The sequence below is a fragment of the Crocodylus siamensis genome, chromosome 7, assembly GCF_052110815.1.
Source record: "Crocodylus siamensis isolate JL-2025a chromosome 7, ASM5211081v1, whole genome shotgun sequence".
Taxonomy (NCBI): Eukaryota; Metazoa; Chordata; order Crocodylia; family Crocodylidae; genus Crocodylus; species Crocodylus siamensis.
Genome location: NC_143401.1, coordinates 46,722,484 through 46,794,413, shown reverse-complemented (window position 1 = coordinate 46,794,413; position 71,930 = coordinate 46,722,484). Strand labels below are relative to the sequence as shown.

The window sequence follows — 71,930 nt, the reverse complement described above, 5'->3', positions numbered from 1 at the left end:
AGGAGACGTTTCAGTGAGTTATATTTGAGGATGGGCTAAATCCTGTAGTCCTTTCTTTGGCAAAATTTCACTGATGGGTGAAGTGTTCTGCTATGTCTTTTTAACTGGGTTAGGAAGCTACTGTCAGATTATACACACCTGTGTATGTCATTTAACTTACCTATAGACATTTCATGAAGTGTGCTTAGTTCCACATTTCCCTCATTGAAAAATGTCCTATAACTTGCATGCAGCAAGACACTTGTTATTACTTTTCCAGTTGTTGTAACATGTTCTCTGACAGTAGCTTAGGTTTTGAAATACAGTCAATACAAACACACATTTTATTTTCAGTAGTGCATTGTTACCTGACTGTGTGCAAACATCGTAGGAAAGTCCATGTTGAAGAGACTTAATGGAGAGTTGGGTGACAAGCAGCATATTTTACCAGACTTTCAGACAAAATATCCACCCCCATTTCTATTGCCTATTACAACTACCCTGCCAAGCAGATAGTTGAACTGTATTATTAGTGTTAACTTACCTTCATTGAATATTCACATATTACTACATGTCTTGTAAAACCAACTACTGCTCATAATTAATTTTAGAGTGCATATAACCATGTAAATCCTTTATATCATGGAGTAAGATCAAGTCAACTGAAGCACATGATTCTTGCATGATTCTGCTTTTAGCTTGAGCTAAGTTAAATTCAATAAATGGAAATAAAATTGTGTTTAAAAAACTCTGAAGGCAATCTCCTCTGCTGGCATAAAACTAATTGACACCAGCTGACAGCCTGGCCCTTCATTTAAAAGTTGCCTAGAAAACTATTCATAAATGAAGGCAGAGGTGTTTTATGCATACTGTGGTCTTAGAAGCACAGAACAAAAACCTGTAGGCTAAACTAGCAGGTTCTATAAAGCAAAACTAGCTGTTGTGGACAATCAGTAAGGCTTGTGATGCTGATTATTGAGACTAATATAATTTAACATATTGACACACAACCACTATCTAGCCCATACTATTACATTAAATCTTTCTGATAATTATTTTTAGCGTGAAATTGTTTACAGAGGCTTTTGAATGTGAGTTTAAGTAACTTTTTTTTTTTGAAGAAGTCAGTATCTTGCTGGACATCTTTGAAGTTAGAAGAATTTAACTGTTCAGATCTTTCATGAAAAGCTTTCAGTTCAGATAGTATTTTCAGCCTGGCTGCCTACCAGAAAATAAATACCCTTCCATTTTTCATGGAGCCATAAGAGTCTGATATTTGTTCTTCTCTTTTCTGTTGTGGTCATTAGTATTTAGATACCATAGTGACATCTTGTGGTCAAGAACAAAACAAAAACAGAAACGTTCATGACAATGGCTAAGAATATAGTTTTAGTCACTTTTTATAGCACATACCGTTCAACATTTATTAGTTACAGCTTGATAGTTGCCCAAAATAGCCTTTCCTTTTCCTGTTGCTTTTATTTTCATTGCATTTTCCCACCAAAGGGGGGGGGTGAGAAAGAAATAAAATCCATTAATAAATCAGTTAATCTAGTGAAACAACAAATAAGATATTTCTGGAAAGCAATCAGAAACCACATTTTCAAAGTCTATGTCATCTGTGTTCATTTTATACTACCATTAGAGATCATGATTTATTTTTCAGACAGCCTTTAAGGAAGAATTCCCCCACAAATCTTGCTTTCTTTATGCAAAGCATCTAATGTTTTAAGCTTTCTCAGCCATCTACTGATTTTCCTAAATGCATTCTGTTCCACTTGCCTATTGTTTCTTTAATCCTCTTTCCTGTTTGGGAGGGATGCTGAGCACTGTGATTACCCCAGAAATTCAGAATTGTAGGTACTCAGTATATCTGAAGATAAAGCCCTAGACTAGATGAGAATTCATGAGTGCTGTAATCCCTGGTCCTCAAATTGCAGTTTTAAAAGTAGACTGAGCAGATGTAACAGATTTTGACTCATGAGTAGATCATCTAGTCCGACCCCCTGCCATGGCAGGAAAGATTACTGGGGTCAAACGACCCCAGCAAGCTGTTCATCTAACCTCCTCTTAAAAACCCCCAGAGTAGGAGCCTGCAACACTTCTCTTGGAAGTTGGTTCCAGATCCTAGCCGCCCTGACCGTGAAGTAGAGCCTCCTGATATCTAGCCTAAATCTACCCTCTGCCAGCTTGTGACCGTTATTCCTAGTCACTCCTGGCGGTGCTCGGGGCAACAGGGACTCCCCCAATGCCTGCTGGTCCCCTCTGACTAGTTTATAGCAGGCCACTAGATCCCCCCTCAGCCTTCTCTTGTGAAGGCTGAACAGGTTCAGGTCCCGTAGCCTCTCCTCATAGGGCCTGCCCTGTTGTCCCCTGATCATGCGAGTGGCTCTCCTCTGGACCCTCTCCATGCTGTCGACATCCCTCTTGAAGTGCGGTGCCCAGAACTGGACGCAGTACTCCAACTGCGACCTGACCAGTGCCGCATAGAGGGGGAGGATCACCTCTTTGGACCTGCTCGAGATGCATCTGTGGATGCATGACAAGATACGGTTGGCCTTCCTGACTGCCTCCCCACACTGCCAGCCCATGTTCATCTTAGAGTCAATGATGACCCCAAGATCCTTTTCTGCCTCTGTACTGACAAGAGGGGAGTTCCCCAACTTGTAGGTATGGCGCTGGGTGTTCCTCCCCAGGTGCATCACCTTCCACTTGTCGATGTTGAATCCCATTCTATTCTCATCTGCCCACCCTTGTAACCTGTCTAGGTCCGATTGTAGCCTGTTGCATCCTTCTAGTGTGCCCACATCCCCCAACATCTTAGTGTTATCAGCAAATTTGAACACAGTGCTTTTTACCCCCTCATCCAAGTCACTGATGAAGATGTTGAACAGTGCGGGCCCGAGGACAGAGCCCTGCAGAACCCCACTGCCCACATCCTTCCAGGTTGAGAAGGATCCATCCACTACCACCCTCTGGGTGTGGCCCTCCAGCCAGTTGGTGACCCATTTGATTGTGTGGGTGTCTACACCACAGCCCCCCAGTTTCTTAATGAGAACGGGGTGAGAGACAGTGTCAAAAGCCTTCTGGAAGTCCAGGAAGACTATGTCCACTGCTACCCCTGCATCTAATGATTTGGTGAACTGATCGTAAAAGGCCACCAGGTTGGTCTGACAGGACCTGCCACTGATGAACCCGTGTTGGTTGCCCCTAAGCATGCAGTCCCCTGCTGGCCCCTTGTGGATGTGTGCCAGAATAATTTTCTCAAACAGCTTGCCTGGGATTGAGGTAAGACTAACTGGCCTATAGTTTCCCGGGTCCTCCTTCTTCCCCTTTTTGAAGATGGGAACCATGTTGGCCCTCTTCCAGTCTTCCAGCACAACACCAGAGCACCACGAGTGCTCATAAAGCTGTCCCGGGGGTCCTGCAATGACCTCGGCCAATTCCTATATAACTCTAGGGTGGAGATCGTCCAGACCGGCTGACCTGAATACGTCCAACCCCTCCAGAAGTTCCCTAACTAAATCCTCGCTAACCCGTGGCCCAGGTGTGCCTCCCCTGGAACCCGAGGGGGGCCCAGCAGGGAGGTGACTGTTCTGGTCCCTACTTAGGAAGACGGAGGCAAAGAAATTGTTAAACATGTTAGCTTTGTCGTCTGGTGTGACGACCAAATTCCCCAACACGTCCTGCAGGGGCCCCACATTACCCGGAACCTTCTTTTTACCCCCATGTATTTAAAGAAGGACTTCTTATTGTCCTTAATCTGGGAAGCTAGTCCTAATTCCATCTCTGCCTTAGACTTCCTGACTGCCCCCCTACATCCCCGAGAGACTGCAGTATAGTCATCCCTGGTGATGTCCCCTTCTTTCCATTGGGTGTATGCCTCCCTTTTAGCAAGGAGACATTCCCAGATGCTTTTGGTGAGCCATGGAGCCTTGTGTGCTCTCCTGCTCCCTTTGATCCTCATTGGGATTACCTTTCTTTGGGCTTGGAGGATCATCTCCTTAAGGAGCGACCACTCTCCTTGGACACCTGGCTCCCCTCCCCTCCGGGACCTCAGCGCTTCTCCAACTATCCTCCTTAGCTCGCTGAAGTTTGCCCTCCTAAAATCTAGGGCCGCTGCCTTACTGCATGCCTTTGCCACCTTGTGCTTGATGGTGAATTCCAGGAGGCGATGATTGCTGTCGCTCAGGTGGTCGAGCACCCGTAGCCCCCTCACCAGGTCATCACCCGTGGCCAGCACTAGGTCCAACGAGGTGTCTCCCCTGGTGGGGCTGTGCACCTCCTGGGTTAGATGGAGGTCCTGCACTCTGGCCAAGAACCTACGTGAGCGTTCAGACCTGGCTGACTGTTCTTCCTGGCAGATGTCTGGGAAGTTCAGGTCCCCCATGACTACCACATCCTTAGCCTTCACTTCCTCTGTGAGCTGACCCAAGAATTCCTGGTCAAGCTCTTCTCCCTGGTTGGGAGGTCTGTAGTAGACTCCCACCGTTAAGTCTCTTTCCCCTCCACTGCCTTGTACTCTATCCCAAAGCACTTCAGAGTGCCCCTCCTCTGACTCGTTGCTAATTGATGAGGATGTGTATTCTTCCTTAATATAGAGTGCCACGCCCCCACCTGTCCTTCCTATCCTGTCCCTCCTGTACAGCCTATAGCTCTTGACATTCACCGCCCAGTCATGCGTTGAGTCCCACCACGTTTCAGTGATCCCCACTATGTCCGGGCTGATGTCAGCTAGCAGGAGGGTGAGTTCCTCCTGCCTGTTTCCCATACTACGAGCATTTGTGTAGAGGCATTTGAGGCCTCCTGTGGAAGTGTGTACTGACCCCCTAGTCAAGGAAAGGTGGAGCCCATCCCATCCAAGCATGTGTCTCATCGTGATGTGCTGGTCATGGCTGAGGAAGCCAAAGCCCACCTTGAAGCACCATTCCTGTAGTCATCAGTTGGTCTCCATGATGCACGTTTCATGCCGTCTGCCACGTCCACTCACTGGCAGGATAGAAGAGTCAGTGTAGAAGGAATCCAAGAACCTCTTCCTATGTAATTAAAACACAGGCAAGTATCATAGATAATCAGTTTTTCACATTCAGACTCTGATAAAAAAAATACTAATTTATCCTTACTACATAGATGTGAAGAGAGTATACCCCTCTCCCACCACTCTTCAAAAAAAAGGATTGAAAATAAGCAAACCAGGCTTAGCAACTTGTTCGAAATCTCACAGCAAAATAACAGCAGAGCCAAGAGAAGAAATTGCTTTCTTACCACAGTGATGGTTACTTGATGAAAATAGGCTGCAGAGGCACACCCCTAGCACACAGAGTTGGTAGTATTCTTTCACTCTCTTGTTTGCACAAATCAAAGGAGCAAAGAATTGTGAAGGTGGGAGTAGTTTCAAGTGTAGCTACCTTGCAACAATAGTGTCCATTGTTAAAAGCATGAGATGGAAGTTGCTTTAAACTAGGTTAAACATGCTGTAGTTTCCACAGGTGTCTGAAGACCTACTAGGTTACAGCACTCAAACATTCATAGTCTGATTCATTAAGATAGCTGTTATGAGAGAAATTGACCCTTGGTCTCTACCCCCACCACTCCTATGTGCCACAAATTGTCTGAGTGTATTTTGAAGCTGAGAAATTTTATGAGTCAGTGAGGTGTTCTCACAGTTGAAGTGTTCATCTAAAGGTCACCCCCCTGACTTTTTCAGGCTCTGATGAAAGACCATACACAAATAATTGGACCATACACAAATACAATGCTATCCTTTTAGGCTTCAAAAGCCAATAACAGAAGGCTTGAAGCCATTCCTCCTGACAACTGCAGCAGTGACACTGATTAGGTTAATAGATTTATGATAAGGAATAAAGGGACAAATCAATGGGACTGGAAGAGGGAGGAAAAAAGCAGCAGCCCACATGAGATGGGCCTTACTTATTACAGGGCACCAAAACTGTTTTGAAACTAAAATAACTCTTTAATAAACCAAATTGGACAGTGGTCCATTCTTTGAATTCAACATTCCTTTTGTTATGCAAAGAATCAAAAGAAGGTTGGGTCTACATCCCCATTTATGCGGATGGAAAACAAGACCCTCAATGGAAAACATTTGCTAAGTTCTTGTGCTCAAACTGTGCAAGTGTTTCTCCAACAAGAAACTAACTGAGAAACTTCTAGCTCCCTATATCACACTAAGTTAAAGTGAAGTAAATAACTTTTTAAAAGGCTTTAATGAAATGGATGAGGGATCCAGCAAGTAAATAACCCACTAGAACAAAGGCCTACAATACTTTCAGTAAAAAATTAGTTAGCTCATCTCTCTGAAGTCCTTAGAAGACAATGGCAATTCCTTTCTTGTTGTTGACTTATATGATCTTAGTATTAGGACTTAAGAGTTGGCTAGATTTTTAAGTAATATTCTTGGGAAAGATCAGTGGTTCCAAAAAAGCATCATGACTGTCTCACAGTTTTAGTAGTTGGCTAAAACCAAGTGAGCCAACCCTCCTGTTCTCATCAAGACTTGCTTTGATTACGTTATAAAGCACAATCAATACAGATTGTGCCTAACACTTCAAACATTTCAACATATTTTTACTGAATGGACTGGTGGACCACAACGGGATCATAGGAAAGTAGGATCACAAGATTATCTAGTCCAACCCCCTGCTCAGGGCATGATTATCTCTGACCAAATAAACCCCCCCAGCCACCTGCTCTTGAAAATTTGAAAGGATGGAGATTCTACAATTTCTCTAGGTAGCTGGTTCCAATGCTTGACAACCCTCATGGTCAGAAAGTTTCACCTAATCACTATCCTAAATTTCCTCTGATGCAGCTTGAGGCCAGTGTTCTTAGTCCTGTCCCTTACAGCCACAAATGAAAGCCCAATTGTCCTTCAGTTATTTGAAGACTAATCAAATTCTTCCTCAGTCTTGTTTACTCCAGACTAACTACCCCTAACCCTTTCAATCTTTCCTCATAAATCTTGTTTCCCAGGCCCCTAACCAGTTTTGTTGTTCTGTACTGGACTTTCTAATCTGACCCAAAACTGGACGCAGTACTCCAAGTAAGGCCTCACCAGTCTGAGGCCTGGTACACCAGACGAGGCCTCAACAGAGAAGAATCACTTCTCTTGATTTGAAAGTGATACTCTTGTCAATAAAACTCAGTATACTGGCGGCTTTTTTGCAACAAGAGCACATATGAGCTGCTGGCTTATTTTTATATTGCAGTAAATTGGCACAGGCCTTTCAGGAAGAAGATATAGCAACAAGCTGTTTTACAACTGATAAGCCACCAACCTGCTAAGGAATCTCTTCATCCTGAAAGTACCACCATTAAACATTGTTCTTCCATTGTGTAAGCAAAACAATGAGATGCAAACACAAGGTTTTACAGGGATTGCTACTGATACTGATACAATCATAAGAAGGCTAGTGCAAGTTGTTGGTAAGTTTTTAATCATTTACTGGAGATGATTGCCATAGAGCCCATTTCACAGTCTTTTTCCTTTGAGCAAAAAGGGACTTTGGTTATGTAATAATCATTTATTGATTCTTAAATTGCTGCTTAGTAGTTGCAAAATCCAGACAGCTCCAGTTTTGCAAATTGGATAGTTTTCTTCTAGGTAGTAGTAGGACTTCTCCATGCACTGTCCTCAAGCATTTCCATCACCGATGGATCCTGTGTCCATACCCCTCTTGCCCTTTTCCTGGAATACAACTTAACAGAATAGATTAGCCGGGGTGGAGGAATGCTGCGGCCAATATAGTGCTTATCTCAACATTACATTATGAGAACTCGGGGGGTGGTGTGGCTGAAGAGGAGATGATGTACAAATAGCATTTTTCAGTTCAATAATCTCTCCAAATATTTTCAGGTTTCAAGTGAAGGAAGTTCTTAGACCATTAGAAAAATTCACTTATGTGCTGGAGACAGATCCATACAAAAAAATGAAGGGCCAGATTTAATCCTGATATAACATCAATGGAATTACAGCTGAGGCATATTTGACATTATGGTTTTAATAAAGTGTATTTCCCATTTACCACTAGACCCATTGAGTTGTCCCATAGCTATTACAGTGATTTAGTTAATACATTGAAATAAGAACCTGACTTGTACATGAGGGACATTTTCCAAGTTTTATTTTTAGGAACTATGTAGCATTGTTCATAATTTCTTTTTAATCATTAACTACATCCCCTTGTCACACATCACTTTCCTAACCTTCTTCCCTCCAGCATTAATTATCCACTCTGTAAAATGGCAGGTAATGAAGTACAGCTGCTCTCTCATTTTCCTCTAAATTAAATGATTTTTCCACTGAACTCAGTCTTGCCACATGCAGTACACATGCTTCCCTTTTTCTGTTTAAGTTCACTTCATCATGTGGTTCAGAATCAGAATACTCCTTTCTTAAATTGTTCTATAAATTAGCTGTATTGGGTTCACAAAAGCTGGAACCCAATACAGCTAATTGTACAGGAACAATGATTATACCGCACCTAGGAGAATGGGACCACATTCTGAATGAAGGCCTCAAGTGATATGATAAATATCAGTAGGAGACTGACCATAGTAACAGAAAGGAAAAGTGACCATTTTGGGTACTTTTACACATGCTCTAGGGCTGGGGTGTGGTGTGACTCTGAGAGCCACTCTAATTAAATCACCACTGTGTCTCATGTATCAGTGTCCCTGTGCTTAAAAATGGCAGCAGGGGCACTTGAACTAAAGCTCACATGAGCTTTAAAACACAAGACCCAGACTCAAAACTCACCTTTTTGAATTTTTCACCTGTTTCTTCCTCCTTTCCTCCTTCCTTCCCCCCACAAAAAGCACCCATTTCAGGCAAGTGTTAAACACTGATTTTCTGCAGATTTTTCTTTCCTGGAACTGCTGACTTATTTCCCTTCCCTTGTATTTCTTGTCTTAGTACAGCAAGCTCCATAGGGCAGGGAAAAGGACTTGCGGTGTGGTGGTTTCAGTAGTATTAGTTCATGATGTGTGGCATAAGAATGAGCTAGTGAGAAAACTACCTTCTTTCTAAAAGGTGCAGAAAAATCAGTGGAGAAAGCAACCATAAACTCAATGACTTGAGACAACTTTATAAGGTTGTGCTACAACATCTGAAGATAGAAAATTCAAGTAGAGGGAAGAGTTCACATTGCCAAAACTTCTGTAAGAAAGCGAGGCAGGGATACATTAGTAAAATGAGAGGACACTGGCTTTACCTAGCTTGCTCACAGGCAGGATGTTTCCATACTCTTCATCTATAAAAGGACAACTTGCTCATTGCCCATGAAACTATACCATTAGTAGAAGTGCTACCAATAGAAAAATGCCTTTCAGACTGATATTTGCACTAGCACATATGAAGGTAAAGATTTCTCTGAACTGTTCTAAACAGGGACATTTGGCATTGGGGGAACAGTGGCAATTAACACTGCCACAATTCTCTTCCTGCCAGATTTCCAATCCTCATGCAGCTGAATAGAGCCCATGGACTGGATACAGCCTGCAGACAAAGCTGGCACTGCTCATTTGGTCTGTAGGGCAAACAAGTTTGTCACCACTGCTCTAGAAAATTAATCCAATGGATGAGTACCAGAAGTATTTAAAGTTTCCTTTCTTCCCTGCAAAGCTTTATTCTACAAAAGAATCAGCGTGACTTTGTAAGAAGCAATAGCGATGTTTTGACCTCACTAAAACAGATGATAAAAACCTGATGAGCAAGAAAAATACAGCCATTATCCTTCCAGATAAGGATCCAGAGGCAGGCTGAGTATTTTGAAAAAAAACCTGAATTCCTGTTCTCACATTTCTCCCTCACTGCATACAGAATGCTGTTTTGAAAATTTAGCAACTAAACAGCAAGCAGCAAGGTAAAAAGGATACTTGCTGACTCCTGCTCTTATAGATTCAAACTTTTTCCAGCCATGAGGTTTCTTTTCAATTAAGTGGAAGACAGATGGGTTTAGAGTACTGCTGTTGTTAGTACAAACAGTAGATTTCTACAAGAGAAAAGTGAAGTCATGACAATTGATAAGCTTTCATTTATTAGGCACCTTAAAAGCATGGGTGTCAATAAGGCAAAAAATGAACTCCCCATGAAACACCAATACTGATTATTGCTTACCAAGGCCATTTCCACCAACTAGTTTAGTATAGTGGGGGAAAAAAAGCTGGCAGAAGTCTGAAAAGCACTGTGACACACTCAGTTGACAAAAACAATTCTGTATTGCACATACAGCCCCTATTGTATACCAGTAGCATCATATTATAGATGATACCTTTGCTCTTAACAGACCAAATCTGGATAAGGGAGGTACCAGGCATGTGCAGTTTCAACTGATTATTAAAAGTTGGAGGTGCCAAAGCCTTAGAATTTACCCCTAAAATACCATTTGGTTCTTTTTTCAAACTGTGCAACTGTTTTATGAGAGGTGTTACCTCTCAGCTCCATGTTCTTGGGGATGACATTTTGATACACACCCCCACTTCAGAAATGAACAGAGAAATCACTATGGAGGTGCTGATTATAGTACAGGAAACTGGATTTAAGGTGAATAGAGAAAAGGCTCAGTTAGTGCAGCAACAAGTGAAATACCTGGGTGTATGTCTTGGAGAGGATGGCAGGACTCCAGATCAGCAAAGGGGAGAGACAGTAGGAAAGCTGCCTGCTCCCACAGACGCACACTCTTTGCGAGCTCTTTTGGAAACTTTTAACTTCTCCAGAGAGATCATTGAAATGTTCTCTGTACAAATTATTAAAGGAAAACAGGATTTAGGAATTGGGAGCAGACCAACAAACTGCCCTGGCTACCTTGAAACAAGATTTAGCTTGTGTAGCAAAGGAACACTCTTTGACTCACACCTGGGATGGTCCTTGCTTTATTGTAAATTGAGCCAGCCCCAATGTTTATCAGGTTGAAATCCTGAATGGAAAAGGTAGAAAACCTTGGAGAAAATGGTTTCATTCTTCACAGCTCAAAGAATGGAAGGGTAAACCACCGGACCTTCAAGGAGTAGGGTAAACAGTCTTCTCTATCCTGCCGGCCACCCTTCATGGCTAGCAGGAAGGAACGGCTTTAAGCCGTTGGAAAATACACATCGGATAGGCTTGTCAGTGCCTACCTCGATGTTGAGGCAGGAAAAGGCCAGAGAAGTGCTCAACTTGTTATGGCCACCCTCTCGTAGATCAATGCTCCACTTTTACCCTGCAATGTGATCCCAGCTTCTCCCAATATATACGGGGAGTGTGGGGGAGTTTGTTTTTCTTTTCTCTGTCCCCTCACAGGTCTCTAGACATGAACCCTGATGTCCCATAGCTGCACCAAAACACTGCTGTATCTGGAGTCAGATGTTCAGACTCTATTCATGGATTTTATGGAAATGGAAGCAACCCCCTGGCCCTGCAGCGTCGCTACCAGTTTTATGCTGCTAACCTTGCCCCAGGCTGTCCCTGGCAAAGCTTTGGCCAGTTGCACACAGAGTGCCACTAGAAAGCCACTCCAGTTTTGTTATGGAACTAAGGCTATCCCTGGCTCCAGTCCATTCTTCTGTAAGCCATCGTGGACTCGAGGAACCTGTACCATAAGCGATTGGATTGCACCAGTAGGAGCAGGAGTCTTTTTAATTGATACTGCAAATATAGAAGTTCTTGCTAATAAACTGTCATATGCCACTGAAAATATGGGGAAAATCAGAACTCCATTAACTGCATCTTTAAAAATGTTAAGTGAGGAACAGCAGCTAATAAGTAAGGTATTTCCTGGGTGGGAAAGACTCATAGAAGGGGATGAAAAGTTAATGATACCTGGTGTACAGGCTCTCCAAAATAAGGTATCATTGACTTTAGCATGTGAGCAAGCTCAGGCTCTCACCCAAAATATAATCATGGGAATGATTCGGCAAGCCATGGTGGGACAAACTCCCATGGAAGCAATCGACCTGATTCGGTAATGGAGGAAGAATTGCCCTCCAGCCCTGGTGGAGATTAGTTAATGCTTTGTACAATCACCACCAGCAAAGCTTGCAGTTATTCCTTATAACTGTGGCAGGCAAGAAAATTAGAACAATCCACCCAATAGTCCCATTAGAATTACAAATTGATGATAGCTCAGTGATGTACTCCAAGGATCATAACGCTTGGGCCTGGCAGAAAGATAATGCGGGGAAAACAGTAAATGTAAAAGGGTGTAGGAGAAAAGAAGGTTTGGGTTACATCTGTGAAGACCAAGCATTGGAGGAGCATGGTGAATGTTTTTTCCCACAACCTGGGAACAAGACTCACTGTTCCTTTGATGTTATCCAAGAAAGGGAATTTGCTATTGTTTATGTGGATAAAGCATGTGTGTGCATGAGAACAAGATGTGATATTGTATTAATTAATGGATATTGGATTCAACCTATGGTGCCTTATATTAATTGCTGTTTCTGTAATGTAACCACCACTGTTACCTGTGATCTTAAGTTTACTGTACCTATATGGACCATACAACATTTGAATGCCTACCCTGAGCTCTACAAAGACGTGTCCCCCGTTTTACTAGAAATGGGTCTCATCATCATTAAGAACCTATTAACTCATCCCTTTTTACAAGCTGAACTGCAAAGACTCAAAACTTTGGGAGAGAATGGCAAACTCGAGATTTAACACCACAATCAGGAGATCTCTAAGCTATCAGCTACAGTTAAAAATGCAGGCCATCACGCCTGGTGGGAGGTTTTGTTTGGATGGAGTCCCAATGCAACAGGACTTTTAAATGTCATGCTTCACCCCATTGTAGTAATTACTAGTTTTCAAATTATACTAGTGATTGGTCTAATGCTACTAGTTTGCTGGATCCAGAGACTGATGTGATGATTGCAATGGATAGAAGATCAAAACCAGTACCACGGAGCAAAGATGTGATGGGGATACTCGCTCAACGCAAGCACCCCATCACCGGGGGGAATTGTTACTTCTCAGCTCCGTGTTCTTGGGGAACCCTGACGCAGGACTCAGACTGTCTCACAAAGAATTCCCCCCCTGCACCTAAACAGAAACTGATTAAAATGCAGTGAGAGACACACCTAAAACCCTCTAGATAAGGGTGACAAAAGTGAAACAACTGCCCTAGGTCTTATTTGCATCTGAGATGGGAACAGATGACCATTCATTTACATGAGAGATGGAGAACAGAAAGGCTGAAGCAGAGACTGCAGTGAATTCTGGGACCAGCAAAGCAGAGGAGCACTGCATGATGGGGAAGCTGTGCTCCAAATGCTAATCAACCCTCACACCCAGCTCAGCATTTATCAGACCAGTTCTAATCTGGATTTACAAAGGACTTTTCCTCCCCCTCTCCCAACACACACACCTCTAAGCAGAAGTAAGTTTAATAGGCATCTCGGGCCGTACACTTCCGGTCCCACTATGGGAAGCCTGTGTAAACTTAATTAGCTAAAACTCGGTTGCCGGGTTAGGGAATGCTGAGGCAATAGACCGAGTCAGTGGGATATGGACAACATTTGAACAATGGTACAGGGTTCATCACAGCGTCCAGCCCGTTGGAGCCCTGTCCACAAGTGTTGTCATACTTTTCCTGGGATGACTGGTGGAAGTCCTCTCCATAAAAGGTTATGAACACTTCAATAATTGCCTTAAGTCTGTTAAAAGACTATAGTAAGATCTGAAAAAGTCATGCTAAGCTGAGGCTTGTTCACAGCAAGTAAAAATCCAAAACCCTGATGCTGCAAGCTATCTATTGTTTCTGAAGACACCAGGCGATGTCCCATCAAGTATGTCTGCTATCTATAGGAATGTCAAGCTGGCTCCTAAGTATGTGTTTCCTGAGTATCAATCAGTTTCCTGAGATGTTCCAACCAGATAACCCTTTGTCAATAGAAAAGACAATTTGATTTACACTATTGAGAATGCTTGAAAGAAGCTGAACTGAGGGTATAAAAATCTGTAAAAGAAGCAGCAGTGTGCTGACACCACCTGCTTTCTTCTGGAGAGGCTGCAGGAGGCAAATCATCTCCCTTCAAGGATCGTGCTGAGAACTTTAACCTGTCAGCTTTGCAGCCCGAGTGCCTTGGACTGGTGACATTCCAGCTCTCTCTCTCTTCTCTTTCTCTAAGCATAGATTTCTGAACTTGAACTGCATTAGTTAAGCTTGAGCTATTTCCCCAAATACTTAGTGAAACCAGGGTATACTGTGATTGTGTTTGTTTTTCCTTTGCATGTCTACTACTGCTAGTGCCATTGTATATTTCATATACTTAGCAATAAATAACTTTTATAGTCAAACTGGTGGTAACTGGGTATATTTTTCCTTCTTTACTTCTCTTTCCCCACTTGCTCTGCAGCAACGCTCCTTTTACCTAAGCTAAAGATCCCTGCGAAGCCCAAAAGTAGTGTGGGGTCTGCTCATCAAGAGGCTAAAAGATTGGGATGTGTTGAGTTTGAAACACATAAGGGGATCAGCTTGTACAGGCTGATTGACCCAGTTTGGCTCAGACGTGCCCTAGTGAACTGAATGCTGGCTCATGAAGGTGTCATCTGGACACCAAGTGGATTCAGAGGTATTCTGTTTAACTGTGTGCTTGTGTCTGACTGTAGTTACTGTTGCTGTGATGAACTGATTCTTGGCATATGAGGGTGTCAGCCTGTCCATGCTGATCAACCCAGCCAGGTCAGGCATGCCACATTAATCTGTGTGTGTTTGTGTGTATGACTGATTTGGGGACTGGAGGAACCCAGCCCCACTGAACTGAGACCTGCAAGATAGCTCCATTGGGGGTGAGGACTTGCAGAAGGGAGAGATACAGCTCCATATAGAAACACAAGTAACACAAGTAGCGCATTGATAGAATTACCAAGACCCTGGCCCTAATAAATAAGCACACCCCAAAGTAGCGGGCAAATCTGGTAACAGAGGCCTCTAGGCAGTGAAATCACTTTCTTTGTATGAGTTGTTGGACCCAAATTTCTGGCATTAATCTTGAAGCCTACACTGCCACTAATGATAGAGCTGCTTATGGAGTGATGCATTAAGTATCACATACAGCAATATATTCAAACTTACCCCAGTAAATGAAAATGTATACAATATATTTATTCATCTCTTCCACCTACAATCTATGAATCTATAAAAGTGGTATTCAGAACCAGGACTGAAGTTATTGAGCATTACCAGTTCTATTATAAACTCCAAAATTCAGGTTTGTACCTAGGATGTAAACTATTGGGCTGAGTGTTATTTAAAATCTGATTCCTTCATAGATTTTTACTGAATAACAGAAGTCAGATCAACATTGCCAAACTCTTATTTCAGGTGCTAAAGAACGAACCCTATCATGTAGGGGACCTCAATACAGAACTACCAAACCTTGAAAACAAAACACTACCATGACATTTAGTCAGTAAGCAAGCTAAGAAATCTGAAAAGACATCATCTCCTGGGTCTAGGTGGTACTACTGTTGTATCCAAAACTTGTTTCAATACAGAAGTGAAGGTAAAATGTAGTATTTAGAGTCCAAATAACTCTTAAATTTTGTTTGAACAGCTGACTTTGCTGACATCTACTTTGTAGAAAGTAGGTGTTAACACAGAACCAGAGAATCCACGTTGCAGACTTTAATATTTCTTAACTCTGAGGTCATGCTGTTTCCAAGCATGTCATCAAGACCAGTCACTGGCTATTAGCATTATATACAAGCCTGTTCCAAAAAGCCAAGTTTAGTTATTTAACTGCTTTCAGTCTAAATTTTGAATTTAAAAATAATTCTTCTGAAGTTGCATCAGATCACTGGATCTCTTTTTATCTATAGCAGACAACATCCTCTTTTATCTATAGCAGACAACATCCTCTCAGAAAAGATTACTCTTTTTCCCCCTCAGCCGTTCAGTAATTCCTTTATTTATAGAGGTTAACTCAATGATTTGCTTAGCTAAAATATTTCAGAACATGACAAGAACTCAAGGTATTTCTAAAGGTGCCAGTCAGTAGGACAAAGGAGACTGAGAGAACAATGCAGATTTTTATGGGTTAGAAATGTTTGGTTTTGACATTTATATGCAGCATTATGTTCCTGATTAGAATTAAGTGCTCCTCGTCAGAAGCTGCTCCACACTGATAATGAATACTTTAAGCAGGTGTGGAATAGTGTTGTTATAGTTATTAGTCAGTGAAGCAATGGAATCTGTGGGCCTACAATGACAATGACACAGCTGAAGGGTGAAATGAGAAGTGTTAATAACCCTTCAAAACCTGTTCTACATTCATCCTGCACAATACATTTAGAATATACTACACAGATTTTAAAGTGCATACTGCAGGTTGACATCCTCAAAATTATGTCCAGGAAGCTTATGCAGTATAAAGAGCATGTTGTTACCTTATACTAGTCAATCATACCTCAGTTTATAGCAGAGGTGGTCCAATGTCTAAACTGCTGGGGACTGCATGTTGGGGGAAGGGAGGCTGCAGGCCCCGGGCTGCATACCACTCATGCAGGTGCTCATTGTTCCACCTTCCCCTTCCTCTGTTGCACCATGAGCAGCACCATCCCTCACTTTCAACTGCCCAGCTGCAGGCTCTTATACCACATGGGCACTCGGAGGCATAGGTTGACCCACCTGTCCTGTCCCTGGGGGTGATGGCATGCAGAACCCAGAGAAGGGTGGAGTCCTGAAAGCCCAGCTTCTGTTGCAGCCACCAGAAGGAGAAGGGCAGCAGTAGCTGGGTGGGAGCCTGGAGGCTGTCAGTGGGACAGCCCTGGCTTGTAACTTCAGATTTTCAGATATCCTGCAGTTCAAGAAGAATCCATCATTCCATTACTGGATTTAAAGCTTTATTTATAGAAACACTGGACTGCATTAATAGCATCAATATTTGCATTGTATTAAATTCAGCACTAATTATAGGTTAATATTTACATGAAGATAACATTTAAACCAGGACGCTAAGTACAGTGGCAAGTTTTAGAGTAGATAGGTGACAGACACGTACAAAACATATTTGACAGACTTAATAGTAAAAATATCACAATTTTTTTCAGTCATATGACTCTGGTTGATTTTTAGTCCAATGAAGATCTAGAATTTCTTAATCTGACTGGCTGGAAGATTGGATTTGTCCAAGTCATCAAAATATGGATGATTCAAGGCTATTTTGCCAGAAATTCTTTTTGCAGGATCATAAATCAACATTTTCTAGGAAGAAAAATAATAAAACAGGTTAGCTACTTATGGCCTGTAACTGAACTTAAAGTTACTTGTTACAACTGGTACAGGGATTCAACTGCCAACACTTTAACAGAAAAGCTGTGTTTCATGTTCTTCTGTTCCATGTCTTCTTTATTTGACTACCAAGCTTCAGCTTAAAACATTGATACTGAGAAAAACTCAAGAGAAGGGCAGCCTTTTAACACTTCAAGAGTTGATATAAATGCATTGTTTTCACCCCTATTTAGTAACAAGTCACTATGCTCAGCATACCAACTGTGCGGTTGTTAGGTGTTTTAAAATCAAGGATGTCAAACATATACCCCCTGGAGCAGTTTTATCCAGCCCACCAATAGTCTGAAAAGCTATTGGAAGTTCTGCTTGCTACAGAATTTGGGATCCCTGGATCCCAATGGATATGGCTAAAAGTGACAGGCCCCCATACCTACACAGCCACTTGCCCATGGCCCCGTGTTGGCTCCTGAACACAGCCCCACCGTAGCTGCTGTTAGTTCCATGAATCCAGCCTGGGAGGAACTCCTGTGGGTAGGATCTAGTGCAGGGTGATTATGACACACGTCTTTAAATGTCATCACTTTTAAACAGCTCTAGACACCAAGTGGAAGCCTTTGCTTTAGTGCTATCATTGCAAATGGCAGAGTCACACTGCAATAGATTATAAAGCAGGGGTGTCAAACTCAGCCAGGTCCCTGAGCCAGTTTTGAGGCTGGAGCACCATTCCAGGTGCTGTGTCTAATCTGTAGTCTGTATGCAACCTGTACCAGCCACAGGGGCTGGCACAAGGTGCATACGGCCTGTAACATGTGGACCGGACCTGGCACTGCAGGCAGAACAGGTCCAAGATGCCACATGAAGCCCATATGCTGTGGCTGTGGGAGCATGTATCCCATGCTGGGTCTGCATGCAGAGAAAATCCCAGGACCTGTGTGTACTGCCAGTGGCTGGAACAGCTGTACACACTGCACACAGCATGCGTTCCATGCAGTGCCCCACTGATCAGCCTATGTGGTGTATGCTGCTGGTCCAACCCCACAAGTTACAGCTGGTGCATGCTGCTTGCATGTTTGACACCCCTGTTATAAAGCCTATCAGAAAATGTGGTCCAGCTAAGTGGTCCATTGTTTTTAGCTTTGTTCTTAAATGGATGCTAAATTGACAAGTTTGTCATAACCAGCTGCAGTCAAATGCCATCCCCAATACACATAAGAACAACTATTTAAATTCAAAATCCAATTTAGGCAAAGGTATGCAAGTAGGTAAGATACAAAGTGGTTAAAAGTGTGTTGCTGTTTTAAAATCTTAACACTGGGGGGGCGAGAGGGGGAAGGAGAGGGAGAAAAGGCATGAAGCATGTTTTGCACTAGTAAGAGAGTGAAAGGTTTCAGCACAGACGGTAAACTAAGCATCTTACTGGTCTCCCTGGGTGTAAGAAAAGGAAATATTGTAGTGACCAAAAAAATGAAAAAAAACCCAAAAGGCTTTCTGGGTCAGACAAAACTAATAAGTTCTGGAAAAATTAATTGTACAGAGTAAGCCCAGTATGCTCCCATCAGGCAGTACAGGAATGCCTAAAAGTGCAAAAATTCATAAAAATGCAGTCAGAGTTGTACAGGTGAGGAACCAGAAAAGGAGGAAGCTTGCCCTACCAGGTATTTTGCCACGCTTGCCTACAAGATGGAAGCTTATTGCACATCTAGGCAGACAGTTGAATTTGAGATCTGAAATTAAACAACTGAGGTCTTGTGATGTCTCAAACCTGATATAGTTGCACATCCCTGGAAACCCACAGAAGCTGTAAACATCGATTAGTTAAGCTTAATTTTAGTCCATAAATGTCAATCTTATGACTAAAAAAAGCCTTTATAGAAAACAGTTCTTTCCTCCTTGTTTTGCTAGATTCACTTCCCAGAGATATGCATACATCTTTTAGTTTAAATGCCCATTAAACTCCTTCATTCACAGTAGCTCACTTGTGGACCAAGAGCAATGCCTTCAGGAAGAGTGATAAATGAACCAAATGTTAAAGGGTTAAAACTTCTAGGAAGCTTTTACAGGTCTATCCCAGTGGTTCGTAATCTTTTCAGAATCACAGCACTCCTCTACCACTTGTTTGAATTTAGCAGCACCCCCCATTTGGGAACTACTGCTGGTGTTGCCTCAGCTTACTTCAGTGATTCTCGACCAGGTTACCACCTCCAGGTAAGATGACCTCACGTGCCTGCTGCACGGACAACCCAGGCAGGGACATGACATGGCCACACACTCCTCCTGCATTAGGGCAGACAGGGCTGGCTCCAGCTGTGGCTTTTCCTAATCTGGCCACTCCCTCTACACTCCTCCCAGAAAGAGGCATGTGGGCAGAACTGTCCCACATGCCTGTTTCCTGGAGGAGCACTGGGTAAATGAGGGGGTTGGCACAAGCTACAGCCCTGCACTCTTGTACCGTGGTTGAGAGCCATTAATCTATGCTGTTGCCTTGTTCTTACCAATATGAGGTCATGTCTGCTTTGAAAACAAATTAATTTCACTTAACCCTTTGATATGGTTAACTTGATCAAAAACAGCTTTTTGATTAGATTCCTAAATGTTTTAGTTATCATATTTCACGGTGTATCGGTCAACCATAGAATCATAGAAAGTTAGGGTTGGAAGGGACCTCAGGAGGTCATCTAGTCCAATCCCTGCAGAACCACCCCAACCAGATCATCCCAGCCAAAGCTTTGTCTAGCCAGGTTTTGAAAACCCCCAAGGATGGAGATTCTACCACCTCTCTGGGTAACCTGTTCCAGTGTTTCACTATCCTCCTAGCAAGAAAATTCGTCCTAATATCTAACCTAAACTTCCCTTGCTGCAACTTGAGACTGTTGCTCCTTGTTCTGCCATCTGCCCCCACTGAGAACAGTCTAGCTGCATCCTCTTTCGAACCTCCTTCATGTAGTTCAAGGCTGCTATTAAATCTCCTCTCAGTCTCCTCTTCTATAGACCATATAAGCCCAGTTCCCCCCAGTCCCCTCACCATTTTTGCTGCCCTCCACTGGAGTCTCTCCAATTTGTCCACATCCTTTCTGTAGTAGGGGGCCCAAAACTGAATACAGTACTCCAGATGTGGCCTCACCAGTGCTGAACAGAGGGGAATACCTACTGGCAACACACCTACTGGCAATGCATCTCAGTATGCCATTAGTTTTCTCAGTAACTAGGGCACACCACTGACTCATATTTAGCTTATTATCCACTGTAACCCACAGGTCCTTTTCTGCAGAGCTACTGTGCAGCCAGTCAGCCTCCAGCCTGTACTGGTGCATGGGACTGTTCTGTCCTAAGTGCAGGATTTTGCCCTTGTCCTCATTGAACCTCATGAGATTTCTTTTGGCCCAATCCTCCAATTTGTCGAGGTCACTCTCAATCCTAGCCTTACCCGCCAGCATATCTACTACTCCCTGGTTTTCTGATGCGAGAAGTTAGGATTTTCATAGGCACAATGTAGAAGTTGGGGCCAGGCTCAGTGCTTGGCTGGCACAGCCCCATTCCCTGCAAGCAGCGCTGCCTGGGCCACACCAGCCAAACCTGGCCCCATCCCCTGCGAGTAGTGCATCCCCAGCTGAGCACCAAGTCCATCCCCATCCCCTGCAAGCAGTGCCAGGCTCAGTGCTCAGCTGGCACAGCCCCAGCCCCAGCGAGTGGTGCTGGGCTCACAAGGGATGGGGCTGCATCAGCCAAACACCAAGCCTGGCCCTGTCAGCTCCAAGTGGCACTGCCAAGCCCAAACACTCACCTGGCCCTGTCTGCTGCTCGGTGCTCAGCAACACAGCCTGATGCCGTGAGCAACGTGGGCTCAGCACTTGGCTGGTGTGGCCCAGGCGTGAGCTGAGCGCTGAGCCCAGCACCACTCGCAAGGGGTGGGGACAAAGCCAGACTCAGTGCTCAGCTGGCATGGCCCCATCCCCAAGCCCAGCCCCATTTTTGTCCTCTGTGAGCAGTGCTGCCTGGATCATGCCAGCCAAGCACCGAGCCCAACGCTGCTCACAGAGGACAGTGATATGGTGAATAAGTCAAGGTTGAATTTTAAGAGTTAAAAATCAGGCTTCACACCTCAACTTATACACTGTGAAATACAGTACTTCATACATTAGCATAATCTTTTTATTTCTGTTGGTAAAGTTGCATATGGTCAGGGGAATAAAAAAGTTTTGCCTTCAAAACCTTGCTTAATGGTCTTTATTTTGTTAGACAGTTATACTCAATAGTTCTGAGTGCCAAAAACCCTGCAAAAATTAGTCAATTACACTGTTGATTCATCTCTGAAATAAGCAATGCACTGTTAAGTTCTCAATTAGGTAGACTTTGTACCTTTAATATAATCCCCTGGACATTTGCAGTAACAAAGGCATACCCACCAAATGAGATAGGTTGAGTCTACAGCTAATATTAACAGCTGAACTGAGACCAGTAGAATATGCATGACAGAATAAGTATTCGCTTTACCTATAGGTAACACAGGAATGGTAAATGGTTAATACTATTTGGGCAAACCATTTATATTGGGTAAATTATTCAATTTTTTTACGTAGTTAGGACTATAGCTTCAAACCACACCTTTTAAAATTTACGGTGAGGGTATGATAGTGGTGAAAAGCTTCATTTTGGACAAGGATTATGTACAGTAAGCAGTACCATTTAATCCCATGTAAAAAAGGTCCTGTGCTTTTGCCATCTGAGGTAAGCTTAAAGGCAGACACATGCAACCTTTTACAAGCAGATTGTGTATGCATGCATGCAGTACAAGTCATTTTAAGTTCATACAACTTTTTTAGGTTCATTTGAGATATTGCATTCTGAATTAGCAGCTTTCTTCTGCTTCTGTGCTAGGAGTTCAACATACTCAAAAATGGGCCTTGCAGGCCAACAGTTGAACAGCCCTTGTATAAGTCCTAGAGAGTGCCTTTGAAATGTAAAACTCTTAATTTGCATGTGCTGGGCTCCTATCACAGAAGCAGAAAAAAGCTGCTAACTAGCAATAGTGAGGAATCTGAGTTTTCTCAAATTCTCACATACAGAAGCCTGTCTTACACCCCTTATTATCTTTGTTGCCCGTCTCCATACTTTTTTAGTTCTACTAGATCCTTTTTGAAGTGGAGGAGACCAGGACTCCACACAGTATTCAAGGCGTGGGCATACCAGGGACTTGCACCGTGGTATAATGGAATATTTTGTTTTGTTTTAGATTCCCAATCCCAGTCCATTACTTTAAATTGCAAATTTGCTATCTGTCAAGGAAACTAAACGACTGAAAGATGCAGGCTGGGTACAGCCTCCAAAAAGCCACGGGCCTGCTATCATGACACTTTATGTTAGTTTGCTCTGTGAGCACAGAGGCAGAAAGGGATCTTGGAGTCATTATTGACTCCAAGATGAACACAAGCTGCCAATGCCAGACCGCAGCCAGCAAAGCCAACCGCACTTTGTCGTGCAAAGATGCATCTCAAGCCAGTCCAGAGAGGTGATACTCCCCCTTTACATGACATTGGTCCGGCCTCAATTGGAGTACTGCATCCAGTTGTGGGCACCGCACTTTAAGAAGGATGTGGCCTGTCTTGAGGGTTCAGAGGAGGACCACCCACCTGGTTCAAGGGCAACAGGGCAGGCCCTATGAGGAGAGGCTGAAGGACCTGAACCTGTTCAGCCTCAGCAAGCAGAGTCTGAGGGGGGATTTGGTGGCTGCCTACAAACTCATTAGGGGAGATCAGCAGCAAATAGGAAGGATCCTATTCCCCCCAGCAGCACCTGGGGTGATGAGGAACAATGGCTAGAAGCTGCTGGAGAATAGGCTCAGGTTAGAAATTAGGAGACACTGTCAGGGTAGCTAGGATCTGGAACCAACTTCCTAAGGAAGTGGTCCTCGCTCCTACCTTGGGTAAATTCAAAAAGAGATTGGATGAACACCTGTCTGGGGTCATGTGATCCAAGCATGTGCTCCAACCAGTGGCGGGGGGTTAGACTAGATGATCTATTCAGGTCCCTTCTGACCCCTTACTATGAAACTATTCTATGAAACTATAGATATAACTGTAAAGGCAATAGGCTAAAGCTTGATTTTTTTGGAGTGTTTGTTATTTCAGAAGCCTGCTACATTTGACTTTCTACAGTCACATAGAAGGAAAAAAGGTCACTCACAGAAAGTAAGTCTAATCCATCTTCATCTAAGTTTTTCACATGAGATGCCAGACTGCCAGGTTTCCACTTGGGAAATGTGTTCTTATAATCCTGCAAGGATTCCACTTCCGGCCACACCTCGTTGTTGGGAGTCCCTAAAGCTCTACAAAAGAATAAACAGACCTGATATATTGTATTTAAAAGCCCTGCAATACAATGTTACATTTTTTGATTTCAGGGTATTTCTTCATTCTGAGTTACTGTGCATTAACAAGCAAGAACTTAGTTGCAAATACCTGAAGATTCTGAAGAGCTGATCAATTTCAGAGTCCCCATGGAAGAGTGGTTTTTTAGTCGCCAGCTCAGCAAATATTGTGCCTATACTCCATATATCTACAGGCGTAGAGTAACGAGCAGATCCTAGCAACACCTCTGGAGATCTGTACCACAGTGTCACAACCTATTGCGCAAGTAAATTGTTATTAGCAAACTACAGTTGCATTAAATCCTCTAGATGGCTGTATAAGACATGTGGCTTTTCAGGCATGTGCTCTAATTTTCTTCCATACTGGATTAATTCCTCAATTGAAATAGTGATTGTTGCTATATGTTTTAATGGGTAACATTTCTAGTTTTAAATTTACTTACAGATAAGTTGAATAAATCTAGTTGTAACTTATCTGGAACAACGCTATTTGAAATAATTATGTTAATTCCCAAGAGGACAAGAAATGTTTTAGCTTCTAACCAAAACATGCAAACAAGCTGAAGTATTATTTCCTGGCAAAATAGATGTTCTCTCTATTTACTGTCATGAAATGAAATTCCATCATGGATGTCAATGGGAATTGTATATGGTATTATGTTTAGAATATCTCAAAGTAATGTTACATTCAACTTGAAATCTAGGTAATTTAGAAGTGCCACCTGTTCCCAAGATCCATCCCCGAAAACCATTATGTGTAATTACTTTCCTTTATTTAGGAAAAGGACCTACCTGAACGAAAAAGAAATTCTATAACTACGTAATTGCTCAATACAGAGCTGTCAAATACATAAAATTAAAATTTTAAAGTTGTCCCAGCACTAGTTCAATTCAGTAAGGGCTGCATTTTTAGATAAAGGATGGCAGCAGTTCTTAGTTGACACTAATTTATTCATGAAGAAGACTGATTAAAAGTTAGTTACTAGAAAGAGTTGTGCCATTCATGAAAAGAACACTCAAATTCACTTACTTCATGTGTGTAGACCCGGACAGGAATTCCAAAGGCTCGGGCCAATCCAAAGTCTGCCAGTTTAATCACTCCTTTGTCATCTATTAACAAGTTCTGAGGCTTTAAGTCCCTGTGTAGAACCCTCCTCGAGTGACAAAATACAATGCCTTGCAAGATTTGGTACAAGTAACTCTACAGGAGAAGTAAAAAAAATAAAAAAAATAGAACGACCTTTACTGCAAGCTAGTGTTCTTTATTGCAAGGCACTATTGTCTTGGAAGTATGGGTTGGATGAATGGATTATAAGGTGGATACAAAGCTGGCTGGATCAATGAGTAGTGATCAATGACTCAATGTCTAGCTAACAGCTAGTATCAAATGGAGTTCCCTAGGGGTTGGTCCTAGGGCTGGTTTTATTCAATATCTTCATTAATGATCGAGAACGGGGGTTCCCAACCTGTGGACTGGCACAGAAACAGGGACAGGGAGCACGGAGCCGACTGCCTCCCCATGCAGGGCAGCCCTGCCCCCCAGCTTTAACCTCGCACATCACTGCTGGCAGCAAAAGCCGCTTGCCTGGGCGGACTGATGGGGATCTAAAACAGAGTTTGTGCTATGACCCGGCAGCCAACCCTTTGCAGCCCAGTGGTTGGGAACCTCTGATCAGGAAGACGGGATGGAATGCACCCTCAACAAGTTCACGGATGACACCAAGCTAGGGGGAGTAGTAGATAGGCTGGAGGGTAGGGCTAGGATTCAGAATGACCTAGAAAACAGGAGTATTAAGCCAAAAGAAATTTCATGAGGTTCAACAAGGACAAGTACAAAGTCTTAATCCCATGCACTGTTAAACGTTTGGGACCAACTAGCTAAGCAGTGGCTCTGTGGAAAAGGACCCGTGGGTTACAGTGGACAATAAAGTGAAGATGAGCTAGCAGTGTGCCATTGTTGCCAAGAAGGCTAATGGTGTACTGGGCTGGATTGGTACATGTGTTGCCAGCAGGTCAAGGTAAGTGATTATTCCCCTCTGTTCAGCACTGGTGAGACCACATCTGGAGTACTGTGTCCAGTTTTGGGCCCATCACTACAGAACAGATGCAGACAAATTGGAGAGCGTTCAGTGGAGGACAAAGAAAATGGCTGAGGCGCATGGCTTCTGAGGAGAGGCTGAGGGAACTGGGCTTATTTAGTCTGGAAAAGAAGATTGAGAGGGGATTTGACAGCAGCCTTTAATTCTCTAAAGTGGGTTTCCAAAGAGGATGGAGTTGAACTAGTCTCTGTGGTGGCAGATGACAGAACAAGGAGCAATGATCTCAAGTTGCAGCACTCTCTCACTAGGAGAAGGGTAAAACACTAAAAGATTACCTAGAGAAGTGGTGGAATCTGCATCCTTGGAGGTTTCTATGGCCCAGCTCAACAAAGCCCTGGCTGGAATGCTGTAGTTAGGGATGGTCCTGCTTTGAGCAGGTGGTTGACCTAAATGACCTCCTGAGGTCCCTTCCAAGCCTAATTTTCTGATTCTTCCATTTAGCCCTAAAATGGACATACCATAGAAGTGGTATACTTATAGTAGTACTAATCTGACTTTAGTTCACTTAAATGATAACATGACTGAATTTATGAATGCAAAAAAAAATGTAGGCAGTTATCCCAATGAGAAGTCTCATTTTGTGTTGTTTTGAAATTCATCTTTAAATCTTCAGCTTTTATGAAAAGCTAAATATTTTAAAGAGGAATTTGATGACAAAGACAGTCAGATTTAAAGTTCAAAAGCATTGCTCTCATGTTAGAAACTTCTACCCCAATATTCATTCCACCACCCCGCTACCCCTTTCTAGTGGCAAAAGAAAAGATACCGCCATTTTTACCTTTACAAGCATGGGATCCAGATACTGGCCAGTTGGAATAGAATCCAAATATTTCTTGAGATCCATAGAAAGGAATTCAAAGATGAGGTACAGTCTTGAATCTTGCATAAGCACATCCTGAAGACTAAAATGAAGTATTTATGTTGAAACAAGTGAACAACAAAATACATTAACCCAACTTAAACGTCCTCTCACTTAATGTAGGTGCAAATGGATATTACTGCTCCAAGAGGGGGAAATGATAAACACTTCTAAGCCCTGAGTTAATTAAACTTATCCAGTTTGTCTGCAATAGTGTCTAATATAGAATATATATGGAATGTTTAATGAATTTCACAATGCTAGGCCCACATGAAACAACCTACATCTCCTAGGGCAGAGGTTCCAAACCCCAGGGCTGTGAAGGGTTGGCTGCCGGACTGGAAGTCCAGAAGTGACCGGCATACTGCAGACCAGCAGCCAACCCTTTTTTATACTCAGTATACCTGCCAGTCCGCAGTTTCTTCAGTCTGTGGTCACTTCTGATCCGCAGTCTAAAAGGTTGGGAACCACTGTCCTAGGGTGCATGTATACCTGCTCTGACACATTGATTAGAATGCACTGGAGCAGATTCAATTAATTGAGTCTAATTATAATGCTCCAGCATGCTGCAGTGTCTCATGTATTCAGCATCCTGTACTTCAACATGGGATTGGAGGCACTTTCAAGTGCCCCCACAGCCATTTTGAAACATAGGATACTGAATACACAAGATGCTGCAGCATTTTAATTAGAGCAGTTTGTGCCTCCCCCCACTCCCAAACATGTATAGGTACCCCTAAGCTAGAAGAAATACTGATCTTGATAAACCACAAAAAACTGGGAAGCTGAGAAATAAAACACATGCAAATAAAGGCAGTGCTTTCTTTAAAAAAAGATGAGAAAATAAGATAGTATTTATTTAACATGACTCTTGGACTTCCACTGAAGACAGTTCTTTCATAGGCATTAGAAAAGTGTTTAAGGAGCCCACTGCTTATACACAGATAGCAGATCTCTCCATTAAACTGGAAGCCCACACAGAGCTAAAGACAGGATTTGTACAATTCTTGTTTTTTCCACCTATTAAAAAGTGGTTCATAATTGCAAGCCATGCCCACCTTCAATTTCAACTAGGTCAGCCTTTCTCCTCACTAAAAATCCACTTAGACTGAAACAGTTCTAAAAACCAGAGTACTGTATGAGGGACTAAGTGAACATTTGACTGTATATATATATATATATATATATATATATATATATTCTAGGTTCAAGCAATTCTACAAATTCACCATTGTCCAGCAGCAAATATCTTGAAATCACAGCTCTTTAATTTGTACCAGCTATACAAGGGTCACAACAAACTTTAAACTACATTTTAATAAATGTCTGCTGTTGAAACAAAGCAACTTCTTTCAAAAGTTAAGACTCAATTACATCCTTATTGTTGGTCACTAAGATCAGATAAGGTGGTCTAAATCTTTCAGTGAAGATTATGTGGCTGATTGAAGAACAGCACCAGCTGCGTCCTTTATCAAGTCATATCTAATATTTTTCTCACTGTAAGCTGCTGTACAGATTCCAGAGTGACAAGTGAAAGATCTATGATCTCCTAGCTGGTAGGTAGAAGGGAGTGGGACTAAGGAGAAAGAGTAAGAAAAGGATGTGCAGAGAAAGGCATGATCTGTAAATTTAGGAACCTGAACCTCATGACAACTAATCTGAAGCAAAGGTAAAACCCACTCACTTCACCATAGTGCTTAGTAACTGGAATAGATATTGATGGGAGCGTGCAAACTCTTCAACAGAAAGCAAAATGCCAGAATACTGCATGCATACCATACCAGACTATGTTGGGATGATGTAGCTCTTTTAATAAGGAAATTTCTCGGATTGCTGTACTGGGAACACCTTCCTCCTCACTTTCTAGTCGAATTTTCTTCATGGCAACCACCTGGCCTGTGGCTTTATGTCGGCCTTTATATACAACACCATAGGTACCTGACAAAAATGTGACACAAAAAACAGCTTTGTGAAGATTTAGGTAAAAAACAAGGTCACCATAATTTCAAGTGAAATAAGGCTGTTGCATTGTGGTGATTCTCTACAGAACCAGAGATTACAATCCAAATATTTTTTTCCTGACTCCAAGCTATATGCACTGGTAAACACTAGGGCAAAAACAAATACAAATTTTAGGATTACCTCTGTAACTCAAGCCACAGAGCAGATCAGAATATTGCAGATGCTAGTTTTATTTTAAGTCATTATTGCTGGACTTTTGCTCGGGACAGCTTTCTTCAATTATAGTTTCATAGTTTCTAGGGTCGGAAGGGACCTGAGCAGATCATCTAGTCCGACCCCCTGCCATGGCAGGAAAGAGTACTGGGGTCAAACAACCCCAGCAAGATGTTCATCTAACCTCCTCTTAAAAACCCCCAGGGTAGAAGCCTGCACCACCTCTCTTGGAAGCTGGTTCCAGACCCTAGCCGCCCTGACCGTGAAGTAGCGCCTCCTGATATCTAACCTGAACCTACCCTCTGCCAGCTTGTGACTGTTATTCCTGGTCACTCCTGGCAGTGCTCGGGGGAACAGTGACTCCCCCAGTGCCTGCTGATCCCCCCTGACTAGTTTATAACAGGCCACAAGATCCCCCCTCAGCCTTCTCTTTTGGAGACTGAACAGGTTCAGGTCCCATAGCCTCTCCTCATAGGGCCTGCCCTGTTGTCCCCTGATCATACAAGTGGCCCTCCTCTGGACCCTCTCCATGCTGTCCACATCCCTCTTGAAGTAGTGGCACCCAGAACTGGACGCAGTACACCAACTGCAGCCTGACCAGTGCTGCATAGAGGGGGAGGATCACCTCTTTGGACCTGCTCAAGATGCATCTGTGGATGCATGACAAGGTTCGGTTGGCCTTCCTAACTGCCTCCCCACACTGCCGGCCCATGTTCATCTTGGAGTCAATGATGACCCCAAGATCCTTTTCTGCCTCCGTGCTGACAAGAGGGGAGTTCCCTAACCTGTAGGCATGGTGCCAGTTCTTCCTCCCGAGGTGCATCACCTTGCACTTGTCTGTGTTGAAACCCATCCTAGTCTCGTCCACCCACCCTTGTAACCTGTCTAGGTCTGATTGTAGCCTGTTGCATCCTTCTAGTGTGCCCATGTCCCCCCACATCTTAGTGTCATCAGCAAATTTGAACAGGGTGCTTTTTATCCCCTCATCCAAATCACTGATGAAGAAGTTGAACAGTGCGGGCCCGAGGACAGAGCCCTGCAGAACCCCACTGCCCACGTCCTTCCAGGCTGAGAAGGACCCATCCACTACCATCTTCTGGGTGCGGCCCTCCAGCCAGTTGGCAACCCATTTGACTGTGTGGGTGTCTATACCACAGCCCCCCAGTTTCTTAATAACGGGGTGAGAGATAGTGTCAAAAGCCTTCCAGAAGTCCAGAAAGACTATATCCACTGCTACCCCTGCATCTAATGGTCTGGTGATCTGATCATAAAAGGCCACCAGGTTGGTCTGACAGGACCTGCCACTGATAAACCCGTGTTGGTTGCCCCTAAGCATGCAGTCCCCTGCTGCATGCTTAGAGGCATGAAGTAAAATGGAAGTTCTGAGTTAAGGAATCCTGCCAAAAAGTATGGTTTCCCTAGTACTATTTATTGAAGTGTTTTGTTCCCAACTTTTAACTCTCTTTATTCTTGATATGCAACAAAAGTAAGAGTTCCTTAACTAGGATAAAACTCATTTACAGTTACTATTACATGTTTATGCAGTTTCAAGAAACTTGGGATCAGTGATGGAATGGCTTACAATATCACTCCTTTATTCTTGCACTTTAGCCCTCAAATAAAAATTCAGAAAGGATGTCACAACTGCTTTTACAGCACAATCTATAGGACAAAACCATGGTTTCCAACTGCTTCTTGTACAAAAGCAGATCTATCTTTCCTCTTCTTTCCCTCCTAAGTGCTAGTAAAGGGTTATATACACATGTACCAGTGACCATCGACGTGAAGGAAGCTGCTCGCTATGCTATATCAGTGATTTCCAATCAGAATGTCACCGTATTTAGATGGGCCATGACATCCTGTTACTGGTTCCTGCTGCATAACATGTACACATGATTCACAAGATAAACTGAGATTTCAAATAAAAATCCATGGTGTCAAAAACATCCTTACAGCAGAACTGCTCTATTATTTTTCTATAATCATGAAACAGGTGAAAACCAAGAACTGGCATTTTCTGAGGTGTGCTTTGAATCTAAAAAGGGTGAGAGCCACTGCCCTTTACATTTTCACGTGGCTCCTAATGCCACCAAATCAAGAGCTATTTTGAAAACATATTCACAGGACTAGACAGACATACTCAATTAGTAATTGCATTAGGACATAGCAGCAGCTACTGCCAAACAAACTTCCTTTGGGGTTGAAAAAGTTCACATCCAAATACACAACATAAAGATCATGCATCCCGTGTTACCCACCTTCACCAATCTTCTCTATTTTTGTGTAGTTGTCCATTGCTTCTTAATGTGACCAGCCTTAAAAGAAGAAATAATTAGGAAGAAGCCAGAGAGCTGGGGGCAGGTCTCCAGGCCCCCGGGATTAAGTTAAGCACTAGTTGGGTTCGGCGGGTTCCAAGCGGGACTGAAAGGGTTGTGTCCACTATCAGCTAGGACCCAGTCCCGCACAAGAGGAAACTATTCCCATTGCTCACCCCGGCCAAGGCAGAAGGTGCCCATCCAGGCTTCCAGCCAGCCACAAACTGCTCTAGGCCTGCAGGGAAGCTGCCTGCGGCCATGCGGGGTCACGATTGAGGCTGTTTCCTCACCCACCCGGTAGTTTCTCAGGGGCATCCTGCAGCTACCCTGCCGCTGGCGGCTGAGGGGCTGAGTCTAGCTGTACCACCCCCGGGTCTTGGCCCCGGGGCGGGGGTGTTCGCAGGCCGCGCACGGGACGCCCGGCCTAGCTTTGCTGAGGCCGGGCGAGGGGGGAAGCCGCTTCCCCGGATCGTCAAAGACCAGGCAGCGGAAAAGGTCGCGGCCGAGCCCGAGACACTACCCCCAGCCCTCCCCGGCCCAGTGGGTCCGTGTCAGGGCTGGAGGCAGCCACTGCCCCTCGATGCCCCCCCCGGGACCGTACCTGAGCGGCTGCCCCGCGACCGCCGCTGCACAAAATCCAGAGGCGGCGCACGCCTGTGCAGGGCTGATTCGAACTAACCGCGCGGCACTGTCCCAGCCCAGCCAATAGAGTCGCGCCGAGGTATTCAAAGCGGCCAATCAGCGCGCGGCTCCGGGCCGGCGCCAAAGCTAAGCGGAAAGGCGGCCGCTCCAGAGATGCGCAGTCGGGCGCGGCAACCGGGAATGTTTTATCCGGTGTTCTACTGTTTCTCGCCTTGGGAACGTGGCGTGGGCAGGAGGATAAATCAAGCCAACCTTCCTAGGTTTTTCAGCCTTCATTAAGCCTCCCTTCTTCGGGCTACCTCAGGGGAAGAGCCTTTAAAGCATTTTCCTTTCAGGCATGAATGGGTTTTCCTGAGTATTTTGAGGAGGTATTGTCAGCCCAACTCAGATTTGTTGTTGCTCATGAGGGTGGTCAAGCAACTTCATGTCCTAGGTTGTGTAGAAATGGAGTAAAGGAATAAAATTTGTAGATGCTAGACATACTCCCCACCTTCTCCTGCACTGTCTGACCCCCTCAAGCAGGAATCCTTTGTCCTTATAAAAACCTAATAATGTTGTCATCCTTTTGAAGGATGCTGGGATCTGGAAAGTACCTGCTGGCCTCCCACATCCCTGCCTTCCTTGAGGCCACTTAAGCTTGGTGGACAAAGCTGGGAAAACTGAGAGCCTTGGTTGGCATTGCCATGGACATCTGGGACAGCTGGAAATAAAATCAATACAGGTGCATGGGGGAAGGAGGGGTGTTATAATTAGAGTGGCTCCTGGACAGTTTCTGTAATTAAAATGCTGCATGTATTCTGCATCCCATGTTTCAAAATGGCCATAGGGGTGCTTAAACTAAAACTTAATTGATCAAGCTTTACTTAAAGCACCCCTGCTGCATTTTGAAACGTGGGATGCTGAAATACACATGACAATGAGGCATGCTAGAGCATTCTAATTGGAACTCTCCAACAGATTAGATTAATCAATTAATTAGAATGCATCTAATTAGAACACATTGGAGCATGTGTATAAGCAGGCATGTGGTGTCCCAAGCCTTAGGTTTTTCTTTAAGGTGCTGTCTGTGCACCTATTTGAAGAACTACTGACCCTCGCTTTTTTTGTTTATTTAGAAGTGGTACCCAGACACTACAAGCAATGAGATGGGGTTCTCTGGGCAGTCATCTCCTGCTGCAGTACCAGTGTAGGGGGGAGTGCCAGGAGCACAGTTGTACTCTAGCTAGTTTTGACTGTAGACTGGCCCTTATGGTTTCTAGTAAAGATGGGGTGAGATTGCAGGAAAGTATACAAGTGATTTAAAATTATCCTCAAATCCTGCCTTGGCTACTACCCTAATTATGAAAGTTATTAAACACTGGAACAAATTTACTGAGAGGCTGCGAAATCTCCATCCTTAGAAGTTCTCAAGATAAGGCTAGACAGACACTTGGATGAAATGGCTTATACAGATATGAGCCTGCCTTGAGCATAGGTCTGGACCAGGACCCTCCTGAGGTCCCTTCTAGCTCTATTTTTGTATGATTCTATAAAACTCTGTCAGATCTCAGGCTAGCTGGCTTTGATTCTGAAGGGCCCTCTTTTTCATTGCAGGATAGGTCATACAAAATCAAATAAGAGAGAGGCATCTTACTAGATCTGAAACAAGAATTTATTATTTTGGCTACTGTGGTAGCACTATTGACCATCTCAAACATTCAGAAGATCCAGGATGTCAGATACCCTCAAGTAATAAGAGTTGTGTAATAAGATTTTCTTATAATAACCTGGAGTAAGGAGCAGGGACTCAAAGGAAAACACTAAATATCATGCAAGAAGATAAAATCATGAAAGGTGGCAAACCATGAATAAAGTTGAAGAAGCAGGTTGGACTCTTTCCCCCTGCCCTGCATCCCCTTCCCTGCCCTTCCCCCCGCCTCATTGTCTACTCAGACAGTGTTATGAATGTACCTTCAAAGAATATATCTCCAGCATGTCTTCAGGGGGAGGACCCTTCTCATCTATATGTCACCCACACACTCCCATTTGTATGCACCAAACCCTGTCATAGGCAGTGAAGCCTCTCAATGCTCACCCTGACATTCATTCTCAAGACCTCTGTCTAGTGCATTGAGAATGGCCATGAGAGCTGTCCCCCAGTGGCTCCAGATTTGTCCTGTATGAGGAAGAGCAGGTGAGCAGGCCATGTTCAAGAGTGACCTTCTGTAGGAGTGCTGTGGACATGATGTAGACAGGTCTTTTGTTTATTCATTTACTTATTTATGTATAAATACAATACTGAAAAAGGTGGTGGTTTGTACTCACATTTCATACTGGTGTAAACTTCTACAACAGATGCAGGGAAGTGGAGAATTGAGCCCTCATTCTCCAAAAATTGTGACTTATGGACTCCTGTAAAACTCTAGGTTCTGTGCTGGCTATAGTGTCCAATATAAAGCAATGCACCATGATCTGTGTGTCTTTCAACCTGTCTGTAACAGTGTCATGTTCTAGGGTTGAAAGTTCGTCTCTCAGTTTCACTTCACTGATCTACTTTATTAGTGGTGTAAATGGAATAGTGTAGTGTAAGAGAACATGAAAATATCATATGTATGAAAGTTCCTGACCAGAAACCTTTAACGTATGGCCTTAAACACTGTTTCTTTAAATATAAAGCTAAATCAGATTCAAGTAGACAGTACACATGAGTAAACTGATTACTGCTCAAATAACACATTAGACTATTTGCATGGGGAATATAATCATATTTGGATTAATCTTGGCTGTGTAGCTGCATCTGTTTGTTTTAGTCAAGCAAGTCTTTTAGGTGTAGTTACTAGCACCAGCCAAAACAAATTCATTATTTCTGTTCTCAAGAGTGCTGATCTGTAAAATACTGCTGAGAGACTTTCTGAAAGTTAGCATGTTATAAAAGGTCAGTGGGGCACTTAACTGCACTGGAATTGGGATTTATGTATGTATATCAGATAAAAAGGTGCTGTCTGGCTGTCCCAAGATTAAAATAATTAAGTCCCTGTTTCAGCTTAATGGGAGGCAAAGAATAAGGCTGGAGAATCGGAGCAGGAGTCAGGACTCTTAGTTTTTACTTACTGATGTGTATGACTTGGGAAAAATAATTTAAACTCTCTTCTTAAAAATAACTTACCATATTTTCTTGCATATATTACACCCAGGAATATAACATAGACCTTGCTTTTGAAGAGGCAGCATGAAGAGAAAAAGATCTTACCTAAAATAAGTAACTATGATTATGGCTCCTCCTTTATCTGCTGTTTTTATTACTATTTGGTGGTTAGATCTTAGAGATTCTATAGATTTTTTACTAAAAATCGTGGACTAAATATAAACATTGGATTTATGACACATTAGAACCTGCCTGACATCTGACTCCCCAGGTACTTCTCCGCTATTCATCCCCTGTCTGTCACCCACTGACTCCTCAATCTACACCTTCACTGACTGCCTATCTTGTATGCATATCAGCCCAGCCTCTGGGTTCTTTACTTTGCATTCCATCCAGGAAGAGCACACACCAACTGATGAAACTTCCTTAGACTGACAAAGGGTTTTTGAACCCAAAAGCTTGCTTACAAATTGTTTTCCAACTATGTAAGTTGATCTAATAAAAGACATTAGATTCACCCAGAGAACCTCGTCTGTCTATGTCAGGGGCGGGCAGTTATTTTGGGTGGAGGGCTGCTTAGTGAGTTTTGGCAAGCCATTGAGGGCCGCATGGCAGGCAGCCAGGAACAGATGCATATTAATTTTCTAAATTTTTTAGGGGCCCTGCGGGCCGGATACAATGGCCTGGCAGGCCACCTATGGCCCACGGGCTACATTTTGCCCGCCCCTGGCCCATGTCCTTAGACCAACTTGGCTACAACCTACACCCCTAAAACTGAGAGCTGGCATTTTCTGAGGACTGCCTTGAGTCTAAAAAGGTTGAGAACCATTGGTCTACACACTTAAATTGCACTGTATAGACTTGATGAAAGGGGAAGGGGTGCTATTTGGAAGTATGTTGGGTTGAGAATTTATAGTCCTCGAGCTCAGTGATTCTCAACCTTTTTTTTGCATACTTAACCATTGCTAACGCTGCGTGTCACCCTATTGTATCTATTGTGTTAGAAATCTTTGAAAATCCACCCTGTTCATGCTACCAGTAGGGAATATAGTTGATTTACAGAAAAGTATAGATACTGACATCATCTTAATTTACCAAGACACCCTTTCCTATTCTGTTAACATTCTGCTTTTCCTTCCTCTGTCACTTGTCTGTCTATTCCTGTTAGCTTCTTAGATAGAAGAACATAATTCCTATCCTGTCTGGAAAAAACAAAAAAGAGAAGTAACGAATAAACAAACTACAGCATGTTCAAAAATCATTAATTGCTACTTAACTTAAACAAAAAAAGTAATATATACAATAATTTTTTGTGTTTAAAAATGAAAATTTCAGAGCACAAATAATGTAGGATTGGACTAATAATGCCAACCTCCTAATTACATTATGACAGTTGTATTTATAGGTAGGAATTCAGTGTAATCCTTTAAAGAACTATCTTTTATTTCTAAAAGTAGCAGGCAGCTGCAAGAGTCAATATAGTCTTTTATTTTATTTTTTTTGTATTCTCCTCAGCAATGCCATCTCTGTGAAGAACAGAGAAACTATATTCTGTTCTTAAAGATGTGGTTAAATAAGTTTGAATCATTTGTGAATACTAATTAGGATATTTTAAATAGATTATGTGTTCATTATACTCAAAACAGAAGAGAAACAAAAACATTTGTTGGCTCTTCTTAAAATTCATTAAAAGAAAACACTTTTGTTAGTTTGTCAAAGTTAAAATGCAATAGGAAGAACAGCTATGTTTAGGAAAGCAATATAATGCTACATTTCTGGCATCTCTTTAGTGTATAGTTAAGGTGGACTCTATATTAATCCATTTAGCCTATACAGGGCAATTCAGATTGTGTTTCATGTCTTATATTAACATTTTGATAGCTTGCCAGAAGAAAAAGTGCTTGATAATAAGGAAAAAAGAATGGAAGCTAGCTAAAAGAAACAACTAACATAATTGTGTGTCTGTAAAACATAATTATAATATTTTATAGCTCACCTAAAATTGCTTGAGCTAGAGTGAGCATTATGAATAGTTCATATGCCACACTGCTTAGTGTTGCATGAAAATGGCACACAGTGTGGTAGTTGCACACATGCAAACCATGTGTGTCCTAATTTCAAAAAATTGAAACGTTTATTAGGGGAAGTGGCCTACTTAGTGATTCTGCTTAGTGTCTATATTTCATGCATGAAATCTTGGACCCTTTCTAGGCAATTAAAGTTTTGTCATTGAGTTCAACAGAACCAGGTTTTCACTCCATGTGTTGATAAGTCATCTAAAAATGAAAGCAGTTAATAACACATTGTAAAAATACATTTAGAAATATAAATAGTATAATGTCATTGGCTGACTAAAGTGGTCTCTAACACTCATTTTGAAGGTATTTTTCTCTCCCTTTGTTTGTTGATAATGTGATAAATTTGGGCCATTCCTCTTGATTAGCTCTATTAATTATAATATCAAGGAGTGTTTCAAATGGAGGAAGAGAGGAGAAGAAAGGGAGAATGGGGGGAAACAAAGAGACTGTTATAGAGCAAGACAATGCAGAATCCTAATACTGGTAGAGAGCAGAATAGGGTGTTTACACAAGTTTTGTTCTATTGGGCCCCTGAAAGCACTCTACAGCTGTGCCATAACACAGGTACATGGCTGCAGAGTGAGTTTAAAGTGGCCAACTGTGTGATAAATTAACTCTTATCAAATGAGGGATCAGATGAAAGTACACTGCTTTAGAATTGTGTTCTCTAAGGTTAATTTTTAATGCCTTAACCCAGCCCTACCCCTGGGAAGGGTGTGTATGTTTGGGGGTGGGGGTACTTTATGTAAAGCACCATAAGTTAGAGAGGGGATCTGAATGTCTGTGCTCACAGAGACATGGGAGAAGCAAGGAATGGGGGCATATACAGAGCTCTTGAAGGGGGGATGAGCAGTTGAATGGCATGAAGGGGAGAACATGGAGGACACAAAATATGTGGCATGAGGTAAGAAGAATGGGGGACACAGAGCATATGAGATAAAGAGAAGGTGAAGATGGGACATATACCACCTGGAGCATGAGGGAAGGGCTGAAAAGGATTTCAGGAAGTAAATGAAATTGAAGGAAATGGGAGAGTGGCATTTAGGGAACCTTAGCAAGTGAAGATAGGCAGGCAATGTTCTTGGTGTGTGAAAAACTGAAGTGTGCAATCCCAGTTTTAATTTTTTAATCTGTCCTTTCAGTTCTGGCTTCCCAAACTCTCATTCAACAAGAAAGAATGTTTCACGAGAGGGAATATGTTCCAGCATATTAGGCTGCAAATTGTTATGGTTGGATGCAGAACTCTAGCAGAATAATCAAAACATCCAAACTAAAAATATAAAGTTAATGAATACAATTAAGATAAAAAGATGAACCATGTATATGGGTCTAGCTAATAAGCAAACAACATTGAAATGGTCTACTGTTTTTCCAGTGGTCTGAAACCACTTCAGCTTGTAGGCTAAACCCTTGGCCCAATTGAAGCTACTGGCATAACTCCTAGTCTTTAAGATGGTCATGACTTCACCTCCATTTCTTCAGGAAACAGTCTTACAAAAATATAGTTGCTTCCCAATTTTAGTTTGTGTTTTACAAATTTACATCAAGGGAAAAAAAAAAGGTGCTGTCCAAGTAAACTTCTTTTAATTAGTCATTTAACTAAACTATTTTTAAGCGTATGGCAGCATGAGAGCAAGGAGAGGTGTGACCTGATTTACCTGGCTTTGTCTAGCTTGCTCTTAAAAATCTCCAAGGATGGAGATTCCACAACCTTTCTGGGTAACCTGTTCCAGTACTTTATTATCCTCCCACAATAGTTTTGTCCTAAAATCCGACCTAAACTTCCCTTGCTGCAACTTGATCATCGCTCCTTGTTCTGTCATCTGCCACTACTGAGGAAAGTTCGGCCCCATCCTCTCTGGAGCTATCCTTCAGGTAATTGAAGGCTACTATTAAATCCTATGCCCCCACACCACAGGGAGGGTGGGGTGTGGCATGCAGCGATCTGTAAATACCTGTAGATGCTGCCGGCAGCATTGGTGGCGGCCAGCAGTGATTGGTGACTGCCTGCAGACACCACCAGTAGTGCTGGTGGTGAGGGGTGGGGGCAGGGAAGCGGTGACTGCCCGCAGGCATCACTGGCAGCAGTGGCCAATTTCACAGGAGGCATGTGCACCCACGTGCACCCCCTACACATCACCAATGTCTGCAGACTTAATGAGGATGCATTACATCCCATCTTCCAGGTTGTTGATGAAGATATGAACAAAACTGGCCCCAGGATCGCCCCCTGAGGCACTCCACTTGAGACCAACTGCCAACTAGACATTGAGTAATTGGTGACTACCCTTTGAGTCTAATGATCCAGTCAGTTTTCTAGCCACTTATAGCCCATTCATCCAATCCATACTTCCTTAGCTTGCTAGTGAGAATGTTGCTAAAGTCAAAGTATATCATATCTATTGCTCTTCCCACATACACAGAGCCAGTCATCTCATAGAAGGCAAACAGGTTGGCATGATTTACCTGTGGTGAATCCATGCTGACTGTCTCAATCATCTTCTTCTTCCCCAAGTGCTCAAAAATGGGTTCCTTGAGGACCTGCTCCACGATCTTCCCAGGGACTGAAGTGAAGCTGACCAGTTTGTAGTTCACTGAATCCTTCTTCTTCCCTTTCTTAAAGATGGGCACTATATGTATGCTTTTCCAGTCATCTATCAATCTCCACCTCCCAAACTCCCAACCTGTCAAAGATAATGGCCAGTAGCTCTGCAATCACATCTGCCAGCATCCTCAGTGTATTGTTTCTGCCAGGGACTTATACACATCCATGATTTCTAAATAGTCCCTAACCTGTCCTTTCAACACTATTGGCTGCTCACCTTTTTTCCCAAACTGCTGCCAGGGGCTATAGTCTGGGACAGGGGTGGGCAAAATACGGCACAAGGGCCATATCTGGCCCACAGCGGCCATCAATGAATTGTACCCCACCTAGCCCTTCTGCCCATGAGGGTGGGAGCGGGGTGGGTGAAAGGACCTGGCCCCACTAGTGCCATGTGGAGCTGCTGCTGCAGGTTTCCACGCATCCTGCTCCCTCCGGCAACAGGTAGGGAAGCGGGGGGGGAGCTGCAACTGGGTGGGAGAGTGGAGCTTGGGGCTAGGGCTGGCTTCAGTGTAGAGCAGGCACCCAGAGGGCAGGCAGTGGCAGTGCAGAGCTTGGCTGGGCAGCGTGCGGGTGTGAGGGAGGGTGGGAGGCAGTGTGGCAACATTCCTCCCATGGTGCGCAGCCCTGGCAGGCAGCAGGGGCAGCAGCTGTGGGAGAGGGGGGACACTTGTGTTTGGTGCTGGTGCCTGGCTCTGGCCAGCACTGCACATCGCTGTGAGAAGCACCCCGCCCCACCGGCCATCTGCATGACTGGCACTTATGTGGCACAGGAAGGAAGCCCAAGGCATGGGGGCTGGTTGGGGTGGGGAAGGCAGTCAGGTCCAGCACCTGAGGCTTCTTTGTCTTCTGTATGAGTGCTGGGGAGCGCTGGCGATAGAGATTGCCTGGTGGAGGCTGTACTCATTGCTGTGATGTTCAGTGCTGGCCAATGCCAGGCACCAGCACCCCTGCCTGCTGCTGTACTATGGGGAGCTTATGTGGGGGAGGTCCCAACACCCCTCCCATCTTTCCTTAGACCCCACAAACACCACCCACCTACATACCACAGTGTTGCCTGCATTGACTGGAGGGGAGACCAGAGCCACACATCTACACCCCACAAATGTCACATACCCACCCAACATACCCTATGCCCCCACACCTCACTACCCCCCCAATATATATAAAAGACTGAGAATTTATTCTGAGTTATTATGCAATTGCCTCTATATACAATACACAAACACAAATCATGACAAAAATATTTTTTGTAATAAAATTAAAATATGTTCTAGTAGGTGTTTGAGTTCTAATGTATGATTTGTTTTTTTTTCTAAGATAGCAACCAACCCACCCAGGAATATTTCTGGGGGTCAAGGGTGGGAGAACACTCCTGGTAGCAAAGGTCAGGGATTAGGGATGGGACTTTTGGTCCCAAAATGGTGACCAGGGGGCAGGGAAACTGTGAGGGGCAGGGCTACCCATGCAGGCTTAACTGCTCACCAAACATTGTTAAGCGGCCCTCCACTAGAAATAATTGCCTGCTTCTGGTCTGGGAGCTGACCTTGCCTGTGAAGACTGAGGTAAAAAAGGTATTGAGTACTTCAGCTTTTTCTGCATTCTCCAACACTAGGTTGCCTCACCCATTCAGTAAAGGATCCACAGTTTCCCTGGTCTGCCTCTTGTTGCTGACATACTTGTAGAAACCTTTCTTGTTACACTTCACGTTTCTTGCTAGCTGCAACTCCAATTGCACTTTGGCATTCCTGATTTCATTCCTGCATGCCTGAGCAATACTTTTGACTCCTTGTAAGAGGTCAGTGGCATGCTGCCTGGAACCAAGTTGTCTGTCTGCTGGAATAGTGTTCTGTCCTTTGAAAAAATCATCTGCCATGCCTTGGTGTTAGAAAGAGAGGTGCCAAAACACTTTTGGGAGCAAAAGGATTGGTTATAGGCTCAGGAGGCTGGCAGGGCTCCACTATCCCTATACCCTGCTCTAACCACACCAGATGTTCCAGGTGTGTTGTTGCTCGCCTACTGTATTGGGGGCCTGATCTCAGTCTTATGCACTCCTTTGCCAAGGGGTCTTCCTCTGAGTTGGCTGCTTGCCCCATTCTTCCCTGCATGGGTCCCAAGACAGCCACCTCTTAGTTCTAATCCTGCCTTTACCTTGGGGAGTAATCTCATCTGTGTCTCTTTTCTCCTCTAGGATCCTGAAGCAGTTATCTCCACCCTGAGGGGCTGGACTCGCCAACAGAGCAGCCTCCTCTATCTCTTCACTTGTTCTTACCAGGTAAGTCAAGGAACAGGGGTCGGTTCCTTCTCCCATTGGCTCTTGTCATCTTCCCTACCTTCACCTTGCTCCCTCCTGACTCCGAATGCTCACTCGGCATCCTTTAAATTCCTTTCCTGGCTGGCTGTCCCCCCCGGGGCAGTGTCTGATTCGCTGCGTTCCTGACTCAGCTGTTTTTCTTCTAACTTTTAGGCACAGATTTTTTCTTCTTCTTTTGCCACATCATTCCCCCTGTCTCAGGCTCGAACCCTGGCAGCTGGGCTTGCTGCAGTAGCCTTTGAACTGCCATGGCCCCAGCCAGTTCCCTTAATTAATTGGGATGTGGCGTCCTTCCCGCTTCAGCTTGCTGCGGTTTCCTTGGCATCTCCTGGTAAGTTTCTTTTCTTTCTGTTCCTCCTCGCATTCCTGTAGCAGGGTGCTTCAGCCACCCTGTCGCACTCCTCCCTAGTTATTTGTCCAAGTTTGCACTTCCTGTAAGCTTCCTTTTTGTGTTTTAGCTTAGTGGAGAGTTCCCTGCTAAGCCAAGCTCGTCTTTTGCTATATTTGCTAGTTTCTTTGTGCATTGAGATGATTCATTCCTGTGCCCTCAGTAAGATTTTTTACTCTCCAAAAACTTCCTGGATTGCCAGTACACTGCTGTAGTGCCCTTCCAGAATATGCCAGGGTGATTTAAGTCCCCCATGAGAACCATGGCCTGTGATCAGGAAACTTCTGCTAGCTGTTTGAACAAAGCCTCATCCATCTCATCCTACTGGTCTGGTGGTCACCAGGACATCACCCTTGTTGCTCTCCCCTCTGACCTTAACCCAGGCTTATCTCCAGTTTCATACTGCAGCTCTGAGCAGTAATACAGCTCTTTTCAATGAAGTGCAACTCCTCCTCCTCTTTTCTCCTTCCTGAACAGTTTGTACCTATCCATGACAGCGCTCCAGTCATGCGAGCTATCCCACCCAGTCTCTGTTATTCCAATCACATCATAGTGTGAAGACTTCCAATTATTCCTGCTTGTTTCCTAGGCTCTGTGCATTCATTTACATACACCTGAGGTAGCCAGTAGGGGTGTGCAAAATGGGCCCTATTCAATTCGGATTCAGATGGGGCCTGAGTTGGAGACAGTGATGTGATTCATTATTTGGATCAATGTCTCCGATTCATAGTTTCATAGTAGCTAGGGTCAGGAGGGACCTGAACAGATCATTTAGCCTGACCCCCTGCCACAGGCAGGAATGAATGCTGGGTTCACAAGACCCCAGACTGGTGATCATCCAGCCTCCTCTTGAATTTGCCCAAGGTAGGGGCGAGGACCACTTCCCTGGGAAGTTGGTTCCAGATTTTGTCCACCCTACCTGTAAAATATTACCTTCTGATCTCTAACCTAAATCTATTCTCCATCAGCTTATTACCACTGTTCCTTGTCACCCCAGGTGGTGCTAGGGAGAAAAGGGCTCTACCTATTTGCTGTTGATCTCCCCTGATGAGTTTGTAGGCAGCCACCAAGTGCCCCCTCAGCCTCCTCTTGCTGAGGCTGAACAGGTTCAGGTCCCTCAGACTCTCCTCGTAGCGCCTGTCCTGCTGCCCTCTCACCAAGTGGGTGGCCCTCCTCTGAACTCTCTCCAGGCTGGCCACATCCCTTTTGAAGTGTGGCGCCCAGTACTGGACACAGTACTCCAACTGTGGCCTGACCAAAGTCTTGTAAAGGGGGAGTATCACTTCTCTGGACTGGCTTGAGATGTATCTTTGGATGCGTGACGAGGTATCGTTGGCCTTGTTGGCTGCCATTTGGCATTGGCGGCTCATGTTTATCTTGGAGTCAATAATGACTCCGAGATCCCGTTCCACCTCTGTGCCTTCAAGAGAACTCCCCAGCCTGTATGTATGCTGTGGATTCCTTCTCCCAAGGTGCAGCACCCGGCATTTGTCTACATTGAACCCCGTCCTATTCTCATCTGCCCACTTTTGTAGTCTGTCTAAATCTAGTTACAGCCTCTCTCTGCCTTCAAGTATGTCCTCCTTGCCCCACTTCTTAGTGTCACCAGCAAACTTGGACAGCGTGCTTTCCACCCCCTCGTCCAGGTCGCTGATGAAGATGTTAAACAGTGCGGGCCGCCCTGGGACGCCCTGGGGTACCCCACTGCTCACATCTTGCCAGGTTGAGTATGACCCATCCATCACTACTCTGGGTGTGCCCCATCAGCCAATTTTTTACCCATCCAACTGTGCAGGCATCAGTGCAACAGTGGCTTAATTTATTGATGAGGATGGGGTGAGAGACAGTGTCAAAGGCCTTCTTAAAGTCTAGAAAGACTACGTCCATGGCGACATCATCATCCAATGATTTAGTTACCTGGTCATAAAAGGCACTCAGGTTGGTCAGGCAGAACCTGCCTTTGAGGAACCCATGCTGATTGCCCCTGAGCATGATTTCCCCTGCAGGCTCCCCACAGATGTGCTCCTTGATGATTCTCTCCAAGGTCTTCCCGAGGACTGGGGTGAGGCTTACAGGCCTATAGTTACTTGGGTCCTCCTTCCTCCCTTTCTTGAAAATTGGGACTACATTAGCCAGTTTCCAATCCCCCGGCTCCTGGCCAGATGACCACGAATGCTCATACAGCTGGGCCAAGTGCTCTGCGATGACCCCTGCCAGCTCTCTCAACACCCTTGGGTGGAGGTATTCTGGACCTGCAGATTTAAAAATGTCTAGCCCTTCCAGAAGATCCGTAACTACATCTGCCTGACAGAGCTATCGCCAAGATTGTCCCTACCTCTGGTAGGTGGGATACCCCGGTCCCTGTTCAAGAAAACAGAGGCAAAGAAACTGTTAAAAATATCAGCTTTCTTGTCTGGCATAGCCACAAGATTACCATTTGTGTCTCGCAGGGGCCCTAAATTCGATTTGGCCAAGTCCAAATCTGAAGATTTGATTCAGAGAATCAGCAATTCGGACATAGACACAGCTTTAAAAGGTTCTTCTACATACCTCGAGGTACCGGCGTGCCTTGTGAGCACTGCAGTGCTGGGGCATATAGAGCATCCAACAGGAGTGGGGGCCTCCCCTCCCCCCATGTGCTTGGTGGCAAACCTGGAAGTGGACCAAAAGTACTTCCGGTCCACTTCTGGGTCTGTGAAGAAGTGCACTGGGGGGGCCCTCCTGCACCCCCCCGGCTCAGCGATCAGCTGTGGGGGGGCCCCAGGTGCCCCCCTAAGCCCAGGAGGCACCAGTCACTGAGCTGGGAGATATGGGGGGGCCCCCCAGTGCACTCCCCAGTGGACCCAGAAATGGAACGGAAGTGGTCCACTTCTGGATCTGTTGCCGAGCACGCTGGGAAGCCCCCCCCGTGCTTCTGTGGGATGCTCCGTCTGCCCCAGCATCACAGCATTCATGAGCCACCTGGTACCTTGAGGTATGTAAAACAAGCATTTAAAGCTGTGTCTATGTCCGAATCATTGAACATTTCTGAATCTCTCCGAATTGATTTGGAGGGTTCCAATTCGATTTGGAGAGACTAAAGGGTCCTCTGATTTGATTCAGATTTGGAGATTCGGCCACGCAACTGGGCTGAATCTCTGCCAAATCAAATTGGGGACCGAAGCTTTGCACAGCCCTAGTAACCAGTCAATTGACCTACTTTCTCAAGGAGAATGAGAAGGCCTCCCCTGCTGACTGCTCCTGTTTGTGCTTCCCCCAGGTCACCCACATCCCCACTTACCTCAGGACTGATCTCCATCTCCCGGTGTACCTAGTGTAAAGCCCTCCACACCAGGTCTACAGCTGTAGTGCAGTTTTTGGCACTTATGCAGTTTGCAGTTCACTTCCAGGCAAGAAACAGAGCACAGACAGTACAGTTGTGCTCTTGGTAGCCAGCTGGGCAGCAAGAGATGATAACCCAGGTACATGCATAATTAGCAGGTATTTCATACTAAGACACTAGTAGTTAGGGCTTTTGATGAAGAATCTGGCGACTCAGCTGAGAGCTGTAGCCAGGCATTTTAGCACCCCATGCAAGCTATGTCCAGACATAGGCAGTGGAAGGGGGGGGCTAACAGGGCTTAGCCCCCACCTCAAACGTAGGACAGTGGTAGGGCCATAAGACAGCCCAGCTGAGGGCTTCCAGCAGCTGTGGCAGAGGTGGGGAGGGAGTGGGGCTGGGGTTAGGGGAGGAGCAGGCACTGCATAGCTAGTGGGGCGTGGGACTGAGACACAAGCAGCTTGTTCAGGGCATATGGCTCCTGCTGCTATGTGCACCCTGGGAGGCACGGGGAGCGTGTGCCCCCAGCTCTGTGCAGGGCAGGCTGCTGCTGCAGTCTGGGGCCGGGGCTGTGCCGGGGTCTTCCTGGTGGGGGAGGAACCTGGGTTGTGCTCGGGGCAGGGACTATGGGGAGAGCTGCAGCCACCATAAAATTCACCATAGCCCACCCAACCCTCTTCCCAGAATCATCGCCACCTGCTCCCAGTGCTGCCCAGCTCTCCCTGTAGAGAAAAACCCTGCCCTGTGCAGATCTGGGGGCACATGTCTCCCATGTGCTCTTGGGACATGTGCAGCAGCAGAAGCCACCACCCTCTCCCCATGCCCCGCTCTGCCCCAGCTGGGCAGCACCTGTCCCAGCAGCAACAGCATTAGTGTTGCTATAATCATTATTATTATAAACAATGACTCAGGGCGGGGTGGGTGTGGGTGTCCTGGGGGCTCCATCTCCTCTGGCCCGGCAGTACAGCTGAGGCTGCCTTGCTCCAGGCTCCCCCTCCTCCACCCTCCAGGGGTGGTGCAGGGGCTGTGGCTCTGGCTGGCATGGGTCTGGGGGTGGTGGTGGATTAGTTTGTTGCGGGGGGGGCATGGAGGAAAGGGTGGCCACACGGACACAGTGGGCCCTGGCCCCAATCCTGATCCTGGGACTGGCTTGGGCTCCCTCCCAATCTTTGACCAGTCCCAGCCCCAACCTCACTCCCTTCCCTCCATGGTCCTTTCCCCTCCCCCTGGCCCTTCCCCTTCAGACTTTCCCATGGGGGGGCAGGGCATATGCACACTCAGCCCCCCCAATTTTTTCCTCCCTCTGCCTGTGTGTGCAGAGTACACCCTCCATGCACTTTTACATGAACGATATGTGCCTCCGGAGACTGGGGGGGCATGATAACCACCTGTCCTCAGTGGTGGTGAGTGGGGGAATGCCCATAGGTGGCTGTGATGATGTCAGCAGTGAGGGGGGGCGAGTTGCAAGCAGTGGGCGGGGAAATTGGAAATGCAGATTCAAACCCTTTAGGAAGAGGAGGGGTGGCTAGAAATTCTTCACTTCTATTTCAAGGTAAGCACTGATTGCTGCAGTCACACAGTTGCCTACGTGCTATTTAGGTGTGGAAAATGAAAGTGAATTCTGCCTGTGGAGTACATATAGATAAGACAGAGGAGCCAAAAAATACCTGATTCTGCAAATACTTAAGGTTGACTTTAACTTGATACATTTGAGTAGCACCACTAACTCCCACACCTGGGATAGTGTCCAATAGTGATGGAAAATTACTACACCAGATTGTTAGGAATACAAGTCTCAGGTAAATTACATTGTTTGTTTAAACTTGGTATCACTGCTAATTCTTCTAAAGGAGTTCAGCTTGGATACAACAGAGAAAGGAATAGAAACAGCCTTGGAGAGAAGTACAACAATGAAATGCCACAAAGATCTGTCCAGGTCAGTCATGTTCATCTGTATATTTATTTATTTTTACAGAGCCTTGCTGTATTTGGGATGTAGAGGGTTTTGGTTACTACAATCATTGTTCTTTAGGTTAAGTTTTTACATCTTTTATACAGCATTTAAGAACATTGGAAACTAACACTGGAATTAAGCTGATGCTTTAAACTGCCTGTCATTTGTTAAGTTATTCTTCACTTGTTCTGCAACTTGCACGCAAACAAATTATAGTCTGTGACTTGGAGATAGTCAAGAAACAAATATCAGCTACTCCTGTGGCATAGAGGCTGAGGACAGTCAGCGTTCCTTCATTCATTTACATAAAGTGCCAGGTTGAATGTGCTTTTAAAGTAAAATCAGCAGTGGAAAATCAGCCCCACCTTCCCAGAACTGAGTGACTTCAAGTAAATCTCTACAAAGTTTCAGGTTGCCCTTATAATATACAACTTCTCCCGTCCCTTTCTGAGGGCACCTAGTAAGATCTCTAGGGCACTGGTACGACTTGAACGCAGACAGACCTTAGCTTGCCTCCCAGGTGCTGGGGACCTGACACAGTAGACGCTGGGCGGAGAAGAACTTCGGCCTCCTTTCACGTGGGGTGCGAAAGCAGCCGGGCGGCAAGGGGGGAGTGGGTGGGTTTGCCCAGCAGTCGCCCTACTCTGCCCTCATGGGGCGGACAACTGGAGCGAAGCGAGGCTTTTCGCTTTACCCAGAGCGGGGAGGGAGAGACTGGGCAGCCGGGGCCACCACAAGGGCGGCGCCAAGGAAGCCCCTCGCTGGGTAGCGACGGCGGGCCGAGTCCGTGCGGGACAGCTGCGGCTGTGGCGGGCTCGGAGCGGCTTCGTGCAGGAAAATGCCGCCGCAGGGGAATGGGGACCTTGCTCGGGTGACGGCCACGTGCGGAACAGCGGCTTCGGCCCCCGGGACCCGCCGCAGAGTAGGGGGAGCAAGTGTAGCTCCCCGCCCTGCTTCTACTGGGCGGGGCGGCCCGAGCCTGGAAACCTGCCGCGGGGGCGGGGCGGGCGCTCCACCTGCCCCAGCGCCGCCCGCGCCGCGAGCAGGACAGGAGACGGAGGCCGCGCCATGGCCTCCCGCGCGCTTGCAGCAGACTGTAGCCGAGGCGCCGACCAGGTGAGAGCCCGGCCCGCGGGTCCCGGCTGCCCCGCCCCGTGCCGCGACCCTCAGGGCCGGGGTTAGGGTTGGGGCAGCTGCACCTGGCCGCGCAGGTAGCCGAGGCGGCCGAAGCAGCGGGGCGGGCCCAGGGCGCCTGGGGAGGGGCGCTTTGCTTGCGCGGAGCTTCTTCGTGTCCGATGGCGGCGCCCTACTGGCCCCGGGACGGCCCCGGCTCATTCCGCAGGGTCTGGCAGCACCGCTTCGCCGTGGCTGCCTGCGCACCGCACCGCACCGCACTTAAGCGCATGGCTCAGCCGCCGCTAGGCCCTCCCTAGCGGCCAAGCGGCTCTGAAGGAGAGCTTGGGGGTAGGCGGCTTCGGGGCGGGAGTTGGCTTGTTAGAAGTGCCCTCTCCCTCGTGCCTTCTTGCTTGAGGTGTGAAGACATGGGTAGGATGCAGCTTGTACGTACACACACAGGTGCGTGCACAAATGTACACACCCACACGCATAATGTGCACACGTATGCATGCAGATACACGCACAAAATGTGTGGACATGTATCAGAAAACATGCATATAACATGCATCCAATGTCTTCATATTTCAAGTGACGTGTGTGTAATTTTATTCTGTAATGCTTCTAGAAAAAAACATGGTACTTGGCATAGGATGGTTTGATGAAAAACTGGTATTTATGTTAACTACAATAAATTCCTGGTTTTGAACACCTGCAAGCCATGCTGTTTATGTAAGTATCAGTGGACTCCAGGTGCCCTTCCTCACTTCTTCACCTGGCTTACGAGACCTGATTACTTTCTTTAAAGCCTTCTTTCTTACTTCATTTTGGTAAAACCTGCCTGTTGTATACCTGTGCGCCCCTCATTAAATGAATCTGTATCATTTCAAATGTTTTCTTCAATGTGAACAGATGCAAATTATGTGTGAGAGAAGGATCATTTGAAAACACAGTTATGTTTATGCCCATTTTTCTAATGGTATAAAAGTAGTAAAAAAAAATGTGTTGAAATAACTATTACTGCAGCAGTATATTAATATATTTTTTTAGTTTTAAGCATAGGAAGAATACAACTGAACTGTTGTATTATCAATCTTGTGCTGTCAAACATGTTAACTTTTGCTGCTTGTACTTGACAAATAAGCAACTGAGACGTGTCCATTGTACATAAGGATTGCTATCTCCTCTCTTTTTTACACTAGCTGTTCTCCATTTTTACTAGCACTATTCAGCTTCACCCTAAGTAGGAAAGGTGGGAGCTGAAGTGTAGGCAATGTGTTGCCACCATGCCCTGTAAGATGTAGGTATTGATGATCTGATTGCTAAAACACAGGCGGTATTACTCTGGCTCTTGCTGGTTCATTCACCCTTCTGGAAGAAAAATAATGTTACAGATGCAACTTAAATGAGAGTTGTTACGATGACAGTTTTGCATCCTATTTGGCACCCTTTTCTTCCCCATTACTGCCTACATCCAATTTTCTTACAATAAAACTGTAGTATTAGTGTAAGCTTGCGTACAGCTGACAGTTTTCTAGAAAAAAGTTAAGCTTTCACTTTTTCTCTAACAAATCCTGTCTGTCATACTGAAATTGAGTCTGTCTGAAGTTTCCCTAAACTGTTACAGTTGTTGTATCACTTGTTTTACCTGCTAGGCTTCATTTCCTTACGGTAGGAGAGAGACTTTAACACCTAAACACTGGATATTTTAATATTACATGCTCTTTGACCAGCTGAACAAAAGTTTTCACTAAAAAAAACTTTTAAAAAAGAAATTGAGAGGATATGATAAATTTGAGTGTTTGGCTGCATGCCCAGAACTTTAGAAGCCTCTTTGCACTAAAACCGAAACTGAGATTAAAGTTATAATTAATCAAGGGTGAATAAACTTTATCCTCTCTTTATTCATATTGCAGAGAGATAATCTTAATTCATAAATTGTCTCTTTTTTAAATAGTGCTTTGCTAATAATTGCAACTTTTTAAGCTCTTGTTTTTCATTATGGTTTAGTCTTAGGATACATTATACTCCTTTTATATTTCTGAATTTTCCCTCTATTCTTAAATGGTTACATATTTTTAAATAAAATGTGAAATAGTTTTCAGCTTTTGCCTTAACTCTTTGACCATCACAAGCCTTGAACCTACAGTTAGATTCTCAAAGCTCTAGTTCAGTAAGTTACTTACCGATGTGCCTGACTTTTCATTAAAACAGTTGTTCACACACTTGATACTAGGCACCTGTGTTGCTGAATAAGCAGCCCCATTGCATTCAAGACAGTGATCTATATCTGATTCAGGACAGTGATCTGTATCTGCAGTTAGCAATGTTTTTTGCCACAGTGCCAAAAACACCCTAACCTCAGCTCATGCCTTGACTTGGCATGCCAGGGGAGTCATGAGAGGCCTAACAGTCATTGCTCGTGGTGGGTGCACAAGCACCTCTGGGCAGCTGGTGGAGGAAGGGCCAGGGTTGCACTTCCCCAGCCCCTTCCTTGCTGTGTGCCCCAAGGTGCAGGTACAGATGCCGTGGACCACGGAGCCTGGGCTGCTTGCAGCAGGCAGACTTCAAACAGTTGCACAGGGGTCTGGAGCCCCAGCCTGGCTTTGTGGCTGGTGAAGGCTGCATGTACACCTCATGGTGGGGAAGGGGCCAGGGCAGTGCAGCCCGAGGCATGCATGTACCTACTGCCAGAAAAAAGCTGGGAAGGGTCTCCGCAAACCTTGGTGCAGTGGTTTGCAGCCTCCTGGCCATCTGCCACAGCCTCCCTGGGCTCTGAGCTAGCTTCTGCCCCCCGTCACAGAGCCTGGACTGGGAAAGCTGGTGGTAGGAAGGCTGCAAACAGTTGAACCAAGTTCTATGGAGCCCTGGCTTGTTGCTGGTGGTGGCTGCATAGGATGGTGGGGGAGGAGCTAGGGTTGCATTTCTCCATCATGTGCCCTGAAGCATGCACGCAGCCCCTACCACGGTGGAGTGGGGCTGGGCTCTGCATCCCAGTGCAGCTGTTCCCTGCTGCCTGGCATAGCCAGTCTCAGGCTCTGGGCAGCTGCTGCCTGCTGTGGAGCCCGGGGTTGCTTGCAGCCAGGCTTGTAGCCTCCCAGCCATCTACTGCAGACAGCCTGTGCTCCTTGGTCGGTGGTAGCTTCTGAGAGCCTGGGCCGGCTGTAGCATGCCATGCCAATCTGGCATCTGTATTGTGGGGGCTGCTGACCCCTAATTTATATTGTGATTAGTGTGTTTCCCTGTGGGCCAAATGAGTGGTATCCAGTCGATGGACTGGACTGGACTGGACTGGACTGGACTGGACTAGACTGGAACTAGTATGCTCAGATCAGGCCCCATGTGCACCAGGATCGGGCCCTGCACCACTTTCACCCAGGCCTGTACACTAAGATTGAGTCCTGGAGCCCTGCCCCGCCTCCATCTGGTTCTGCAAGCAGGGGTTGGGCTCTGGGGTCCTGTACCACACCACCCAACAGGACGTATCAGGCCTCACACTCATCTGTGTCCTGATCTAGTGCACTGGACCACACCCTGCAAGGCTTCCCATGGACCAGGTGTCATGGTGCTGGGAGTTGGATCTGGCCCTTGAGCTGAGCACCCTTGTTCTATACGCATGACCAGTCCCTAAAATAGTATACTACTTGTGTTTGTTCATAGTTTCATATTTTCTAGGGTCGGAAGGGACCTGAGCAGAACATCTAGTCCGACCCCCTGCCATGGCAGGAAAGAGTACTGGGGTCAAACGACCCCAGCAAGATGTTCATCTAACCTCCTCTTAAAAACCCCCAGGGTAGGAGCCAGCACCACTTCTCTTGGAAGTTGGTTCCAGACCCTAGCCGCCCTGACCGTGAAGTAGCGCCTCCTGATATCTAACCTAAACCTACCCTCTGCCGGCTTGTGACCGTTATTCCTGGTCACTCCTGGCGGTGCTCGGGGGAACAGGGACTCTCCCAATGCCTGCTGGACCCCTCTGACTAGTTTATAACAGGCCACTAGATCCCCCCTCAGCCTTCTCTTTTGGAGACTGAACAGGTTCAGGTCCCATAGCCTCTCCTCATAGGGCCTGCCCTGTTGTCCCCTGATCATACAAGTGGCCCTCCTCTGGACCCTCTCCATGCTGTCGACATCCCTCTTGAAGTGTGGCACCCAGAACTGGACGCAGTACACCAACTGCGGCCTGAGCAGTGCCGCCTAGAGGGGGAGGATCACCTCTTTGGACCTGCTCAAGATGCATCTGTGGATGTATGACAGGGTGCGGTTGGCCTTCCTAACTGCCTCCCCACACTGCCGGCCCATGTTCATCTTGGAGTCAATGATGACCCCAAGATCCTTTTCTGCCTCCGTGCTGACAAGAGGGGAGTTCCCTAACCTGTAGGCATGGTGCCAGTTGTTCCTCCCGAGGTGCATCACCTTGCACTTGTCTGTGTTGAAACCCATCCTATTCTCGTCCACCCACCCTTGTAACCTGTCTAGGTCCGATTGTAGCCTGTTGCATCCTTCCAGTGTGCCCACGTCCCCCCACATCTTAGTGTCATCAGCAAATTTGAACAGGGTGCTTTTTACCCCCTTATCCAAATCACTGATGAAGATGTTGAACAGTGCGGACCCGAGGACAGAGCCCTGCAGAACCCCACTGCCCACGTCCTTCCAGGCTGAGAAGGACCCATCCACTACCACCCTCTGGGTGTGGCCCTCCAGCCAGTTGGTGACCCATTTGACTGTGTGGGTGTCTACACCACAGCCCCCCAGTTTCTTAATGAGAATGGGGTGAGAGACAGTGTCAAAAGCCTTTCAGAAGTCCAGGAAGACTATATCCACTGCTACCCCTGCATCTAATAATCTGGTGATCTGATCGTAAAAGGCCACCAGGTTGGTCTGACAGGACCTGCCAGTGATGAACCCGTGTTGGTGGCCCCTAAGCATGCAGTCCCCTGCTGGCCCCTCCTGGATGTGTGCCAGCATAATTTTTTCAAACAGCTTGCCTAGCATGGAGGTAAGACTAACCAGCCTATAGTTTCCTGGGTCCTCCTTCCTGCCTTTTTTGAAGATGGGAACCACACTGGCCCTCTTCCAGTCCTCCGGTACCTCACCAGAGCACCACAAGTGCTCGTAAAGCCATGCCGGGGGACTTGCAATGACCTCGGCCAGTTCCTGTAGAACTCTAGGGTGGAGATCATCTGGACCGGCTGACCTGAATACATCTAACCCCTCCAGAAGCTCCCTAACTAAATCCTCGCTAACCCGTGGCCCAGGTGTGCCTCCCCTGAGGCCCGAGGGGGGCCCAGCAGGGAGGTGACTGTTCTGGTCCCTACTTAGGAAGACGGAGGCAAAGAAATTGTTAAACATGTTAGCTTTGTCGTCTGGTGTGACGACCAAATTTCCCAACGCGTCCTGCAAGGGCCCCACATTACCCGGGACGTTCTTTTTACCCCCTATGTATTTAAAAAAGGACTTCTTATTGTCCTTAATCTGGGAAGCTAGTCCCAGTTCCATCTCTGCCTTGGCCTTCCTAACTACCCCCCTACATCCCCGAGCAACTACAGAATAGTCCTCCCTGGTGATGACCCCTTCTTTCCATTGGGTGTAAGCCTCATTTTTAGCAAGGAGACATTCCCAGATGCTTTTGGTGAGCCATGGAGGCTTGTGTGCTCTCCTGCTCCCTTTGATCCTCATTGGGATTACCTTTCTTTGGGCTTGGAGGATCGTCTCCTTAAGGAGCGACCACTCTCCTTGGACACCTGGCTCCCCTCCCCTCCGGGACCTCAGCGCTTCTCCAACTATCCTCCTTAGCTCGCTGAAGTTTGCCCTCCTAAAATCTAGGGCCGCTGCCTTACTGCATACCTTTGCCACCTTGCGCTTGATGGTGAATTCCAGGAGGCGATGATTGCTGTCGCTCAGGTGGTCGAGCACCCGTAGCCCCCTCACCAGGTCATCACCCGTGGCCAGCACTAGGTCCAACGAGGTGTCTCCCCTGGTGGGGCTGTGCACCTCCTGAGTTAGATGGAGGTCCTGCACTCTGGCCAAGAACCTACGTGAGCGTTCAGACCTGGCTGACTGTTCTTCCTGGCAGATGTCTGGGAAGTTCAGGTCCCCCATGACTACCACATCCTTAGCCTTCACTACCTCTGTGAGCTGACCCAAGAATTCCTGGTCAAGCTCTTCTCCCTGGTTGGGAGGTCTGTAGTAGACTCCCACCGTTAAGTCTCTTTCCCCTCAACTGCCTTGTATTCTAACCCAAAGCACTTCAGAGTGCCCCTCCTCTGACTCATTGCTAATTGATGAGGATGTGTATTCCTCCTTAATATAGAGTGCCACGCCCCCACCTGTCCTTCCTATCCTGTCCCTCCTGTACAGCCTCTAGCCCTCCTGTACAGCCTCTAGCCCTTGACATTCACCGCCCAATCATGCATTGCGTCCCACCATGCATAATGCATGATATGTAGAAATTGCTGAACTTCTCAGGTAATCCTGATATGGGCAGCTTCAAAAAGTGCAGAATGGTTAAGAATCAAGCTATTTTTGAAAACCATATAGTTTTAGGGCACAGCTGAACATTTTAGGCTTCAAAAGAACTGTGTGCGGCCACCTGATTTTGAGACAAACCTATGTCTAGTCTCTGAAATCTGCCTCTGATTCCACATGTTTGAGTTCTTTTAAAGCATGGGGCCACAGACTGGCCCTGCCCATCAGATCTAGTAAACAGGGTCAGTCCAGAGTAGGCACCCTGTGCATTATAGGCTCTAGAGCAGCCCTGTGCATTGTGCTCAGTCTGTGCGCAGGCTCCAGCCCTGTGCACTGTATGTAGTGCACAACACACCGGCTCCATACGCCGCATGCAGGTTTGGGACTGGCACATGCTGCATGGCCAGTCTAAGACCCACAGGCAGTGCTGCCTGTTGTATGATGTTCTAATGTACTTCATAATCTGGCCACCACTACAGTTGATATGTGTCTTTCCATTTCTGTGTGCCCTTCACTGCTAATCTGCCTTCTTCCAAGAAGAGATCTAGGTTCAAACTTTTTCCATATTCACATTGGCTAATAGTAGAAAAGTGGTAAATTTTGAATGACGGTAGGTGTTTTTACAGTTTCCTGCTTTGGTCTCCTGAATCCACTCTGTATAGAGTTAGTTTTGTCAAGTGCACTACTTGGGTCATCTTGATTTCAAAGCAGTGTTGTACCCTCTACATGCCACTTTGTTGTGATCTATGCAAGAAGATTTTTTTGGATCAGGTTATTCATGTGTAGATCAATTTATTTACATCCTTTCTTGCTCATATATAAATTATTATGGTAATAGTGATGGCTGTTTGCTTGAGTCCTGAAGTTATTTACTTAAAGATAAATATGTTTCTTGTATGTTACTAGTAAGTGTATCTCCTTGGAATTGTTTTAGATTTTTGACCTAAGAAAATACTGTATTTACTCAAATCCAAGACAAAGGTTTCTTCCTTAATCAGCACATGTGAAAAAATCATTCTCTATGATTAGGTGCTGGCCTGGGGCAAGTGGTAACTCAGCTGAAGCTGCAGCAGAGCTGCCACATGCCCCAGTTTGGGGTTGGGGTGGCTTCAGCAATGGGAGAGGGGCCCCTGCTCATGGCAGGGGGAGTGTGCAGGAGACATGGGGGTGAGAGGTGCACAGGGGAGACTCTATAGTGCGGGTAGTGTGTACAGGAAAGATCTGTGGTATGCAGCTTGGGGGAGTGTAGGGGAGACTATGCTGCCTGCCCTGCTGCTTACCTTCACCTCTGGCCCTGACTTGGTTGCTGCCATCCCTTCTACCTGGCTGGGCTGGGGCTGGGGCCGCTAACTGCCCAAGAGCTGTTGTAGGATGTAAGGGGTGAGGAGGGGGCATTGGAGGGAGGTGGGGGAGACAGGCAGCAGGGGAGTAGGCACAGGCATAGTTGGGGTGAAAACTGGGGGGAATACGTGACAGAAGGGGGACAGGTGGTGGGAGAGTCAGTTACAGCCCTGGTGTCAATGGGCAGGGGTCTGGCCCCTTGCCCCCACTGCTGCTTTCTCTGCTGCAGTAGTGGGTCGGATGACTTGAAGATGACCCTCCAATACTTCTTCACAGCATGTGAATTTTTCATAGCCTGCTAATAAATATAAATAACCTTGTATTGCTGTACTGTGTATATTTGAGGTTTTAACAGTCACAGTTAGGATAACTTTGGTTGTTCCCTATTTAGTTATAAAACAGTTGCTTTAACAGGATCTCTTTGAAAAAAAGTGCATCTCGCAGAAATAACTTCAGGAATACAATACTTTTGTTTCTTGTGTGACACTCACATTTGATGGTGGTGTTTTGAGTATTCAGAAACATCATTTCCAAGTACTGTTAGAAGGTCAGTATTTGCAAGGGAATAAATTATGTTTTTAAGTCAGAACCTGTAGTGCATTCTATCCTAGGTACTGATACCTGGACACTTGGTAACGCATAGATGGTTTGTAGATTGTCTGACACATGTAGGAGGTTCTACCACTAATTTTAGAAATAGTTAGAAATTAACTTAAAATCCTTTGATGTTTTAAACAAATAATTATATTATTTGTATTGTTGATATGAATCATAGAAGTAGGATTGGAAGGGACCTTGTAGATCTTGAAGTCCGACCCCCCCGCCTGCGCGGGAGAAAAAAACTGGACTCAAATGAGTCTAGCCAGGTAGGCATCAAGCCTCTTCTTAAAGATCCCCAGGGTAGGAGCCAGCACCACTTCCCTTGGAAGTTGGTTCCAGATCCTAGCCGCCCTAACTGTGAAGTAGTTCTTGTGGATGTCTAATCTAAACCTACTCTCCAATAATTTGTGTCCATTGTTCCTTGTCATGCCAGGGGGTGCTAGGGGAAACAGTGTCTCCCCCAAACCCTTCTGATCCCCAGTAGTGAGTTTATAGACAGTCACCAGGTCCCCCCTCAGCCTTCTCTTGTGAAGGCTGAACAGGTTTAGGTCCCGCAGTCTTTCAATGTAGGGCTGCCCTGTTGTCCCCGGATCATGCAGGTGGCCCTCCTCTGGACCCTTTCAATGTTGCCCACATCCCTCCTGAAATGGGGCGCACAGAACTGGACGCAGTACTCAAGCTGTGGCCTGACCAGCGTCACATAGAGGGGGAGGATCACCTCCCTGGCTCTACTTGAGATGCACCTGTGGATGCACAAGGTCCGGTTAGCCCTGCCAACTGTGACCTCGCATTGTCGGCCCATGTTCATCTTGGAGTCAATAATGACTCCAAGATCCCTTTCTGCCTCCGTGCTCTCAAGAAGGGAGTTTCTCATTCTATAAGTGTGCTGCTGGTTTCTACTGCCTAAGTGCAGCACCCTGCACTTGTCAGTATTGAAACGCATCCTGTTTATGTTAGCCCACTCCTGTAACCTATCCAGATCTTGCTGCAATCTTTCCTTTGCTTTTAGCGTGCTCACCTCACCCCAGATTTTGCTATCATCAGCGAATTTAACCAGGTTGCATTTCACCCCATTGTCCAAATCGCTGATGAAGAAATTAAACAGCGCAACCCCAGGACCAAGCCCTGGGGCACTCCGCTGCCCACTTCCCCCAGGTTGAATATGACCCGTCCACCACCACCCTCTGAGTACGACCCTTGAGCCAATCTGCAATCCATCTGACTGTGTAGGCATCAATAACACAGTCGCCTAGTTTTTTAATGAGGATGGGGTGGGAGACGGTGTCAAAGGCCTTGCTGAAGTCTAGAAAGACTACGTCCACAGTGACACCTGCATCCATTGCCTTTGTGACCTGATCATAAAAGGCAATCAGGTTGGTCTGACATGACCTGCCCCTAATGAAACCATGCTGGTTGCCCTTGAGCATCATCCCTGAAGCCGGCTCATCACAGATGTGCTCCTTGAGGATCTTCTCAAAGAGTTCCCCTAGGATAGAGGTAAGACTGACGGGCCTATAGTTGCCTGGGTCCTCTCTCTTCCCTTTCTTGAAGATGGGGACCACATTAGCTACCTTCCAGTCATCTAGCACCTGGCCTGAGCACCACAAGGGCTCGTAAAGCCATGCCAAGGGCCCTGCAATAACCCCAGCTAGCTCCCTCAACACCCTGGGGTGGAGAGCATCTGGACCCGCTGACTTGAACACGTCTAGCCCCTCCAGAAGCTCTCTAACCTGGTCCTCCCCAGCCTGAGTTCTGGAGGCGGTCCTTTCAAGTCCCTGTGGCATCACAGTGGGGAAGTCCCGGTCCCTGCACAAGAAAACGGAGGTGAAGAATTCGTTAAAGAGTTACACTTTCTCCTCTGGTGCAACCACCAGATTGCCCAGCGTACTTTGCAGGGGCCCCATATCACCCGGTGCCTTCTTCATCCTCCCTATATATTTGAAAAAGGACTTTTTATTATCCTTGATCTTGGACTCTGGTCCTAGCTCTATGTCCGCCTTAGCTTTCCTGACAGCCCCCCTACAGGCCCAAGTAGAGGAGGTATACTCCTCTTTGGAGATGGCACCCCTCTTCCACTGGGCGTACGCCGCCTTTTTGGTAAGCAGGCATTCCTGGACACCCTTGGTGAGCCAGGGTGGCTTTTGGGCACTCTTGCCCCCCTTGCTTCTCGTTGGGATGGACTCCCCTTGGGCCCTGAGTATCGTTTCCTTAAGGAACAACCACTCGTCCTGGACACTGAGTTCCCTTGCCCTCAAGGACCCCAGCACCTCACCCACTAGTCTCCTCGATTTGTTGAAGTTGGCCCTCCTAAAGTCTGGGGCTACCGTCTTACCAGGTCATCGCCTGTGGCCAGGACCAGGTTCAACAGGGCGTTTCCCCTGGTGGGACCGTGCGCCTCCTGGATTAAGTGGAGGTCCTGTATCTCAGCCAGGAACCTCTTGGAACGGTCTGTCCTGGCTGACTGTTCGTCCCAGCAGATGTCTGGGTAATTAAAATCACCCATGACAACTACATCCCTTGCCTTAAGTGCCTCTGCAAGCCGGCCTGAAAATTCCCGGTCCAGTTCCTCCCCTTGGTTGTAGGGTCTGTAGTAGACCCCCACCGTCAAATCGTTCTCCCCACAGTCCCCTTGAAACTTGACTTCAGCCTGCCCTTCCTCTGACCCCATTCTACTGGCAGAGGATGTGTAGTGCTCCTTGACATAGAGCACCACACCCCCACCTTTCCTTCCTTCTCTATCCCGCCTGTAAAGCCCCTAATGCTAACTGCCCAGTCATGGGACGAATCCCACCATGTTTCTGTTAGCCCTGTGACATCTGGGTTTGAACTAGCTATTCTGAGGGCGAGTTCCTCCTGTTTATTTCCCATACTGCGAGCATTGGTATATAGGCATTTAAGGCCTTGCAAGACTCTGTGTGCCACCCCCCATTTAAGGAGACTGTCTGGACCCCCGTTCCTTACCTTAGCACTCCTTGTCTTTGTCACCTGTCTTGCTCGGATGGTGTCTCCTCGTCTTCCTGCGGCCCCCTCCCCCGGCGAGGCTAGTTTAAAGCTCACTGTACGAGATCAGCCAACCTGGAAGAGAAGACACACTTGCCTTTAGGAGAGAGATGAAGCCCATCCCATCCCAGCAAGTCCCCCACCCGAAAGCATGGGTCATTATTAAGGAACCCAAAGCCTGCCTGGCAGCACCAGCTGTGTAAGTGCCGGTTGACTATGCCAATGCAGGCCTCGTGTCACTGTCCCTGCCTACTCACTGGAAGAAGAGAGGAAAATACCACCCACGCCCCTGTCTCCTTCAGCTTGTCTCCCAGAGCCTTGAAAGCCCCTGGCCGCGTTGTTCATACCCACATGGACGACAACCATGGGGTACTGGTCTGCAGGTTGGATGTAGGCTGGGATCCTTTCCGTGATGTCCCTGACCTGAGCCCCAGGCGTGAAGCAGACCTGTCATGTCAAGGGGTCGGGCCGGCAGATGGGACCTTCCAGTCCTCGTAGGATGGAGTCTCCGATGATGAGGACCCGGCGTTTCTTCCTCCTGGTGTTCGCTCTCCACCCATTCCCTGTTGTGTGGGGAGTGGCATCGTCCCCACCAGAGGCCATTCCACCGTCCTCCTCCGTCACAGCTGCCAGGGCATCAAACCTGTTCCCCAGCTGAACCTGGGGAGCTTCCACCGCTCTAGGCCTAGCAGCTCTGGATTTGGGCACCTTCTTCCACTCCTGTGTTGGATGCGTCTCCTGTGGGGGCTGTACAGTGGGCAACTGGGCCTGAAGAGAATAGAAATAGGCATCAATTTCATCCTCTGCGTCCCTGATCCCCCTCAGCCTGCTCACTGCAGCCTGGAGCTCACTTACCTGCTCCTCCAGGGCCCTAAGTCGTGCCCAGGAGGGATAGGCAAGGAGACTTCCAGGCCCCCCCTCCACAGACAGGGGGCCAAGGGGCCACCGACCCCACCATGAGCTCTGTCTGGGTGGAGGCCTCAGAAGAGCCCACGGGAGGTGGCAGCACCAGGGTGGGGCCCCTGGCAGCTGCGCTCCACGTCTGCATCACCATGCCCGCAGAGGTGCGCCCGCTGCTTTGCTCCCTGGAGGTGCTGGTCTGTGCAGCTACCTCGCTCCCGCCTTATGCAAGTGCCAGCGCACCCTTACAGAGCACGCCTGTTTGTGTGCACTGTTCGTGTGCGCTGCCCGCGCGCAGCTTGGGAGTGCGGCTCCCTGTCAGGCGAGCTAAGGCAGCACCGAAGGGCTTCCCCTCCGGATCTGCCTCAGCTGTGCGGTGCCCTCTGCCCCACTTACCTTAGGGGGAATCAGCTGTTGCTGCTCCCCCCGCTGTCTCCTCTGCTGCTGCTGCTGCTGCTGCCTCTGCCGCCGAGGTAAGGGGGTACTCGTGTGAGTGGCACACATGCACCCTGCTCCCTCCGCTCCTGCTCCCCAACTGCTGGTGGAATTTCAAACCGCAGCTTTTAAATATTCAGTATTCAATAATATGTTCAATATACAGGCAAATATGAACCAAAGAGCTACAATTCTATCGATAGTTTTATTGATATGAAGCAAAACAATAAGTTTGAATTTCTATAATTATCCGAACCCTTGGAAAAATGGAAGTTTTACAGTTACAAATATCTGCTCATATATTCTATAGATGGGAATGCATGACTTGGTTGTAGAAAAATGCTCTGTAGAGTGTTCTACCACAGAAGTCTTCTCTTGTTGTTTTCTGCCCTTTGACTAATTTGGCCTTTTTCCTCCTATCTCCTCCCCCAGATTCTGTTAGGATTGTTTCTTTTCCACTTCACCTCATTGCTGTGAAGTTGTTTTTGCATCCTGTTCTGTGGTATTCTCAGCCCTGGGGACAGAGCTGAAAAATCATTGATTGACTCATGCTGTTTTTTTTGGTTGTAGCCATATTGGTCTAAGGACATAGGTAGGCAAGGTTCTCTGAGTAGATGTGATATCTTTTATTAGACCAACTGAGTAGCTGGAAGAACATTCTCAGCAAGCTTTTGGATGCAGTCACTCTTCTTCAGGCATAGGGAGTCTCTGCTGGTCTTAGACTCCCTATGCCTGAAGAAGGGTGACTGGGCCTGAAAGCTTATTAAGAACTTTTTTCCAGCTATTCAGTTGGTCTAATAAAAGATATCATATCTACTGATAGAACCTTGCTTGGCTGACTCTTGTAACCCACTAGTAAAACATCATATCATGCTTGTGACTATCCATCAGAGGCCTAGATTACTACTGTATTTCATGTGAACTGTGGTAATTTGTGATATACAGCATATTTCATATAAAACTGTTTGCAATTGGTGCTTCCAGTTTTTGGATTGTATTTGTGGCAAAAAGTGGCATCTTTTGATTCTGAGAGAAACTCAGTCCTGTAATTATTGATGAAGCAGAATTCATCTTGCTCTTAATATGAGTTTGCTTGAATGACTAGATTTGGCCTAATGACACCTTTTTAGGCTTGTGGTTGTAATGTTTAGTTTTCTAAATCACGGCTTCCAGAACAAAGTTATAGAGAGAGATGGGACTGGGGACCCAGAACCTGAAATGATGGAAAATACTTATGAAATTTTTATGCTTGTCGTAATGCCTACTAGTAAATACCTCAACATTTAAAAAATAATTTTAAAAATTTCAAAACAAAATTTAACTTTAAATGAAATTTTTAAAATTTTAAATTGGACCTAATTGGAATCGGGCATTCAGTTTTGTGGTTTCCTTCTTTTTAAATTAGAAAAATTGGAAAATGGTACTAAAATATCATGATGAAACATTTTGTATAGAAACAAAGTCCTATTTTTGAGCTGTTACAATTTGATAATTTTAAAAAAACTTTCTCTCTCCTTTCATGTAGCAGTGCTATATTTCAGAAGTTCCCAAATTGTCCCCCAGACTCTGTCTAGTACAGTGGTTTTCAAACTTTTTAGACTCAAGGCACCCTTATGCCACCTCTTAGCATTCATTTTAAGACTATGGAAAAATAATAGAGCAATTCTTAGGTTGCAAAGAAAGATTGCAACAAGTCAGAATGTTTTTAATGCTATGGATATAGTGTTAGAAATCTCTGGCTTTATCTTGAGCTGTGTATGTATTTACATGGCATCTAATGGCACCTTGGAAAAAAAATGTACAGCACCACTGGATGTCACAGCACCCTGGTTGAGAACGAGTGGTCTAGTTGAATGCTTGCTGGTACTTCCTGCTTGCATATACTACATTGCATAAAAATATGAGTACTGTACAGTACTTTGGATATTTTTTTACTATTATTTTCCATTCATGCAGCTATAGTAGTCATTGCAGGACTGAGTTATGATTGCAAATGGAGAGACATTGTTATTTGAAATAAAAAGGGAGAGAAAGTAGCACTTAAGAAAATGTTTCTAGTTCTATGTGATATACAGTATGTACAGGAAGAGTTTGAGCTGCCAGTCTCTCTCTTTCACAAATTTAACTTGTCAAGTAACAAATGTAACATTTAAAGATACAGCTAATTCAGATCTGGTGCATGGAGCCAGGAGATTTGTTGGCATTAAAGGTGGTCAGAAGGGAAGGGGTTCACCTGTGCCATGGCAACCACCAGCTGACTCTGGATCTGAGCTGGGTAGTTTTGGCCTGTCTCTTGAGAAGGTTGCCAACTGATGCCCTAAGGTATACATAGTGTTTGTTTCCTACTGCAGTGATGCTAAAATGCTGTCAATCTCACACATCAATTTCCATAACAAAATCATGTGGCCTCATTTTGGGCTAGATAGTTGCACTTCCACTCTGATACCCGCCACAAGTAATTCAGTTCTAACTAAATACTTGCAATTTCTCCTATGAATCCTTTTAAAATTTAATTCTTATTGATCTCTTACAGAGATCAAGGTACCATCCTTCCTGTAATCTCCTTTTAGTTTCTAACAAATGCAGAAACAATTTCCCTTCCATATACTTCCTGAGAATATATTGCCTCCCTGACTTTTAGATCACTGTCTCTTAAAGGGAGACATTATTCACTGTTTCCATATACTATCTGATACTTGCATCAAGATTTGTTTTTGTATGTGTGTTACAGATTTTTTTTCTGGCTCTGGTTTATAAAATTTTTGTTCACAGGAAGCATGTATACCAGGGGCGGGCAATTATTTCAGGTGGAGGGCCACTTACTGAGTTTCGGTAAGCCATCAAGGCTGCATGACAAGCAGCCAGGGGCAGATAACTATTCATTTTCTAAATTTTTTAGGGGCTCCGTGGGCCAGATAGAATGGCCTGGCGGGCCGCATCCTGCCTGCGGGCCACATTTTGCCCATCCCGATGTATAAATATGTATACACTACAAACAGTAGCATTTAGTAACAACATTTTTTTACACCCTACTTGTGCTGTTCCTGAACTGTTTTAAGCACTTGCATTAGTTTTTTTTAGGACTTCTAAACAACTTTTAGTGATGCCTCCTTTTAGTGTAAGGTATTAAGATTACAATAGACTTGTTCATTTCTTATCATGGCCAGTATTTTACCTAGATTTTTAAAAATATATTTGTTAGGAGACTTTAAAGGTTTTCAAGTAAAAAAAATTGAATAGATTTTTCTTGATAGAAACAGAAATATGCAAGAATTCTTGTGGGTGTTATGTTTTCTTGGGCCAGCTATATGGTTGTGGTAGACAGGCAAGTTTTTGGCAAGCCTGCAAAGGCAAGGGGAAGGGTACTTTGAAAAAGACTCAGACAAGCTTTTATATCCTAACAATGTGGTAGGTCCAATAATACAGAGGTGTCAAACTCATTTGACCCCATGGGGCAGGGTGTGGGTCATTGGATTGGTCTGTGAACTGGATCAGGACTGACCCCCTGTGTTATGTGCAGCACCAATGATGCCAGGTTGAGCCTCCCATGCTGCACACAGCACATGCTGTCCCCACTTCAGGGCTCATACTACATATGGAGTTTGGGTGGTCCTGACACTGCGTATATCACAGAGGGTTAGATTAATAGGAAATTAGGGCTGGAAGAGACCGCAGGAGATCATCTTTCTAGTCCAACTCCCTGCTCAAAGTAGGACCATCCCCAACTATATCATCCCAGCCAAAGCTTTGTCTAGCTGAATCTTAAAAACCTCCAAGGATGGAGATTCGGCCACTTCTCTGGGTAACCTGTTTTAATCTTTTCCTATTTTAAAAAACGTGCATAAAACTGGCATTAATCAGCTAAATCTTAACAAAAACATGCATTTTTGTGCTAGTTCTAGGGTGATGTTGTTGCCACAGTGGTCTGGAAAATATGCAAATGGCAAGAATTCTTGTTTGTTCGTTGGTATGGGTTGGTTCAGGGTGCTGGGTTCAGCCCACGTGCTGCATGCAGCATGCATGGGAAGGGCTGGTGAGCATCCCATGCAGCACATGGGACCAGTCCAGAGACCCACAGGCAGACCTGTATGGTTCCACAGGCTGGATCTGGTCCATGGGACATGTTTGATACCCCTGCAATAAAAGCTATCACCCCCAAGAATTCTTGCCTTTTGTATATTTTCTGGAACATCACGTCAGGATGAGCATACACATACATACATATTTTAGTTGAGATTTAGGTGATTAATACCAGTTTTATGCAGGTGTCTTTTAAAATAAGAAAAGATTAAGAATAGCTCCTTAACAAATTTTAAAGCTCAAGCAAAGACTGTTGCTTCCCTGCCTCCTGGGGTAAACCTATTTTGTCTGTTCATTCCAGTCATCTCTGTTGTGAAAAGTGGGAAAATTGAAACCAGCATAAATCATTATGGTAAAATGATGGCTGCAGGAAATCAACAATTTTTTTGGTATTTTAATGCTGGCCGGAGCAAAATGTCATCCTTGCACTGTCTATATATATCTACATTTTATACAGCCAATGAGGAACTACTCAGGATATGTGGACAGCTGTCATTTTGTTTGGAAAGTAAGTGTACATATCAGTTGGCTCTGATGGATGATACAAATGCAGCTGTTAAACCTGACATGATAGAAGAGGACAGATTTTTGGAATATAGACATACAGGACAATATCTGTGATCTTCCTAAAGGGATCCCTAGACCCATGTGTTTTGGTTTTTTTCCTTTAATTTTACCTCATTTTTGTTATCCTCCTCTGCACTTTTGGAAGTTCTTGTTCATTCCCCCTTCTCTTAAAATTTGCAGGTTTTGTTTCTACTGTCACACACATTTCTTCTTCTCTGTCTTTATCTGCTATTTATCTCCTTCCCCTCCCCCCCGTCCTCTCCTTGTTACATTTTTCTTTCAGGGTGCATTCATCCTGGTAACTCAGTGATTCCTTGGGCAATTTAGAGATCACACCTGCATAGCTTTAGGGTCTACTTTAAAGGAAACTGCACTGTGTAGTTGTAAGTGTGAAGAATATTTTATCATGCTGAAGAATGGACATAACATACTTACAATGTTGTAGATTAGTTTTGGCCTTCTATTTGTTTGCTGACCTACAACCCCCCCCAAAAAAGAAAGTTATTGAAAACAGTGTATTTTTTTGCATACCACAAGCCCCAGAATATAATATGCATCTTGTTTTAAAAAGGCAGAATGAAGACTGTTTTTTCCCAGAATTATAGCTGCATATTGCAGGGACGGAGCTTAATTTTCAGCTGACTTACCTTCCCTTTCCTGCTTAACTAAAGCTGAAACACTAGCTGCTGCTGAAGACTGGTCTGTATGGGTGAATCTGTGATTTTGAAAAGAGTTTTCAGGACTGAAATAAGAGGAGAGAGAGCAAGAGCAACTAGTGCTAGTAGATGGCAATGTTTCCTAAGAAAGGTTATCTTGATTTTAGTAGAACATCAAAGCCATTGAAAAGGAGACAAAATCATTACCATCTGTGGAGTGAAAACAAAGGTCAGTTGATTCCCTGAGCTGCCCAAATAGTAATACCATGGCTGCTGCACTGTGGAGCTGGAATCAAAGTGGAGTTCCCTCCCAGGCAGAAAATCAGCTTCCCAACTTAAGGCAGGTACAGGGGAAAAGGTGTATGGAAAAATGTAATAGTTTGAGATGAAAGTAAAATATTTGTTCTTTATTCAGTTAAATCAATTTTAATTTGTTTTTGCATGCAGGAAGGAGTTAGACAGCTTTAACATCCCTTTCCTTATATTATAAGACATTTTAACATTTGAGTATGAGCAATAGCATCTGCTGGCTTTTGCTGGTCTCCAAAATATCATGTGTGTCAGTTAACATATATGAACCATGTGAGTGTGCAAGTTAATTGGTTTGTTTAACAGGCACAAAGCATCAGCCCCTCTAGTATATAAAGTAGCAAGAAACCCTTTCATTTGCCCCGCTCTCTCCCCGCCCCCCCCCCCGGGATGTGAAGCTCCTCCATATGGCAAAAAGCCCATCTTTTAGTATTTGCCCCCTTTTGGGGGATGCTTTTTCTTTTCTACCTTTTATTCCTTCCTCTCTTTCTTTTATTCTATCATTATTATTTTTATGTAAGGTGTATTTGTAGTGAAAATAGAACTTGTAGATGCTTTTACAAATGTACTTTAAGTTTAAAAGTAAGTTGTACCATGTAACAATATTAGTAAGAGCAGGAATCTCTGTATGGAGCAGGTCCCTGAATGAATCATGGTTGATTGTGTATCACAGTAGCTAGTCTGGATAAGCATGTTAATGAGCGGCAATTAACACCTACAAAATCAGAGAACAAGGAAAGGAAAGAATCAATAAAGAGCCAGGAATTTCCAGAAACTTCATTGTTAAAGGTACAGAAGCCCCCGTTTGAACTAATCGACACTGGAAGCAGACCCTTGGGGCCAAAATACCCCCTGATCAACCACTTCTATTCATCATGGCAGTGAATCAATTAAAATTCATCAACGGACTCTTGAGACTGGTATGTATGTGTGGACGGGACCCCTGGGGCTGGCAGCTGCCATCCAGCAGCTACCAAGAGGGATGTCCCACAAGGTCAACAACCCCTGGAATGGGTAAGCCCGAGAATTGGGGGAGTCACCAAAGTCTGCCAGAGAGGGATAAAAAACAGCAAAGAATGACCCCCAATGGCATCCTCTTTGACCTGACCAGCACCCTGTCTGTCCAGCCGGCAACCCCCTTCTGCAGCAACATGGCACTGAAAGAAGCCTCCACTGGCCGTCGATGGTGGACTCCAGTGCTTGGGGATAGGTATAGCTTCACACCAGTGCCTAGTGTTCAGAGCTGGCTACTGTGAGTGTGTGTGTGTTTGAGGGGACCAAGGTTTATGGTCTGACTTTTGTATCCGGCCAATAAACTAGAATATTATGATGATCCTGTGAGTTGGTCCTTTGTAGCCAACAGTATAATTAAATATATGACTAGTCTGGCTGAAGAAGGTAAAAGCACAGAAGTTTACCTAATTGCAGTTAAAACAGGGTTGTCCTGAATCACTGAAAACACATTTCCTTCCCTCCCTTCCCTTTGTTCATTGCACCTGTATTCTGGAGTGTCAAGTTTGCATTGCTGTGAAGTCCAAAGAGCAGAGCATGCTACTTGTTTACATGAGATCTGTATCTCTTGTGCAGCAATTTATTAGGGCTGCTGCAGTTGATTTATTTTATATGGGAGGAAAGAAAAAAATCTGGACTTTTGCAAAGCAGGTTATATCAACTTTGGGGCCTGATAACCTTGATGTCCTCTCTAAATTTTATCTTCAGGGTATAAGGAAATAGTAAATACTTAACATAAAGTAGTTATTTGCCATTCAGTTCTAAGAATTAATATTTTATTCAAATAAAGTAACCAATTTGTAGGGAAGACTCATTGAGTTCCAACATTTAGCAAGTAATCATGTGCCATGTTTTGGGGAGATATTAACATGGCACAGTCAGAAATATTAGTAGTGACTTTTATCATGAACTTTACGTAGTAAAAAGCTCTAGAGAGTCATAAACTTTAGAACACATAGTTCAAAACATGCTTATGTTCTTATTCTAACCCAGGGGCACACTGAAGTGCTCTGGGTTAGAATACAAGGAAGTCGAGGGGAAAGGGACTTAACAGTGGGGTTCTACTACAGACCACCCAACCAAGGGGAAGAGCTAGACCAGGAATTCTTAAGTCAGCTCACAGAGGTCAAAAGATGTCATTGTGGGTGGCCTGAACTTTCCAGATATCTGCTGGGAGGAGCAGTCAGCCAGGTCTGAATGCATACATAGGTTCCTAGCCAAAATAAAGGACCTCCATCTAACCCAGGAGGTACATAGCCCCACCAGGGGAGACGCCTTGTTGGACCTGGTGCTGGCCACAGGCGATGGCCTGGTGAGGGGGCCGTGGGTTCTCGACCACCTGGGCGACAGTGATCGTCGCCTGCTGGAATTCACTATCCAGCGCAAGGTGGCAAAGGCCTGCAGCAAGGCAGCTGCCCTGAACTTCAGGAGGGCAGACTTCAATGAGGTAAGGAGAATAGTCGGGGAGGCACTGAGGTTGCAGAGGGGAGGGGAATCTGGTGTCCAAGAAGAGTGGTTGTTCCTTAAGGAGACGATCCTCCAAGCCCAAAGGGAGGTAATCCCAACATGGATCAAAGGGGGCAAGAGGGTGCAAAAGCCCCCTTGGATCACCAAAAGCATACAGGAATGTCTCCTAGCTAAAAAGGAGACATACACCCAATGGAAGGGAGGGGCTGTCACCAGGGAGGACTATACCTCTGTTGCTCGGGACTGTAGGGGGTTGGTCAGGAAGACCAAGGCGGAGATGGAACTGGGACTAGCTACCCGGATCAAGGACAATAAGAAGTCCTTTTTTAAATACAGAGGGGGCAAAAAGAAGGTACTGGGTAACGTGGGCCCTTTGCAAGACATGCTAGGAAATCTAGTCATCACACCAGACAACAAAGCTAACCTATTTAACAATTTATTTGCCTCCATTTTCCTGAGCAGAGACTGACTCAGGCCTCACACTGGGACCTGTGTAGGCCCCAGGGGAGGTGCACCCAGGCCTAGGGTCAGAGAGGACCTAGTCAGGGAACTTCTGGAGGGACTGGACGTATTCAGATCAGCTGGTCCTGACGATCTCCACCCCAGAGTGCTGAGGGAATTAGCAGAGGTCATTGGGGGACCCCTGGCATGTCTTTACGAGAACTCGTGTTCTGGTGTGGTGCCAGAGGACTGGAAAAGGACTAATGTGTTTCTCATTTTCAAAAAAGGGAGGAAGGAGGACCCAGAAAACTATAGGCCAGTTAGCCTTACCTCGATCCTGGGTAAGCTTTTTGAGAGAATTATCCTGGCCAGCAGGGGAGGTTATGCTTAGGGGCAACCAACACGGGTTCATTAGAGGCAAGTCCTGTCAGATCAACCTGGTGGCCTTCTATGGCCAGGTCACAAAATCCTTAGATGCAGGGGTAGCAGTGGACATAGTCTTTCTGGACTTTAGGACGGCCTTCGACACTGTCTCTCATCCCATTCTCATTAAAAAATTAGGGGACTGTGGCATTGACACCTACACAGTCAAAAGGGTCACTAACTGGCTGGAGGGCCATACCCAGAGAGTGGTGGTGGATGGGTCATTTTCGACCTGGAGGGATGTGGGCAGTGGGGTCCCCCAGGGCTTGGTCCTCGGGCTCGCACTGTTCAACATCTTCATCAGCGACCTGGACGAGGGGGTAAAAAGCACCCTGTTCAAATTTGCATATGACCCTAAGATGTGGGGGGATGTGGTCACACTAGAAGGGAGGAATAGGTTGCAATCAGACTTAGACAGGTTACAGGGGTGGGTGGATGAGAACAGGATGGGTTTCAACACTGACAAGTGCAAGGTACTGCACCTTGGGAAGAATCAGCATACCTACAGCTTGGGGAACTCCCTTCTCATCAGTGCAGAGGCAGGAAAAGGTCTTGGAATCATTATTGATGCCAAAATGAACATGGTCCAGCAGTGTGGGGATGCAGTCAGGAAGGCCAACAGCACCTTGTCATGCATCCACAGATGCATCTTATGCAGGTCTAGGGGGGTGATCCTCCCCCTCCTATGTGGTACTGGTCAGGCTGCAGTTGGAGTACTGTGTCCAGTTCTGGATGCTGCACTTTAAGAGGGATGTGGACAACATGGAGAGGGTCCAGAGGAGGGCCACTTGTATGATCAGGGGACAACAGGGCAGGCCCTACGAGGAGAGGCTATGGGACCTGAACCTGTTCAGCCTGCAGAAGAGAAGGCTGAGGGGGGATCTAGTGGCCTGTTACAAACTAGTCAGAGGGGACCAGCAGGCACTGGGGGAGTCCCTGTTCCCTTGAGCACTACGTGGAGTGACTAGAAATAATGGTCACAAGCTGGCAGAGGGTAGATTCAGACTAGACATCAGGAGGTACTACTCCACTGTCAGGGCGGATAGGATCTGGAACCAACTTCCAAGCGAAGTGGTGCTGGCTTCTACCCTGGGGGTCTTTAAGACAAGGCTAGACAAACACCTTGCTGGGGCCTCTTTTGACCCCAGTACTCTTTCCTACCATGGCAGGGGGTCAGACTTGATGATCTGCTCAGGTCCCTTTGGACCCTACCAACTATAAATCTATGTCTAAGCATAAAAGTGACTTCAGTGCTTTTTCTATGCAGGAAGAATTTGAGATTTAGGCAGGTTTGATGTGACTGTTAATTTCTCTCGCTTCTCAACTGTGCTTTTATGAAAGGAGATCTGAATTGCCTTTCCATGTAGCTAGCTTTTCTACATGAAAATTTTAAATTAAGACATGGCATAAATTTCTTGGTCCTGTGTCTGTCTGTTCCTAACAGCCCATTCTTCAGTCCAAACACTTCAGAAACACTGAGGGTAGAGAAGTTGCAAAACAAATCAGAGTATTGCAGAAGGATGTCCTTGACACTAGGAAGGTGGTAGGATAAAGAAATAAGAGTTTTTTAAAAGGTGTGTGTAAGTACACTAGTAAACAACAACATATACCTATTTACAAATTGTCTTAGTACTTGGTATTTTGATCCACATTCTCAAATTTAGGTACCAAACTCAGAT

At 45.5% G+C, this 71,930-nt stretch overlaps 1 protein-coding gene and 1 pseudogene across 2 annotated transcripts; one reads left to right on the top strand and one right to left on the bottom strand.

The window, feature by feature from the left end:
* The first annotated feature begins 7,419 nt into the window (after nt 1-7,419).
* LOC149859755 (uncharacterized) lies at nt 7,420-14,197 on the top strand (annotated as a pseudogene).
* Nucleotides 14,198-16,805: 2,608 nt separating this feature from the next.
* CDK1 (cyclin dependent kinase 1) lies at nt 16,806-31,722 on the bottom strand. Of its 2 annotated transcripts, none has more exons than XM_090057356.1 (8): nt 31,624-31,722; nt 30,966-31,022; nt 28,314-28,470; nt 26,452-26,575; nt 24,605-24,775; nt 23,666-23,829; nt 23,391-23,532; nt 16,806-17,183 (listed from the first exon to the last, which is right to left on the bottom strand). In XM_090057356.1, the coding sequence occupies exons 2-8, from the start codon at nt 31,000-31,002 to the stop codon at nt 17,067-17,069; spliced, it is 912 nt and encodes a 303-aa protein (XP_089913482.1). In that variant the 5' UTR covers nt 31,003-31,022; nt 31,624-31,722; the 3' UTR covers nt 16,806-17,066. The 2 variants fall into 2 exon arrangements, with proteins under 2 accessions (XP_089913482.1, XP_089913483.1); XM_090057357.1 differs by lacking the exon at nt 31,624-31,722 and adding an exon at nt 31,199-31,221.
* Between the last annotated feature and the right edge of the window lie 40,208 nt (nt 31,723-71,930).

Excerpts from the sequence above, each read along its gene's own strand:
- CDK1 (XM_090057356.1), bottom strand. The coding sequence starts at position 31,002 with ATGGACAACTACACAAAAATAGAGAAGATTGGTGAAG. Across the intron at positions 28,471-30,965 it reads AATAGAGAAGATTGGTGAAG|GTACCTATGGTGTTGTATAT; the intron begins GTGGGTAACACG and ends CATTTTTGTCAG. Across the intron at positions 23,533-23,665 it reads CAGCTCTTCAGAATCTTCAG|AGCTTTAGGGACTCCCAACA; the intron begins GTATTTGCAACT and ends ATTCTTTTGTAG.